The sequence below is a fragment of the Callorhinchus milii genome, unplaced genomic scaffold, assembly GCF_018977255.1.
Source record: "Callorhinchus milii isolate IMCB2004 unplaced genomic scaffold, IMCB_Cmil_1.0 Scaffold2, whole genome shotgun sequence".
NCBI classification, from domain to species: Eukaryota; Metazoa; Chordata; class Chondrichthyes; order Chimaeriformes; family Callorhinchidae; genus Callorhinchus; species Callorhinchus milii.
Window position 1 is genome coordinate 105,393,178 of NW_024704743.1, and position 72,089 is coordinate 105,465,266.

At 40.3% G+C, this 72,089-nt stretch overlaps 1 long non-coding RNA gene across 2 annotated transcripts; it reads right to left on the reverse strand.

Moving 5' to 3' along the window:
• Window positions 1-10,810: 10,810 nt before the first annotated feature.
• On the reverse strand, window positions 10,811-57,184 carry LOC103186717. Of its 2 annotated transcripts, XR_488804.2 has the most exons (5): window positions 56,818-57,184; window positions 37,097-37,254; window positions 30,143-30,396; window positions 27,158-27,204; window positions 10,811-11,114 (listed from the first exon to the last, which is right to left on the reverse strand). It is a non-coding gene; the product is annotated as an uncharacterized LOC103186717 (long non-coding RNA). The 2 variants fall into 2 exon arrangements; XR_488805.2 differs by lacking the exons at window positions 10,811-11,114; window positions 27,158-27,204 and adding an exon at window positions 26,004-26,468 and having other exon boundaries at window positions 56,818-57,180.
• Between the last annotated feature and the right edge of the window lie 14,905 nt (window positions 57,185-72,089).

Sequence of the window (72,089 nt, forward strand, 5' to 3'; positions counted from 1 at the left end):
GTTCCTTTGCCTCCCTTGCCTCCTTGAAGGCGCGTCTCAAGACCCTTCTTTTTGACCATGCCTTCAGCTGCCCTCCAACCCTCCCTGCTCTCCACGCTCATGATCCCAACTCCCTGCTTGAATCCAAATCCCTGACTGTCCAGCACCTTAGGATGTCCTCCCGACGTGAAAGCTCCATACAAATGTTACTTCTTGTTATCTGAAACACCCACATACCAGGGTTTTATGAATATTTGCTCTGTGTTTTCTTTAAAGATCGTACAATTGGCTCTTTCCTAACAATGGCCTGTTGAAAGCTTATCTGTTGCTTCCAATTAAGAAGTGCGGAGCCAGTCTGGTGCACTTTGCATCTACTGCTTTCATGGTGCAGTGGGTTTTTACAGCCAAATTCAAGTTCAATTCCAACTCACCACCAAACATACAATATAAAGGCAGCAACTGTGCACTCCAGTTGGGATTATAAGAATTCATTACAACCCAGCCAGCAGGAAGAGGTAAACACAAGATGGAACCTAAATCTGGATTTAAAACAAAATAACTAAAATTACTAATATCCTACTGTAATACATATGAACCTGTTACATTTTTAATTTAGATTTTCTTAATCACTGCTCGATTGTTCTGCATTCTTTTTAAAAAAATCTGATCTTCTTTGCAGCTGTAAACCAAATGTAATATTTAGTCTGTATAGCCAGCAAGACATTTCTGATCACAGCTGTGCTACTTTCATTGTTGGAATTGATAGATGAGCTGAGTTTTAATCCTTTCTTTGTGGAAGAATTGCAGCTGTGCATTGCAATAATGACTTTCAGTGATGAAAGGAAAATGAATCTTCTTTCACTTGCATTTCTATTCCTAATAACTCATTAAGCCATGATTTTAAGATTTTTGGAATAATCTACAAAGCTTTCCTCACAGTAAGTTATCTTCCACATAAGAGATTCAATTTATTGAAATAAAAAAGACAAGGTTGAAAATATTGCCACATAGCTTTAATTTGAATGTACCTTCAATTTCACCCACAAACTCTTGCATTTTGCCCACAAAGTATAGTCAACTCACTTTACAGTATATTCTGTGAAGCTCTTTGAGACATCTTGAAGACATGATAAGGTGCTATATATTATTAATAATAATAATAATCCTTGCATTTGATATAGTGCTTTTCACGTCTTCTAGATGTTTCAAAGCGCTTCACAGAATATGCTGTAAAGTAAATTGATTGTATATTTGTGGGCGAAACGCGGCAGCCAATTACACACAGCAGTGTCCCGCAAACAGTCGTGGATTGAGCGACCAAATTGTTATTGTTTTATTTCTTGGCGGATTAGTATCAGGCATGTAGAGTAAGGAAACTTACCCAAGGTTTCACCCTGCTGGAAATCGAACCCAGGACTCTCACTTGCAAGGCTAGTGCTCTAACCACTAAGCTACAGGACTCCACTACCTTATACCTTATTTATTCAAGAAAGCTATGGTTAATACAGTATTGTTACATCAGGGAGTACTAAATTCTTTCTCCTGAAGCAGTGAGTTCAAAGGCAAGCTTGATTAATGGGATAGTTCTTACACGACCTATTTGATGCTGGTTTCAGTTTCAGTTGTGGTCTGAACCACATAAAAGAACATAAGCTTCACAATTTGCAAATATATCCTAACAACATTCGGCAGCTGCCAAAGGGAAAACAAACATAAGAGGAATAGGTCATATCTTTTGCAGAATGGCTTTAGATGGTAGCAAAAGACAATCAAATGCAGATTTAGGCTAAGAAAATGATAATTTATCTCTGTAAAAAAATTGGAATCACATCTTAGTCCCTGTGGCCTTTTCCTGCAATTGAGAATCTATAAATGAACATCACAAGATCACAAACAGGTACAGGTCTTTGGCTCATTTGATCTCGTACTTACCCAACTATTCTCCTATTACAGCATCAAGCTATGGAGAGGGTGGTAGTGAGTAGCGCATTGCAAAGGTTGTGTCTAGAGGTGTCAAAAGATTAGGGTTTCAGGTCTGTTGGAGGTGAGGTAGTGCTAGAAGCAGCCGATGTTGCAGAGATGGAGGAAAGTGGATTTGGTGAGAGCCTTGATTAACGTAGTGAAGGGCAATTGAGTATCAAAAAAAACTCAGAGGTTCCACCCAAGCTCCATGAGTTGGAGTGAGCAACCAGTGAGGTTGATAGAGAAGAGGAGACATTAATTGAAGCCAAGCAGGATAGATTCAGCACAGATTCAAATGCTGGGAGGATCACATAATGTAGATACAACCAAGCAAATTAACTTGGAATACGAGCCCAAAACTGTAGGACTTGAGAATAACATTAAGAACATAAGGACATAAGAATTTGCTAGGCAAAACAAAGCCAAGATCCATCTAGTTCGCCTACCACCATCCTGGCAGTCATTAACTTAATTAATTAATGTATTATTGTTGAACATTGCTGTGCACAAATGGGCAGCAGTGTTCACTACATTTTACAGAACATCCTGTGATGCACTTTGAGACATCCTTCTGTACCAAATGCAAATATTAATATTATTCAGCAATATATTTGGTCAGCTTGTCTCTGTCACATTTAGTTGTGATGCCAGACAGATTAAAGATGTGTTACCCAAACCAAATCTGGTTGATATTGGTTTGGGTAATTCCCTTGTTCGATTATCTCAGATCTATTATTGTCTATTATTAGTATTATATTATTATCTATCCAGATTTAACAGTATCCATTTTTCATCCTATTTATTTTTCTTGAAAATGTGTATTTTAACTGAAACTTGAATTCATCAGTTTCAATATCTAAAGTTGCATTTATTTAAAGCCAATCTAAGATGCCTGTAAGCATGAGACAACAATCACTGATTTCTTAATCACAATCTTAATCTGTACAATTATAAAGTAAAATATGCTACAATAGAGGTAATTCTTCACCGATTTTCTCTTTACTGGAAACATCATGACAGTCATTAGCACTGCCCTGATCGTTAAGTACATTTAGTAAATCTGCTTTGAATTAACAATACTGGAGGAGATTTTCCTCCTATCAATATAATTTATGTAAAGTGATCAGAGAAAATTGCAATCTCAGTGGTGCTGATATTACATCCTTACAAAATAGAGGTGTAATTTTCTTCTTTTAAGTGTTACCCATCCACTACCATTCATAAAATCCAGATCATTCAAAATTCTGCCATCCGCATTCTCACCCGCACCACAAACCTCCGCTCCCCGATCACCCCAGTCCTTGCCAGACTGCACTGGCTGCCTATCCCAGAGAGGATCGATTTCAAGATCCTTACCCTTGTATTCAAGTCTCTGCACTCCTCTACATCCCCCTAACCTCTCTGACCTCCTCTCCTCAAAACAGTACCCATTGCCTTTGTTCCTCTGGGTCTGGCCTCCTCCTCGTCCCCAGAGTCCTCCGCTCCACCCTCGGCGGCCGTGCCTTCAGCCACTATGCCCCGAGGCTCTGGAATTCCCTTCTTCACTCCCTTTGCCTTGCTCCATTGCTTCCTATTTTCAGCTCTCTGCTGAAGACCTTTCTTTTCTATCGCGCCTTTGGTCACCTTCCTCCCCCTCCCCCTGGCTCGGCCCCGGGATCTGTTACTGTGAAGCGCTCTGAGACGCCGTCCGGTGTGGAGGGCGCTATATAAATCCAAGTTGTTGTTGTTGTTACCCAGATAACAGACACAGAAAACATCAATAAATAATAATTCTTGCTTTTCATAAAGTATATTCTCATGTTGTCAAGAGATGTCAACGTGCCTTACAAGATTTTACTGTAAAGTGTAGTGACTGTGAATTTGTTTGTAAATATGCAGCCAATTTGCGTTTGCAATGCACCACAGACAGCTATACAGTGAGTGACCAATTTTATCTGGAGGATTGTTGCCCAGGAGACTGGGAGAAACTCTCTTCTCTTTTTGGATAGAATAATAATAATAAACCTAACATTTGATAGGATCTTTAACATCCACCTGAACTTGGTTTAACATCTTATCCGAAGGTTAGAATCTGACAATGCATCACTGCCCAGCACAGGAAAGGAGTGTCAGCCTATACTAGAAAGAAACCTGCATTTTTAAAGTGTATTATTATGTTGAACCATTGCAAAGCACTTCATAGGTACTTACTGTCAATGCAGTGACTCATTTTGTAGGCAGATTCAGTCATTTGCACCAGCAAGGTGCCACATTAGGCACAAATGACCAATTACTGAAGGAATCTTAGCCAAGAAACTGGGAGAAACGCATTTGTCTTTTCCCTTTTTTTTCAAATTTTTCTTTAAATGAAACTTTTTCTTTCAGACATCTCAGTGATTATAAAAGCCTGCAGCAAAGTGCCGGCATGATAAGGCGCTACATCAAATACCAGGATTATTATCATCATTATCACCCATTTCCCGCCAATCTCCACTCACTCCCTCTCTCTGAAAGGATCGACTTCAAGGTCCTCACCTTCACTTACAAGTCCCTTCATGTCCTAGCACCTCCCCTCAACAATAATAGAAAAAAATATATGAATAGTATAATTGAAGGCTCTCTTCACTAGATTGTACCCTGGGAAGACAAACATCTGTTGTGTAGTCTATCTTAACCTCCATCATAAAATGTAGTGACAAGGTTACTATTTTAGGGGTTAGTATACCCAAACATATTCTTGTATCTTAAACAATGAAGGAGTACTTTTAATGTTTACACTTGGATAACAAAAATGCTTGGAAATAGCCCAAACTAAATTTTCACCAGTAATGATTAATTCAGAATGGCACTTTCATAGTTTTCTCATTCTGCCTTGATTTTGTACAGTGTTGCTAAGTCAGATACTCTCACATTGCACACTCCCTAATGTTAATTAATGGAGTTCCACAGTGCAGTCTCCTGTTTCAATCAGCTGTGTTGACTTACTGAACAAACAGATTAAAAATCCCTGAGAATCGCTGCATGTTGATACAGTTGCTGGAGGTGGTTTAAAGATGAACATTTTTTAAGCTTATTTCCTAGTGTGAGTACCAGATACTTTTTGAGTGAGTCAGTGCCCGTGCTTTCAATCACTATGCCCCTAACTTCTGGAACTTCCTGCTTCAATCTTTCCATCTTGCCATTTCTGTCTATTGCATTTATAAAGCATATTTGATGTCAGAAGGATGTCCCAGGGCAATACACAGTCAACGATTTGCACCCGAACCGTGGATGGGATTCATACTCTTCTCTACCTCTATGACCTGCTTGTACCCCACTCCTCTGCCTGCACCCTTTGCTCAGCTAAAGCAGGCCTGATGTGGGTCAATGACCCCTCCATGTCACACTCGCGCGCGCGCGCGCGCACGCGCACACACACTCTGTAAAGCAGCAACATAATCATGTTTAACGTGTGCACTAAGCAAGATTCAATGTGATTTGACTTCAAAGCATTCCTAAAAGAAAGGAGGGAGTTTCTCTTAAGTCCTGGTGAACAATCAATCCCTCTGACAAAATTGGTCATTCACATCCTGGCTGTTTATTTGATGAAAGTGTGATGGTTTAAAGCAGTGGAAGTGGCTCCACCTGCATATTCGCATGAGTCTAGGTAAGCTAGTGTTCAATCAGTACTGTGTTTTCATTTTGTTTTTGATTTATGGCATAAATATTCAATCAAAAAATGTATTTTGTTAGTCAACCATAAAGGTTGGTCACCATTGGTTTAAAACAAATGATTATATTGCTTCCAAAGCCAGAGCAGACTCAATGGACTGAATGGACTCCTTTTCTGTGATCTATTAAAAGAGGAGTTAAAGAATTGGGCCCAGTGAGTGTAAACCATTGAGAAATGTTTAAATTAGATGTGGGATAAGGAGAAAGAGATGGAATAGATCTTAGATTAATTAAAGGTAAAATAAATGAATTGTAGCAAATCCAAAGTGTAGCTATGTAAAGCAGAGCACTCCAACCTTAGCAAATGATGTGTGTGCCTGTCACTTTTATAGTATAGTGAGAAGATCGGGACTCTAATGTAAAGAACTGGACTCAACATTAATTGGAGTCCTGTAGCTCAGTGGTTAGAGTACTTGCCTTGCACGCAAGACACCTGGGTTCAATTCCAGGCAGGGCGAAACTTTGGGCAAGTTTCCTTACTCCACACGCCTTATAATAATCCCTCCAAAACAAAAAACAATAATAAATTGGTCATATTCAATCCATGACTGTTTGTTGGACACTGCTGTGTGCAATTGGCTGCTGAGTTTCGCCACAAATATACAGTCAATTCAATTTACAGTACATTCTGTGAAGCGCTTTGAGACATCTAGAAGATGTGAAAAGCGCTATATCAAATGCAAGGATTATTATTATTAAGCATGTTAAAAACTATTTGAAACATATGTAGGCTTCTTGTATTGCAATACAAACCAATTACTAGATTCATCAAATGCATTGATTCAGAATAATTGCAGCTGCGATTAGTATCTCTCTAATTTGGTATAAAGTGAAGAGCTACAATTTATTATTCAATTTGTTTTCACTTGTTTTCAGCCTTAGTTGAAAAGATGTAGACTAATGTTGTCGGTGGTAAACAACAACAACAAATTACACTTGTCTTGCGCCCTTCACGTTGGAAAGACATCCCAGGGCGCTGGCCCTGGCATTTTACACCTGGTCTCTTACACAGCACACTGCATTTGAAGGCTATTGTGTATTGTGTGTTTGTAGGAGAACCAGCAGCTAATTTGTAAACATTAATGCATCACAAACACAAGTTGTTGTTATTGCATTTCTTTTGCATTGATTTTTCGGAATCAGAGGTACTATGTCCTCCTCTCTCTCCGTCCCGCTCGCCTTCTATCCCCACTTGACCCTCCCACAACTTCCCTCTGTTCCAGCCTGGGAATCCTCCGCCGGGCTCACTGTGGCACTCGGCGTTGGCTGTCCAGCAGCAGCCACACCGACTGCCCCATTCCCCACCACACTCACCAGCCACCCCGGACACAGACCCGGGGAGCCAACCTCGCTTCCCTCATCCCCATTTCCCCCACCCCTGCCCCACAACGTGGACCCCCTTCCCCTGCCACACACCCTTCTGTCAACCGCTCCCTCCACATCGGACTACAAAACGTCTGCTCCCTCTGTAACAAGGCCCTGGTCATCAACGATCTCATCCTTGATGAGAGCGTTGACATCATGGCCTTAACGGAAACCTGGCTCACCCCAGGCGACACCTTCCCCCTCACGGAGGCCACACCACCCGGCTACACCTCCCACCACATCCCTCGCCCCAACCGCCGTGGCGGTGGTGTTGCCCTTATCTCAAGGACACCACTTGCCCTATCCCCCTACTCCTCTGGCTCTTTCCCCTCTTTCGAGCACCTCACCCTCTCCCACCCCTCCTTCCTCTCACTCAAAATCCTCCTCCTCTACCGGCCCCCTAAAACCTCTCCCACCTTCATCTCCGATATTTCAACACTTCTTACATCTCTCTGCCTCTGCTCTGATCGCCTCATCATCCTGGGCGACTTCAACCTGCACTTCACCCCCTCCTGCTCCATCTCCTCAGACTTCTCTTCCCTGCTCTCCTCACTCAACCTCTCCTTACACATAAACTCCCCCACTCACAGTCACGGCCACCCACTCGACTTGGTGATCACCCGGGGCCTCAGTGTCTCGGATGTCACTATCACCGACAAGGCCATCTCCGACCACCACTTCATCTCCTTCACCACCTCCACCCCCCTCCCCACCTCCATCAGACCCACCACCATCTTCTACCGCCCCTGGAAGAAGTTACCCCCACAATCCCTAACCGCTGCCTTGGAGTCCTCTGAACTCCTCTCCCTCTGGCCTTCAACCCTCACTGACCCCTCTTCTCCTCTCACCCTCCTCCACAACACCCTCTCCTCCACACTCGATACTCTTGCCCCCATCATCTCCCGTACTGTCTCCTACTCTCGCTCCTCCCCCTGGTTCACCACCCACCTCCGCTCACTGAAGAGCCAGGTGCGGGCCGCTGAACGCACCTGCGTCAAATCTGGCCTAACAGTCCACCGACAAATCTGGCTGGACCTCCTCAAAATCTACCGCTCCACTCTAGCCTCGGCCAAGTCGTCCTTCTACTCCAGGATAATCCTGGAGGCGAAGAACAACCCCAGGCTACTGTTTTCTACCACATCCCGACTCCTCCGTCCCCCCCGCCACCCCGCGCAGGTCATCTCCTCCAACCTTCACTGCGAAATCAAGGGAATTCGCTCCGCCGTCACGTCCCCACCAACATGCACCCACCGCCCTCCTTCTCCCTCCCACACTCCGACTCCTACCCATAATCCCCTACACAATTTCGTACCCGTTTCCCCACCCTCTGTCACCAAACTCATCCTTTCCCTGAAACCCACCACCTGCTCCCTTGACCCCATCCCCACTCCACTCCTTATCTCCCAGCTCCACCTCCTTGCCCCACATATCACAGACATCGTCAACCTGTCCCTCTCCTCTGGCTCTGTTCCCATTCCCTTAAAAACTGCCACCATCACTCCCACCTTGAAAAAACCCTCCCTTGATGTGTCGCAGCTATCAAGCTACCGGCCCATCTCCAACCTCCCTTTCCTGTCCAAGGTCCTGGAAAGAGTTGTCGCCTCCCAGCTGCGCTCTTTCCTTTCCACCCATTCATTATTCGAACCCCTTCAGTCGGGTTTCCGTGCTGCCCATAGCACAGAAACTGCCCTGGTCAAGGTCACCAATGACATCCTGACCATCTGTGACCAGGGCTCCCTCTGCCTCCTCGTCCTCCTCGACCTATCGGCAGCATTCGATACGGTCGACCACGCTATCCTCCTCCACCGCTTGTCCTCCCACCTCAACCTTCAAGGCCCTGTCCTTGAGTGGTTTAGGTCATACCTCTCCCACCGTCTTCACTTTGTTTCCACGAATGGCTTTTCCTCCAGCCCCCGCACTGTCTCGTGCGGTGTCCCTCAGGGCTCTGTCCTCGGTCCCCTCCTCTTCACCCTCTATATGCTCCCCCTTGGTGACATCATCCGCAGACATGGGGTTAACTTCCACATGTATGCGGATGACACCCAACTCTACCTTTCCTCCTCTACCCTCAACTCCACGACCACCGATGTCCTGACAGCCTGCCTGTCCGACATCGAGTCCTGGACGAGAGACAACTTTCTTCAGCTCAACGTGTGTAAAACTGAGGCCCTCCTGATTGGCTCACGTCAGCGCCTCCGCACCTCAGGCGCTGACAGCATCAGCATCCAAGGCTGCACTCTCCATCTCTCAAAGCCAGTCAGGAACCTCGGCGTTCTGTTTGACCCTGAGCTGTCCTTTCTCCCTCATATCCGCACCACAACTGGCACCGCCTTCCATCACCTCCGGAATATCGCCAGACTACGGCACTACCTCACCCCTCACGCTGCTGAAACTCTGGTCCACGCCTTTTTTCACCTCAAGGCTGGACTATGGGAACTCTCTCCTCGCCGGCCTTCCCGGCACCTCCCTCCACAAGCTGCAGGTCATTCAGAACTCTGCAGCTCGTGTACTGTCCCGCACCAGGCTTCGGGACCACATCACTCCCACCCTCGCTCGCCTCCACTGGCTCCCCATCCCCCAGAGGATCGAATTCAAGATCCTCATCCTCACCTGCAAGGCCATTCACGGCCTTGCTCCCTCCTACCTCTCCGACCTACTATCCCCCTACCTACCTGCCCGTACCCTCCGTTCCTCTGGCTCCGGTCTGCTCCACATCCCCCTCCCCAACCGCCCTACCATCAGTGGCCGGGCCTTCAGCCTCTCAGCCCCGAGGCTCTGGAACTCTATCCCCCAGTGCCTTCGCCTTGCCACCTCCCTTTCCTCCTTCAAGGCCGGTCTCAAGACCTTTCTCTTTGACCGTGCCTTCAGCTCCCCTCTCGACTCTCTACTCCCTCCTCTGCTCCCTCCTCACCCTGACCATTTCCCCCCTGCTCGGGTCCTGACCCAACTGTACAGTGTCTTGGGACGTCCTCCCGACGTGAAAGGCGCTCTATAAATGGAATCTTGTTGTTGTTGATGTGTCGTTTGATGCATTTGTGTTGTTCAGAAGATCTGATTAATTAAATGAATGAATCGCCTTTTAAACTTGTGCACTGAACATTAAATATTGACGGCTACGTCTGATGAATGTACCAATGCAATCTGTCTTTGTCAGTTTAATGAGGTGGACTTCTGTGCCATGTTGCTTTCAGAAAGCAATTGGGTTAGCTCTAGATCGATTGAGCTGCATTTTCTATCTCACAGAAAATGGTGGATATGCCCCTGTTATTGGTAAATTTAATGAATCTTGGTAGAGAGAGAATATAATGGGATTTCCCATTATACATGCTCTCGATGGTATATTTACCAGAACTGAGAGAATAATCACCCAATCAATCAAGTTTTTGGGTGCTCAATCAGTCTTGAATTTCCAGCAGCACTGTGCACTTGCTAGTCTTGTGGGGAAAGCATTCTCTGAGTGTATCTCAAACCTGTCATTGATGACAAGTTTTGAGGACACCTTGTAACTGTGTTTTGCAAGGAGTTCCATAAAATGAAATATGTTTAGAAATACTGAGGTTTGGAGCCAGTGATTTTTTTAAAACTTCCCTTGGTGAAAAAAAAACTTTTATAACCACAGTCAGCATGAAATAATCTCCTCTACCCACTTGGAAAATAGAGTGAGAGGTTATGGTATAAAGGGGTCTGTCACACCAGAATATCTAACCCAGCCCTTCACTCCTCACACTTCATCTGTTTAGCTTTTCATTTGGAACTTTCAAAGAGACTTTGAAAATCTATAAATACAATCTATAAAACAAATGTGTTTCTTCAGATAAAGTCATGTATTATTTTACTGATGTACAAAAGGAGACTCTTAAAGAGATCATCAAAAATGGACCACCCGGTGGGACATTGTGGTGCATACTGCCAGGTGTGGCATCATGGTTCTGCATAGCTCAAGAGAAGAGATCGAGGGTATTGATTGGAAGATACAAGGGCCTCAGTCCTAACTGTTAATTCTTATTGGTATCTCCATGTCGTGGTGGACATCAACTTTTCCCTGAATACTGTCCTGAAGGACGGAGCAGAGAAGGGCCAAACGGAACTCTGGTCATGCTCATCTCTCTTGTCAGTCTCTGTGTCAGACACAACAAAATACAACAAATTACATTTATACCATGCCTTTTCACATCAGGAGGGTAGTCCAAGGCACTGGCTCACCAAAAAAAAAGCTTCGAAGTAAAGCATTATTGTACCTGTGGGAATATTGTAAGCGATGAAATCATGCTGAGACATATTAGATAGTTAGTATGATCATTTTTATTAGTAGATTTAATACTGCATTCCTTAGATTCCTGCTGAGTGCCTTACTGATACGACAAGTTTATAATGAAAACTATTTCAAATATGGAGATTGCATTGATGCATCCCAGCAGGCCAGTCATTCTGAAATCCTCTTCCCTGGAATGAAGACTTATATTTATTGCCTCAAATAAAATGTCCTGGGGCACTGAGTGTAACATTTATTTCTTCGGCAACATAAAGGCAAAGCAAATGTCAAACAGTTTTTAAAGTACGCATTCATTTCCTGCACAACACGGAATTGAAATGCAATTACAGCTTATGGATATGAAATGTTAACAACATATTTTAAACTCATTCCCTGCATTAATTTGTTTTTGTATTAACACTAAGACACCGTTCTCATCTCTGTATCTGAGCAGTGAAACATCTTCTATTCTTAGGTACAAGATCCTCAACTTGAGATTCAAAACCGCTCCATGGCATTACCCCACACTACCTTTGTAACCACTTGCAGCTTTACTGATCCAGCTGTTCCCTCTGTTCAGCAAACAACAACAACAAAATTACATTTTTATAGTGCCTTTCATGTTGGGAGGACGTCCCAAACACTGGCGTACCTCATGGCCCGGGCCTGATCCATTCCACCATCAGCAAATGAACTTTCAGCCATTCTGCCCCTGCTTTCTGGAACACCATCCTGGAGTTGCTCCAACTTGTTCTCTCTCATTCACTATTAAAGACTACCTTAAGACATATCTCTTTGCCTGCACTTTCAGTCATCTTTCTCACCTTCCGCCCTCTTAGGCCTCACCCCCACCCACCCACCCTCCCCGCCGCCCTCCCTACACCCACCAGTGAGCTGTGTGAAGCGCTTTGAGACATACTCCTGATGTAAAAGACCTTATAAAAATGTAAATTCTATTATTTTAGGAATGTTTTGTTGCATATGGGATGGCATAAAGTATAATAAAGGAAAGGGGAGAAAAGTTATCATTGGATGGCTCTTGTACACCTTCCAGCAGCTGTCTCCAGAGATAACAGATGCAAGACTAGAAATAAGCATCATGGCTGCATACTCTTTCAGTGTGGTCGAGCAATAGAATGAAGAACAAATTGAAAAATGCATGGATCATCACAGATAAAACAACTGTGCATTTACCCTCCACAAGTACCTTCAGATAGTGTCATCATTACAGAATATCCTTGTTGATATTTTAATTGCATTTTGAGAACAAAATCTAGTTCTAGGAGGATTAAGTTTGAGCACATAAATAGGCTATATTTTAGTTCATCAGCATGACAGATTTCAACTAAAAATTATACCTCCATTAAATAAAGTACTTAGAGAAATGTTAATTGTAATTTGTTGCAATGGAATGGTGGCACCGTCTGGATTACCATGGTGATGGGTCAGTAACTAAACACTTGTCTAATAATTTATAGAGCAGTAATGGTGCTTCAAAGCATCAATTAAAAATAACAACTATGATACATCAAAAAAAGTGTTGCTCAGGGCGGAACAACAATAAATTGTAACCAACGTTCACAACATCTGATTTAGAGGAACGTAAATTATTTGGTTTTATACACCTAATGCCATCTTTGCATGTAATTTTTATTAATTAACAATAATAATCCTCTTGTTTAATACAGTGTCATATTACATTGTTGTAATGTCTCAAAAGTACTTCACAGGATTTATTGGAAACTATAGAAACTGTAGAGATTGTGTACTTTGGTTTAGCGTCTCATCAGAACTATGTCACCTCTGATAATGCAATGGTCCCCCAGCATTGCACTGGTGTCTTTGGTTGCCCTCCCACCTCTCTGCCGACGTGAAAGGCTCTATAAATGTAATTTTGTTGTTGTTGTTGTCTCAGCCTAGGCTATCAGCTCAATTTACAACCATCTGACTCAGAAGTGAGTGCGCAAGATTATTGATGATAAGGTGATGTTATGATGCCTTCAGAGAGAGAGACTAGGATGTAGGGGAATACAATAGCATAAGTCTGACAATGATATGGCAGTTCTTGTTCTCAGTGAATTTTAAGATTGATTTACAATAATAATAATATTCCTTGCATTTGATATAGCACATTTCTGTGAATGGATTTGACTACCTGGAATCTTTTTTATTGGCAGTACATGGATAACTTTCGTGCCAACATCCACAGCTTGAAGTTGAACTCAAAGGGATTTAACTTGCGGTGCTTATCAACAACAAACTTATAAACTACTGAATTTCCAAGTTATCATATCGAATGTGCAGAGGAATGGGTGCATTCGCCAGTATGTCAGATTGTTCTAGGCGTTTGATATTTAGGCTTGCAGTCCTGTAGCTTAGTGGTTAGAGCACTCGTCTCGCAAGCAAGAAGACCTGGGTTCGATTCCCAGACAGGACGAAATGTTGGGCAAGTTTCTTTACTCCAATGTATCTGTTTACTTAGCAGTAAGTAGGATCCTGGTTGTTTTGTTCACTCAATCCACGACTGTTTGTGGGATACTACTGCTGCCACATTGTTGGCTGCCACATTTCTTCCACAAAATGTACAGTCAATTCACTTCACAATATATTCTGTGAGGGGCTTTGAGACGTCTCAAGATATAAGGTGCTATATCAAATGCAAGGATTATTATTATTATATGTACATTTCTATGCATTGAAACATGGTTAGCCAATGGGCATCAGCCTAACCCATGTTTTAGATCCCAGTGGGTAGGTGTGCTAGGCATAGCTTACAAAACAGATGGAATTTCTGCTACTTCTTCCACACGGCGGTGGTGGAAGCATAAAATTTAAGTGTAAAAGGTAACTCCTAGTTACATAGATGGACCTTTTTTTATGTCCTCTACCATGTGGAGTACAGATTATGACAGGGACAACCTTCAAAGTCACTGCTATTCATTAAATTGAAAGAGATAATCTCCAAGCCAGAAGGTATGGCATCAGTTCCTGGATCTTACTATCTTTGTGGGTGGGAGCCCAAGCATACTTCCACGATGGCAATTTGTAGAACAACAAAGAGTGACAACAAACAACAGATTGCTGCTGCCATTTATTTGAAAGCCACAACCACAATAAAAAAATAGCAATGCAATGAAAACAAGTCTGACTATCACTGACCAAAGGTTATTCCCACCCCAACTCAGGTGCAAAGCCAGTGTTATTAAGCACCTAGGGATACCCACTTGACATAAAAGACACTATATAGAAGTAATATAATAATAATAATAATAGTAAATTTGTATTGTATTGTTTTGAAAACCCTTTACTCTCTGGCACCTCCCTACCTCTCCGACCTCCTCATTCCCCAATCCAAAACCCGGTGCCTCTGCTCGACTGGCACCGGCCTCCTGCTCGTCCCTCACACCCTCCGCTCCACCATCAGAGGTTGCACTTTCAGCCACTACGCCCCAAAACTCTGGAACCCTCTCCCTAAATCCCTCCGCCTTGCCGCCTCTTACCCTTTTTTCAAGTCCTGCCTCAAAACCTTCCTCTTTGATCCTGCTTACGGCCACCTCACCTCCCCCGGCTTGGAGTCAGGCTCCGCCACTGTTAAGTGCTCTGAGACACTACCCTGTGTGGAAGGCACTATATAAGTGCAAGTTGTTGTTGTTTACGCAAACAAGCACATTCAGAATAGCATGTAAAGTTGTCACTAGTCTTTAGACAGGAACATAATGAACTGAAATGGCTAGTAAAGGGCAAAGGCTCAACATTTCAGATTATCATAACTATGGATAGAAAGAACAGGGTGCATTGAAGTGCCATACCTATAATGAATGCCACATTTTCAAAGACAATTTAAGCCACCCCCAAATACAGATACTGTTCTTTGAGTTGAGAATAGGATTTAGAGTCTTTCCAGCAGAGATTAACATATTGGACGTTAAAATGTTTAGTGTAATCTTGGTAAAATACACATTGCTTTCTTTTCTTTTTTCAGGATAACTTAAGCCTTGCAATAATTGCAAAAGCCATTTTCAAAATAGTGCTATGTGAAGAGTTATTTTTCATCTATGGTTTTTTTCTGAGCTTTGTGAAGTCTACATCAAGCAAGGCTATTATTTTGGTACAGAATGTAATTTAATAGAATGGGTGCGTCAGTTTTTGAAAATGATTAGAGCCCTATGTGTGTATTCACACAGAATTTCAATATACCTCACTCCTTTTGCTTTTAAAAGCAACATTTCAAAATTCTGGTGCAATTCCAATGAGGAAGACACAATAATTCTGAGAATCAGAATTCGAAGTGGCATTTAGATTGTAGAAAATGCAATCTTACGTTCCAATCATTCACCACTGATTATGGAGATAGTTCTGCCAAATGAGTGCCCATTATATTGCTGCTATCCTGCAGTTAGCTGCAAAAATATAAATTGGCTGCAAAAATATAAAATGGGGCAGATTAACTGTGAGGTGATAGTATTGATATATTCTAGTGAAAAGATCCAAGAATTGCTTTCTTAACACTGACAAAGGTTTTATTCTGAAATATCTTTCAATTTGCCTTTGAAATACCGTACTTTATTTTTGCGATCATAGGCCTAAAATTCCACCTTGTCTTAGCCTGTCAAACCAATTTGTTAATCACATATAATTGGTAAGCAGGGTCTCATTGGAACTGAACTGGCTCCAAGTTGAATTTTTGGCAATGTCAGAAATAAATCTCAGTCGTCCGATTTTAAGCCAAGCAGGTTTGCGCTACTCCAGCATTGCTGATGACAGATCAGCCAGTCTGACTTTTTAAGAACTGCAGAAAACTCACTTCAAAGTCAATCAGGATTCGGCTAAATTCTGGACCCTCAGAAATGTTACACGAATTGAGCAAATCTGGAGCAACTCAACACTTGGATTTAGTATTACTGAATCCCATTAGAATTGGCTGCATAATAGCAAATCATATAACAAATATTGAAAAATGTGAAAAAAATTCAAATACTTCAGTGTACTCCTCGAAGTTAGAAGGAGTCAGTTATTCAAAGTAACAACAAAGGTATTTGTGGCTATTGAAAAATAAGGTTAACAGCACTATTTCATGGTTTATTGAAGACTTCACCTCAGTCTTTTTATACCTCCAACAAGCCGTTCTTTCAGCCTAGAACTAAAACATCAGTCAGTATGATAGAGCCTGATTTCACAAGTAGAATCTTCAACAGCTTAAAATAAGCTAAGAAGTATTTTTAAGTGATTGTATAACCTGGCCTGATGTCGCTGAGAAATGTTCACTCAAAATAAAAGATGGGCACCCTTCACATTCAGAGAAATTCTCCTGATGTGAAAGATGTTATATTAATGTAAAAATATTGTAATTTGTATTACCCAGCACTAATGGGGATGATTCTCCGATTCTGACTGTGCATTTGATTTCCCCACCAAGATTGGTAAATTTACTCTTGTACAGAGAATGGTTTGGACCCTCCCTCACCCCCATCCAAACCTCCCCAACCTACCACCACCACAAGTGAATTAACTAGTAGATTCGAACTTTGTGCCCCCCCCCCCACCCCCGATTAATTATTGGGCACCAACCACTCACCAGTTTAATGAAGTGGTTACCTAGTCGGTACAAATGTTGTCCCCATTTTCTCAGATTCTGGTTTATTATTTGTTATTATATTCACAATCTCCTGAAAAGTATTAAAATCCATTAGGTTACTTTTTTGATTCACAAAAGTAATCTTAAAATTTCCATTGACTTTTTGTTACTAAGTTCAAACTCTTGAAATATGTTTTACACAGTGCAAACTGTAGACTAACCATTTAAAATATAGAAGAGCTGTGAAAGCTGAACAGAACATTTGCAAGGAGTAGAGACTGTAATACTGAGGGATTTCTACACAATTCTAATAATAATAATCCTTGCATTTGATATAGAGCCTTATTACGTCATTGAGACATCTCAAAATATTTCACAGAATATGCTGTAAAGTGAATTGACTGTATATTTTGTGGGTTAAACATGGCAGCCAGTTGCCCACAAACAGTCGTGGATTGAATGACCAATTTTTTTTGGGGGGGAGGGATTATTACTCCTGGAAAGCGATCCGTCAATCAACTACCAACCCGGTTCCTACTTGCTGCTAGGTAAACAGAGGCATGTGGAGTAAGAAAACTTTCGCTCCACCCAGGAATTGAACCTGGATCCTCTCACCTGCGAGGTGAGTGCTCTAACCACTACACTACAGGATTCAAACTCTAACTATGCAAAAGAATAACATGATAATAGTGATATTGTAAATTTACATTCCTTGAAGGGCTTCTTCAAGGAATATTGATAAACATCTAGTGCATTTTGTTTTGTTTTATACCAATTAACGAAACCACTCTGAAAAACTCTGTGTTACAGTTCTGCTTCTAAAACAATGCTTTCCAATTATTGTAATGTGAAGCAACAGAACCTGAGATGTAAAGAACTTGGAACACAAAACAGAGTCGTCATTCACTTTCCCGTAATAATTCTCCAATTGCACGTCTTGGGCTGAAAAACATACACTTACATGAAGGCAGATGTCGAATGTTCAATACGCACGCCCATTATTTTCAGAGCCAATGGACCTTCAGCTCAGGAGTTTTGCATTCATTTCTTAGATTTTTTTGTAATCTCCAGAGAAACTTTTCGATTCATAATTTATGAATTTATCATTATTGTTCCTTTTTGATCACAATTATATCTATCCTACTTACATTTTCAGAGTTTTAAATAAGTCCAGTGCTTTGGCCTCTACTGCCTTGTAATACTGTGGACCTGCCTAGCTCAGGAATTGAAACTACAACAACAACAACAACTGAGACAGCCACAGGTTCACTGAATTCCTACATTCCATTGTGTGGTGTTGCACATCACCTTGGAATCAGCTCAGCTTCATGTAACCCCAAGAAACTTCTCCCCTCAACCCCTACCTCCCCCAGGGAGGATAGTCACTAGTTGCTCTTTTGATATCTGAGAAGCATAGGTTTGAGCCCTCACTAGGTACCAGGAACTCCATGCGAGCTTCCTGGTGAGCAGCATAGCTCTGTATGAAATGCATAAGAGCTTTGTCTTCGCCCTCCTATTACAACCACAACCCAATGAGGTGATGGTTTCACCAGCTGGAGGCACAGATGCTGAATTGTTGCATTAATTAAAATCTCTGATTTACAAATAGCAGAGTGCGAGATTCGCTGTAAGATTTGTAAACTGATTTGCAAATCCTAAACTGACAAGGTCAAAAAATAATCAGCAAGCAAAATGGTTCATAGTTTTAAAGTGTTGCAAAAGTATGGTAATTATTTTGTCATTTTTAGATGTTTTCATAGAGGATACTTATTTCCACTGATTGGTGCATTAGTAAGAGCAGGGCATAATGTTAAAATTATTACTAGAACAATCCTTGCATTTGATATAGCGCCTTATAATATTGTTGCAATGTCTCACAGAATATACTGTAAAGTGAATTGACTATATATTTTGTCGATGAAACATGGCAGCAAATTGCACACAGCAGTGTCCAACAAACAGTTGTGGATTGAGTAATTTATGGAGGCACAAAGTGGGACATACTTTGTTTTGCACACAAAAAGCTATTAGGATACACAAGGCATCTCCATGATTGGCAGTTGAAAATGCGTTAATTACAACATTCACAACAAAATTAGACAAAATCCTGGAAAACTAGGGTTCAAAATGAAACGGGGTAAAGCAGGAAAATGGGATTAGGATTGGTAACTCCAGTGAGGGATCTTGCACAGAACAATGGCAAATGGGTTCTTAAGTGTTGAAACTTTGATGATTAATGGCTTTGTTGCAGATAAAACATTTGTGAACAAATGGGAATTTGCAGTGCAGTATTCAGAATTGTGCTATTGGCATGTTAAAATCATTGAGATTCTTGGCTGCTTCATAACAACAATAGGGTGTGTCAAATGACCAGCATTTTAATAAACTAACAAGGATAGTACAGAAAATCAGCCTTTGTCTTACCTAATACATTTTGACAGACATAATCTGATTCCTCTGGTGGAATGACAGGTTTGAGGTTTGAATTGTATATTCACAATGGATCCAGAGCATCATTTTTCAAATCAGGTACATTTTTTTGTAAATAACAATAAAAAAGATGAACAAAATGAACAAGATATACATTGTGTCATCACATGAACAATAGATATTTTCAGATTTTTCTGAAACTGCCTGGAATGTCATCCCCTTACTTCTGAATTAGTTATGACAAGCTTGACACTTCCCTCACTGAACTTCTCAACTTCACAGACTCTTGGTGACCTTTAGCTCCATCAAAGTACCACCTGCCACTCCCAAAAGGAAAGAGATGTTATATCTATGTCCTAACTACGAACAATTGCAATGTTCTCAAGTGAAGGAAAGGTTATATGTGTTATTTGTTTTACTATCCTGTAGCTCAGTGGTTAGAGCACTCGCCTCACAAACGATAGACCTGGGTTCGATTCCTGGCAGGGCAAAACCTTGGGCAAGTTTCCTTACTCCACATGCCTGATAATAATCCCTCAAGAAAAAACCCAATAATAAATTGGTTATTTTCAATCCACAATGGTATTATTTGAAAAGAGAAGGCAGTTTCTCCCAGTGTCCTAGCTAACAGTCAGCCAAATAAAATTAGTCATTCACTCTAGGCTGTTTGTGAAACAAATTTCTGTGCACAAATTGGTTGCCACATTCACTCAACAACAAGAACAAGATTACATTTGTATAGCGCCTTTCACATTGGGAGGACTTCCCAAGGCGCTGGACAGTTTGCAAAACATTTGCTGCAAACATACAGTCCCTGAAATGAAAGCTCAACAACAAAAGAATCTGGGGCAATTACTTCATCTTTAACTTTGTGAGAGACACTGAATTTATTAAAGCAGTTATTAATCTATTTTATCGCATTCTTACAGCAATTGCCCATAAAATACACAGTCATTCAACTTTACAATATATCATGTGAAGCGCTTTGAGAATTCATCCAGACGTGAAAGGTGTTACACCAAATACAGAGATTAAAAAATGCAAGGATAAAAAAACTCCATTCTCAGACTTGCTCCCTGCCTCTCCTCATTTAACACCCACCTTGAGATGTACTTCTTTGACCGCACTTTCAGTCATCTTTCCCCTCCCCACCTCCTTCAACTCCTAACCCCAGTTTGGGTGTCCAACTAACAGTGCCATGTGTTTGAAGTATTAAAGAGTGCTTTATAAATGTAAATTGTATCGTATTATATAAAACACACATTCTCTTTGGAAGTAATGGAGATGGGAAAGGGTTAGCCTAACGTTATTTTATTTTACTATTTTGGGGACAAAACATTTGCTGCAAACATACAGTCCCTGAAATGAAAGCTCAACAACAAAAGAATCTGGGGCAATTACTTCATCTTTAACTTTGTGAGAGACACTGAATTTATTAAAGCAGTTATTAATCTATTTTATCGCCCCACCCCACCCCCACTCTCCTTACATCACTACATTGATACAGTGTCCATGGAGGAGCTCGAGAAATAGCTATTTGATTGAGAAATATGGAGAAAAGTCAGGGAAATGGATTTTAGGAGTGTTTCACAAATAATTACTATCAGGATTAGTGACTATTTTAAAGCAAATGTTGCAGACATTAGCGGCAACAGGTTCTGTAATAGGCAGAGGATGAAAGACAAGTTGACCTGGAAGGTCAGCCTATATTACAGGCTCAAGTCGTGATCTGGGGCTTTGAACCTATGATTTTCTGATCCAGAGGCAAATGTCCTACCAACTGGGCCCAAAGGAAGGATAATTGATGCAAAAGCAGCTTTGACATTATTGTAAAATTACAACAGAAAAGACCTTGATTACCTGAAAGGGAAAAAATCAAAACTAAAATCCAATTGAAAGGGAGAAATATTCTGCTCCCCAAGATGACACACATATTATTGTGCACTGAACTTCTTCTACACATGTATCCTGACAATGGTCCAAAACTTTTAAGAGGGCTTTACAGTTCAAAGAGCATAAAGGACAAAAACTGATTGTAAAAGGTTATTTGTACTGTTTGTAATGAAAAATAGAGAGATGAATAATAAATGAAATTAAATAGGACAGCAGTGAGAGGTAGTGCAGTATAGAATATTATTATTTTGGCAGTTTGAGATGCTTGAAGGGCGCTATGTAAATGTAATTTGTTGCATTAATTATTTTTGCTCATTTAAATAAAAAAGATTTCTCCAGACATAGGGATGGAATAAAGCTCGTATCTGGATGCAGGCAGTTCCTGTAATATTTGTTATCTGTGTGTAAATAGAGAGAATAATGTGTATTATAATTTACCAAATATATTCTACAATAGAATCAGCTTAAAATAATTACTGTAGATTTGATCCTTCTTCATATACCATCTTCTATTGTTTATCACTGTGATCATGGGAATCACACAGTCTAGGCAGACATTTGTTTTCTGCCTTTGGCAAATTATGATTGAGTTATTATTATTAATAATAATCATTGAATTTGATGTAGCACTTTTCATGTCAGGGAGATGCTTCAAAAACACTTCACAGCATTTCTTGTGAAAAATAGTTTACAATGACTGACTGCTTTGTTCACAAAAATTACACTGGTATTTCGTGCATTGAGATTTGTTTGCTGGCAAGAGGAACATGTCACTTGAGAGCTCATATAATTATGATAGGTTTTTCAACAGATATGTTCATACTTATATGGGTTTTCGAGGTGAACCCTAAATCATATTATAATAGCAGAGATATTGTTTTCACAAAAATCAGCCACCTCAGGGAAATGAAATTAAAACTCGAAGCTGCCAAGTGAGACTCGGAAAATTTAACTTGTATTCTTCAGAGGAAAGCTATTGATACAGAACAAAATACAAGCCTTGAAATGTTGCATGAAAGGATGAATAATGCATATATGAGCAGGAATACGTAGGTGAGCAATTCACCAAACAACAATTGAGTAATTGAAAGATAAGAGTACAACATCAAGGCACTTCAAGAAATTTAGACATAATTTTCCCATTGGAAGAATAGATTAAAAAATCATAGAAAAATAATAGCATGAAAGATGATATCTCCTGTCTGTGCTGGTGTTAGCTCCCTGAATGTTGAAGCTATCTCGTTCTTTCCCTATAATGTTTAATATCATTATTTCTCAATTATTCAATAATTATTTCCCTTTTAAATGTGGTTTTGGACCGAGTTTCAACAGACATTTGTGGTAAATATCCATCATTCTAACACCATTATGTGTAATAATTCCCATTGAAAGCTATTTATATAATGTTAAATCATTTAAACTGTTCTTTGGGGGTCAGCCAAGTGTCTGACACATACAAAACCATCACCAACCTTCCCATAGTTTGTCCAGATAAGACCACCCTACCTGTAAGGGCTTTGATTTGCTGGAATAACAGGAGTTGAGTGGGAAGGATCCCACTGCCCAGTCTGCTCCTCCAAGTACTGCAGATGGTCTGTCATCAGCAGTGCAATGGAGAACTGCGGATATACTGGCTCAGCAAATAGACGGCCGCCACAGAGGTTTGACTGAATTCCACCTTTCCATCGTCAAATATGTGACCTCAAAGCCAGTTTAACTCTGAGAAACCACCTCTCCCAGCCACCACCACCCCGGATAGATAAATTCCATTAAATAGCAGTTGGATGAATATCCTCTCAAGCATGGGATTGAGTGTTATAAGGTCAAGGACAGACTTGTGAAGATACTTTGCAGGTTATGTGGATAAAGTTAGACAGAGATGATTAGATATTCTATTGGCTACAATGATAGAAAAAGATGATCAGATACTCTGCCAGTTATAAAGGTAGACAGAGATGATCAAATATTGCATCTGCTGTGTCAATTTTTCAATAAAAAGATCGTACTTGGAACTACAGTCTTCATTTGATGTGATAAATATATGTATCACACCTGTCAACTCTTAATCCTTTTTTTCATAGCATATCTCTTAAAGGATAATCTTTAACATCTGTCTACTCTAACATAGCTGAGTTGTCTTTATATTCTACTTGTTGCTGGCTGCAATTTCCTTTTCTACTTCCTCTAGTACTTTTAGTTGCCCTTGGCTGTCTTTTATATGACTCCCAATACCCAGTGACATCTGCTTCTTTGTATCTTTTACAATATTTCTGCTCTGCCTTTTGGCAAATGTTCACATCTTTTGTCTGTGTTGTCGTAGGCTGAGCCAGTGATTTGTACAACAGATTATGAGAATTCTCAATAGACAATTTAAGACATAAAGAAAGGCACTTCAGTCTCTTTATCTGTAAAATCAGTACAGAACAAGTTCAAAAATATATTTGCATGAGAATAAAAAAATCAGGCCATCTGATATGCTGCTGACATATTGTTAAGGTCTTAAATTTGTCTTCATTTGTATTTGGATAGAATCTATTCACTACTCATGCATAAAATTACACTCCTTCATTCTTTCTGATATCTGTTCCCTTTATGACTTTAATTTTTTTCAGTTATGAACTGAAATGTCACCAGGCAATTTACTTTTGGATATGGAGAATTTATAATGCTCAAGAGGTGTTATAGCTGCAGTTCAGACGGAAATTAAACATGCTTTAGAACAATCGTTGTATATGCGCAACATTCTGACAATTTCAATAATAACAACAACAAGATTCCATTTATTGAGCGCCTTTCACGTTGGGAGGACGTCCCAAGGCGCTGTACAGTTGGGTCAGGACCCGAGCAGGGGGGGAAATGGTCAGGGTGAGGGGAGGGAAGGAGGGAGCGAGGAGGGGGTAGAGAGTCGAGAGGGGAGCTGAAGACACGGTCAAAGAGAAAGGTCTTGAGACCGATCTTGAAGGAGGAAAGGGAGGAGGCAAGGCGAAGGCACTGGAGGATGGAGTTCCAGAGCCTAGGGGCTGAGAGGCTGAAGGCCCGGCCATCGATGGTCGGACGGTTGGGCCTTGAGGTGATAAAGGCTTGGACCAGAGTTTCAGCAGCGTGAGGGGTGGGGTAGTGCCGTAGTCTGTTGATGTTTTGGAGGTGATGGAAGGCGGTACCAGTTGTGGCGTGGATATGAGGGAGAAAGGACAGCTCAGGGTCGAACAGAACACCGAGGTTCCTGACTGGCTTTGAGAGGTGGAGAGTGCAGCCTTGGATGCTGATGCTGTCAGCGCCTGAGGTGCGGAGGCACTGACGTGAGCCAATCAGGAGGGCCTCAGTTTTACGCACGTTGAGCTGAAGAAAGTTGTCTCTCGTCCAGGACTCGATGTCGGACAGGCAGGCTGTCAGGACATCGGTGGTCGTGGAGTTGAAGGTAGAGGAGGAAAGGTAGAGTTGGGTGTCATCCGCATACATGTGGAAGTTAACCCCATGTCTGCAGATGATGTCACCAAGGGGGAGCATGTAGAGGGTGAAGAGGAGGGGACCGAGGACAGAGCCCTGAGGGACACCGCACAAGACAGTGCGGGGGCTGGAGGAAAAACCATTCGTGGAAACAAAGTGAAGACAGTGGGAGAGGTATGACCTAAACTACTCAAGGACAGGGCCTTGAAGGTTGAGGTGGGAAGACAAGCGGTGGAGGAGGATAGCGTGGTCGACCATATCGAATGCTGTCAATAGGTCGAGGAGGACGAGGAGGCAGAGGGAGCCCTGGTCACAGATGGTCAGGATGTCATTGGTGACCTTGACCAGGGCAGTTTCTGTGCTATGGGCAGCACGGAAACCCGACTGAAGGGGTTTGAATAATGAATGGGTGGAAAGGAAAGAGCGCAGTTGGGAGGCGACAACTCGTTCCAGGACCTTGGACAGGAAAGGGAGGTTGGAGATTGGCCGGTAGCTTGATAGCTGCGACGCATCAAGGGAGGGTTTTTTTCAAGGTGGGAGTGATGGTGGCAGTTTTTAAGGGAATGGGAACAGAGCCAGAGGAGAGGGACAGGTTGACGATGTCTGTGATATGTGGGGCAAGGAGGTGGAGCTGGGAGATAAGGAGTGGAGTGGGGATGGGGTCAAGGGAGCAGGTGGTGGGTTTCAGGGATAGGATGAGTTTGGTGACAGAGGGTGGGGAAACGGGTACGAAAGTGTGTAGGGGAGGATGGGTAGGAGTCGGAGTGTGGGAGGGAGGGTTGGGGGGTGGGTGGATGTTGGAGGGGAAGTGACCGCGGAGCGAATTCCCTTGATTTTGGATTCAAGGAAATCCAGCATCTCCTCGCAGTGAAGGTTGGAGGAGATGACCTGCGCGGGGTGGCGGGGGGGACGGAGGAGTCGGGATGTGGTAGAAAACAGTAGCCTGGGGTTGTTCTTCGCCTCCAGGAGTAGAAGGACGACTTGGCCGAGGCTAGAGTGGAGTGGTAGATTTTGAGGAGGTCCAGCCAGATTTGTCGGTGGACCGTTAGGCCAGATTTAACGCAGGTGCGTTCAGCGGCCCGCACCTGGCTATTCAGTGAGCGGAGGTGGGTGGTGAACCAGGGGGAGGAGCGAGAGTAGGAGACAGTACGGGAGGTGATGGGGGCAAGAGTGTCAAGTGTGGAGGAGAGGGTGTTGAGGAGGGTGAGAGGAGAAGAGGGGTCAGTGAGGATTGAAGGTCAGAAGGAGAGGAGTTCAGAGGACTCCAAGGCAGCGGTTAGGGATTGTGGGGGTAACTCCTTCCAGGGGCGGTAGAAGATGGTGGTGGGTCTGGTGGAGGTGGGGCCTGGTGGAGGTGGTGAAGGAGATGAAGTGGTGAATAAGAAAATAATGCTCAACATCACCTTCAAATCCTTCTCTGTTAGATAGGAATTTAGCTTATAGTTGCACTTCTATAGATAGTATAATCTGATCTCACTCTTTGTTTTGGTCAGTTGGGTGTTAGACACAGGTGTCAATTGGACTATATGAATTCAAAGTTTGGACATGGAGCTTGAATCCAGTCTTCAGAGGCAAGAGTGCTATCAACTGAGGACTGAGGTTGGCTAACACTTTGAGCTGTTTCAACACGATAAGGAGGTGTAAAATAATACAAGTTATTTCTTCTTTCTTTCTATGAGGTAAAAAGATCTGATAGGAATCCTGACGCTGATCACTTTCCTGGGACTCCTGCTACTGTAGAAAGTAGGCATGAATATTGGGCAAAAGCAGGGTTGGTTCAAGGGTGATGCCTGCCATAACTTCTGATGCACACTACCAAGGGATAAACGTGAATAATGTTCACTTGGAAAGCTGTACTCTGGTAAGAGTTAATGCCTTTAACAGAGCAGAATAAAGGAAAACATAGAAGGGTAACAATATAATTGACAATGCCTGCAAAAAAAAATTAACATCCATTTACCATTACCCTCTAACACAGAGAACTTACTAACTCTTGAATGAATTCAGTCTTTCCATTTTGTCAATTACTTTAACACCTTTGCAAAACCTCTGTGTTTGCCAGAAAACTCCAATCAGAGCAATAATTTGGTTTGAGCTCTTGAAAGAGCTGCTTGAAATGACCGCTATTATTTGATGGAGATGGATGCTGAGTGTGAGTGGTTCAAATTTAATGATAACAAAAAATAAGTATGTTGAGAAAGATTTAAAGAATAGCTGTATATTCAATTCTTGTGACACAATTTAGCATTTTAGACTTAATATAGCCTTTTACTTCTTCGTGAATTTATGCTGAGTACAGGAAGCGTAACAATATGAACAAGATGCTGTGTTCATTCAAGCTTTACCAATTTTTGTAATCAATTTCAGGTCTTGCATTTGCAAGGCCTTTGGAACAATTTACTTGTGAAATCATGGTTTTATGATACATTATGCATTATTAATTTTTAGCTGGAATACATATTAGCCTCAATAGCAATTCCTCCTGGAGTTTTTAATTTGAAGGTAAGTTGTTGTAGTCATTATAGAGCTTCTAGTGAAGCAGAAGAGCAAATAAAGTGACTCACATATTTTGCTTGAAGTTACTTTTCTTGTTTTCTTGCCAGTTACTGTGCTTTAATAGATATATCCAGTGAAAATAAATAGCCACGTTGTGTTTTTTTAATTAAAATTGTCATATTTTCTATTGTAATGGGAAAGTAATGCGTATAATTTGGGAAGTTTGCTTGCGATGGTTGTGAATTTTTGCTCAGTAAATTAATTTTTTAAAAATGCTCACTGCAATGTAGCGAGGCTTAATTGCAGGTCTTTGTGTGCAGTTAATCTGTATGGTTTGTCTGTGTTCAATACATTCCATTCCCTGTTGCAGAATGGATTGACCTCTCAAACCTTACACCCCACTCCTCTCTACCCATCCTCTTTGCTCAGCTGGCTCCAGCCTTCTACACATCTCTCGTGTCTTTCATTCCACCATCAGCGGCTGTGCTTTCAGCCCCTACACCCTGAAACTCTGGAACTCCCTGCCTCAATCGTTTTGCCTTGCCCCCTAATTGCCCATCTTCAGATCGCACCTGAAGACCTTTCTTTTTGTTCCAGCCAAGAGTCACTGCCTTTCTCTCCCCGGCTTGGTGTCAAGCTCCCCCACTGTTAAGCCCTCTGAAACATTGCTCTGTATGAAGGTACCATATACATGCAAGTTGCTGTTGTAGTACAGCAGGGTTTTTCGCACCAAGTGAAGTTACTTTGAAGGAGATTGCATTGGGTCAATAAATGAACTATTTGCAAGGAAGTATTTATTTATCCAGAGGGTAATTAATGACTGGGAAAAGTTACCAGAAAGGGTGGTTCAGGTCACAACACATGAACTCATTTAGCTGAAGTGTTGGGAGGATGATAGGGTGAGAATTCTGGAAGGATGAGATCAAGGGGGCCAAAGGGCTTCATTCCAAACTCTTTTGTGATCTTGTGCACTTGGTATATAGTCCAAGACCACTTACTAACTGCCTCAACAGAAATCCCCAGATGCCAATACTAATGTAATGCAGAGACGTACACCAAGGTTAGACTCCTAGAATTAAGGCAGCCAGCGGTTATCTTTTTTAAATCATATAGATATTTAGTAGCCACATAGATATTCCAGTGCCTTGGAACCTGACGTGAAAAGCACGATACAAATATAAGTAGTTGTTGTTGTTGTAGTACCGTAGTCTATTATTTAGTAGTTTATTGCAAATGTGAAATAGTATTGTAAAGACATTTGGTGCTACCCACAAACAGATGAAGCTCACAGAGGCAATCTTAATAATAATAATTCTTGCATTTGTTATAGCGCTTTTCATGTCTTCTAGAAGCCATAGCTTCAGGGCGCAGTGGCTGAAAACATGGCTGCTGATGATGGGGCAGAGGGTCCGGGGGAACAAGGAGGAGGCCAGAGTCAGTTGAGTGGAGGCAGCGGGTAGTGGTGTAGGGAGAGAACAGGTTGGAGAGAACAGGGGTGCCAGGGTGTGAAGGGATTTAAATACAAGAGTGAGGTTCTTGAGAATGCGGGAGGCAGAGTTTTGAATTAGTTGAATTTTGTAAATAATGGAGTAGGGGAGACCAGTGAGGAAGGCGTTTGTTTGAATAGTCAAGGCGGGAGGTGACGAAGACATGGACAAAGGTTTCGGCAGCTTTTGGAATGAGGTACGGACGGAGACAGACAATGTGGTAGAGATGGAGGTGGAGCTGTGGAACTCTCTCCCTCAATTCCTTCAGCTTGCCCCTCTCTCACCCCATTTTCAGGTCATGCTTAAAGATGTTCCTCTTCGACCGTGCCTACGATCACCTTCCCCCTCCAGTTGGCTCCGCATCGGGCTCTGCCAGGGACCGGGTGTGGAGTAGGAAGGATAGCTGGGGATTGAACCTGACCCTAAGTTGCTCACGAGGTTCGGTGAGTCTTAGGGCAAGATCGGGTAGGGTGAGATGGTCTGCACCACAGAAGAGAAGACGTTGACAAGAGCCAAAGAGTATGTTCCAACATTCAGCTCCAGAAAGTTTGTGCTCATCCAAGGCTTGATGTTTGTCAGATAAGCTGACAGGACATCAGCAGACTAGGAGTCGCAGCTGGAGGAAGACAAGTAGATTTGTATACATACAATACAAAATTACATTTGTAATGTGCCTTTCACGTCGGAAGGAGGTCCCAAGATGCTGGAATTGAAACTTTACCCCATGTCTCTGGAGGACATTGCCGAGAGGGAGCATGTAGATGAGGAAAAGAAAGGGGCCAAGGATGGAGCCTTGGAGTATCCTACAGGTGACCAGGCGGGTGGGAGAGTGGATAAACCATTTGCTGAGATGAAGTGCTCGCAGTTGGTTAAGTGGGACTTAAACCATGCGAGTGCTGTCCCACTAAGTTAGCTGAGGGAGGAGAAGCTGTGGAGGAGTATGTTGCAGTTGATTGTGTCGAATGCAGCAGAAAGGTCCAGGAGGACAATGAGGCAGAGGTAGCCCAGGTCACATAACGAGAGGATGTAATCTGTTACTTTGACGAGCGCTGTCTCTGTGCTGCAATTTGGGCGAAAACCGGACTGACCATATGAAGCAAACAATTAGCAAGCATGTAAAGAGACATTATGGTCCATTAACCAACAGTCTAATCTAGATAATGGACCATGCATGGCTACTTGAGGCTTGTGTTGCAAACCAGGGTTCTGTCTCACTACACTTTGCATTCATGATCGAAAGGATAATTTGTAATTAACAGAATGGACTTGTGATATTTCTTAATGTGATTCATCCATTAGAATCCCACTATTGACCAGTGCTTGGATGTAGATTGCATCAAAGTAGAATTCCCATGGGTCAGTGTGACATAGTTACAGAAGGAGACACCAGGAGCAGTCTCCATTTACTCAAATCAAGTTCATAATAGGAAATTCCATTAAGAAATATAACAAACTAATGGCTGTTTTGGTATGGTTTATCGAGGATCCCAGATTAGGATGATACAGATCAGATAAGAGCAACCATTTTATAGTATAAGAGGAGAAAAGGGACTTTATAAAGGATACAATTCAGTCCATATCCGCTAACATTATGGCTGAACTCCATCTTCCCTTGTTCCGAGCCTGATTCGATCTTTATTCCAGAAACTAGTCTCTCTTGAGCCAAAGCCAATAGCATGATCCTTGCCATTCTTTTCTTAAGGCCTAGCTTGCATCTTCTCATTTGCAAGGTTGCTTCCTCTTTCTCTCATTTTCGTTTAGCAGTTTCTTTCTAGGCTCTGCAGCCTATATTATTCCCAGTCCTTTGGTACCGACTGTACCTATTAGAAAAAAGAATTAAGACCTTGTATCTTATAATATTGAATCATCTCAAAGTACTCCACAATAATTATTAAGTGTAGTGATATTTCTTAATAGATAATGGTGGAACCATTTTGTGCACGCACCTCTGTTTACCTTGCAGTAAGTAATAACCCAGTTGTCAGTCAATTGGCGGATAGCTTTTCTTAAAAATTCCTTAAAAAAAATTGTGTCAACTCAATCCATGACAATTTGTAGGAACCTGCTGTGCGCAATTGGCTGCTATGTTTCGCGCACAAAATATACAATTCGTATTGCAGTGTATACTGTGAAGCAATTTGAGATGTCTCAAAAACATAATTACAGAAGGAGACACCAGGGGTTCCCATTTACACAAATCAGGTTCATTTTTAAGGAATCACATTAAGAAATATTGCAAACTAATAGCTCTTTGGATCCTTTATCTGAGGATCCCAGGTTTGGACTTCGAAGATCAGATAAGAGCAATCATTTTACAGTATGAATGGAGAGAAAGGTCTTTATTAAGGATACAATTCTGCTACCATTGGGGCTGAACTCCATTTTCCCTTGATTCAAGCCTGGTTTGGTCTTTATTCCAGAAGCTGGTCTCTCTTGAGCCAAAGCTAATAGCATTATATTTATCATTCCTTGCTGAAGGAATTGCTTGCTTCTTTTCCTGCTGGGATCGATGTATCATATCATATCGCAACTAGGAATAGGACTCACTCCAAAGCAAATAACTAGCTGACACTTCCCTCTCCCTAACAAGAATTTAAAGGTTGGCTCAGTTTTAGTCCCTCAAGGAATGTCTTGGAAGATTTTCCTAATTCTCTCGTGTGGACTGTAGTGTCTTACACCCTCTTCTTCACGCTTACAACGCTTCGGAGTTAAATTGCCATTGACAAGCATGAGATGCAATATTCAACTGCTAGAGCGTTGTCCTTGACTCTTCCTACAGATCTGCTGACATTTAAGTTTTTTTCTTTTTGAGTTAATTCTAGGCTGAAGATATTAAACTTGTCTGATACTCTGCATAGATTAGTTTGAAAGTACATCCTGGCATGGTGAGTAAAACCTGATATTTATCTAAAATCAGAATAAGTTGTATCTTTCACACGGTGATCAGTCTTATTTGAAGTTTTTTTCATTAGTTTTTCAATATCCAATACTTGGTTGGCATTTTCTAATAACTTGCAATGGTGCCCATATCATATAATTTTGATTCTGTCAGGAACAGGAAGGGAACCCAGAAAATTTCGGCAGTACTTGCTTATTTATTTTCAAAAATGCTTGTAGTAAATGAAGAAAATAAGGATTGGAGCTACAATCTTAGCTCCACGAAATCTGAACCATAGCTAGGTATTGAAGCTAAAGGTCAATGTAATGATATTTTCCCTACCCTTCATTTTATTAAATTGAACCCATTACTACCATTCCACTGACCTTTTTTCCTTATTATATCTCAAACAATAAAAAGTCTCCAATGACTTTTAAGGTCAATTCCAGGCTTCAGACTTATGTATGAAAAGAAAAGCATTCATAACCAATTACATTTACAAAAAAACTTGCTGGCAATTAAATTTTACAATTTGCAAAGCTTTTTTTTGTGCAACTAAAGGATTGTTCAGGAAATTTGCGGCTCCTTTTAACCATTCCTCTGATTTTCGAAGTCAGTGTCAAGCAATCTTTTAAGGTTATTTATACTTTAAACTTTAAACTTTCTTAAACTTCTAAATCAGCACCTTAGGACGTCCTCCCGACGTGAAAGGCGCTGTGCAAATGTAATCTTGTTGCTATTGTTGTTAAACTTTAGTATAGAGCATGACAATCTCTTAAATTAGCTTTGTGTCCTGTCTGGTTGAAATGAATCTTAATAAAGTACTAAACCATTTTGATTTAATTTTGAATGTACTCTATGGGAGGAGAGAATTAGACAATCCAATAAGTATTAGATATATAACCACAGGTGTGGGATTCTGTTCAGTTATTGTAAGAGACTAAAAATATATTCCTTATACTCAGCAGTATTGTCACATCAAGGTTCGACAACCAAACTCCCTCCTTGTCGGCCTCCCCAACTCCCCATATCAATCTGTCCACTCCCTTTCTTCAGCAGGCTCTGGCCTGCTCCATGTCTCCCGCCCAACCCGCCCTACCATCAGTGGCCGGGCTTTCGGTCTCTCTGCCCCCACCCTTTGGAACTCCATCCCATAATCCCTTCGCCTTGCTCCCTTCCTTGCCTCCTTCAAGGCACGATTCAAGTTCCTTTTTCGACTGTGCCTTCACCTGCCCTCCTACCTCTCTGCCCTCCCTCACCCCAACGCTAGCCTCCCCATGCTACCCCCATCAGGTCCTGATACTCGACTGTTCAGCACCTTGGGACGTTCTCCCGACATGAAAGACGTTTTACAAATGTAATGTTATTGTTGCATTAGACCAAATCTAATGTGTATTTGATGCTGTTACCTTACAAAGTAACCTTGACAACTGTGGAGGTTCTATTTGTGATCTGTGCTGCTGAAAACAAAATGAAAGCACTATTAACTCCTCTTCTTCATCAGTTCAAAGATGCTGTTTGTTATTGAAAAATATTAATTCCACTGAACGATTGGGTCCCTTGACCTCTTTGATAAAATAACCTTTGAGATTTTTGCAACAACTCAACGATAAACGTAAACTCTCTTACGTGGGTTTTGAAGCAGTTGAGTGGAAGGCAACACTTCAAAACAGCCTGGGTCTCACGGATAAGTGGGTATTCCAGGATCAGCAAATGTGGGCAGGTGAAAGATGACAGTGCAAAATTCTACATTGATTAGCGAATAAATACTAGGATACATTCAGGATAATTCCACAATTCCAACACATGGCAGGAGAGGAAACCATCACTGATCCTGCCATCCTACAGGGATCACGGACTATCCATTTGCTGCTGGTAATGGAATGTTCACATTTTGAAGAAAATTCTCCACTTGTTCCTGAGATCTAAGCATCTTTTTGAAAGTATCTAATAATAACTCTACCACACCCTAAAATATGATTTAGGAACGCGTGGGGTCCAGGTATTTTGAGGAGCTGATTTTGTATAGAAGCACAAAATGGCATGAAAGTTTGAGGAAAAAGCAACATCTCTTGTTAAGGTCCCATTACATTGTTAAATTCTCATAAATGTGAACTTGTGCCCATAGAATAATAATCAATGTTTTTCTAACGCACAAAATTTGTTATCAGTGGTAGCCATGCCTCTTCACTAGAATAATAATTCTTCATATGCCAAACTGTGCAACACTTTGAAGCACTTTGAGGCGATAAAACACTATTATTATTATTGTTATTATATCAAATGCAAGGATAATTATTATTTTTATATGATTCTTTGAGCAAAATTATTTCACCCAAAATTCAGTCCTGTGTGCAGATGTTCACCTTTTAGTGAACACCTGTGCACAGGACTGACTGTTATGTAAGGCAAATATTTTTATGGGTTAAAGCAGAAGAAGCTGGAAAAAAATAATATTTTGCTTGAAGGCACATCTCTGGAACTCCATCGTGGAGCCCCTCTAAATTGCTCCCTCCTGCTTTTAAGGCACATTTGAAAACATACCTCTTTACTTAGCTTTTGCTTCATCTTTCCTTTCCCTACCTCCCCTAGGTCCTACACCACCATGGGTGCCCATCCAGCACTATGAAGTGCTTTGAGACATACTCCTGACATTAAAGGCACTATATAATTGTGAATTGTATTATATTGTATACTCCCTATTGTACTGTCACGCAGTGAGAATCGTTGCAACACCCATTATCCCAATGCTGTATCAAGCCCTTCAGCAGCATCTTACAACAACATTTGACAACCGTAAATTAACATTGGACTTAAATGAAATGAAATGATAGCATTCTCCGATTAAAAAAACACTCTGATCTTCAGCTTGCCCAGTAATGAGGGCCAATTTAGATTTTTATGGTGACAACATGAATCTTCAAAGCTCCAAAGAAAGACCAATGGGATTTGAGTAGGATTTTTAAATAGGTTGCAATATTTTAATCTCCGAATCCCATCATTAATTTTACAATTGTTAGGCCATCATTTGTTTGGTGTTATCTGTTGTTTAGCTTTATGTACAGAGGAATATGAAGAAGTATTAGTTGAAATACAAAGTGTTATGGATATATTGGGTTCAGAATGGCTGTATTTCAACCTGAATTTTCAAAGAATATAAATGTAAATTATTGCTGGTAGCCCTTTGTTTGTAACACAAACCCATGGAAACTGCACTGCAGCATATTATACTTCTAGCAATTTAGAGTATAGTTCCTGTAGGTTGGCGTGAATAAATTTAGTTTTCAGTAGGATTCAACAATTTACAAAACTTTAGAAACATTATATTTTTTACCCTTTTATTGTGGCAGTATAAGTCATATGGCGGGGTTCAATTCCCGACAGGGCTAAACCTTGGGCAAGTTTCCTTACTCCACACGCCTGATAATAATCCCTCAAGAAAAAAAACAATAATAAATTGGTCACTTCAATCCATGACTGTTTGTGGGACACTGCTGTGCACAATTGGCTGCCGCGTTCGCCCACAAATGTACAGTCAATTCACTTTACAGTGTGTTCTGTGAAGCGTTTTGGGACGTCTTCAAGACGTGAAAAGTGCTATAACAAATCAAGGATTATTATTATTATGTGCTACAAATGTACATATGCAGATAGGATGCCATTCAATTGTTACTCCTGGTATAACCATCCTCGTTTTAATTGGTATATATCTTTTGTTACAAGAATGTGTCTATATTTGTGCTTGAGTGGAAAATTATTGCTTGATCTGTGCTGTTTTGTATTCAAAACCATAAAACGATTAAAATGCAAAACAACTGTGCTTCTTAAATTTGTTTTAATATTTAGAAAGTAACGTCAATTGTGTCTGCTATCACTTCTTGTTGTTTGTTCTATGCATTCCTTTTTTTATATCGTTTTATATGAAGAATCCTTTTTAGTTTAGTGAGGGGAAAACCAACCAACCAATTCCTGTTCCTGGTCCCTCTAAACGCACCTATTAGTTGTGAGCATGTATGACAGCTGGGTGGGGAGAGGTCAGGTTCGATTGTGACTCCCTCTACGGTGAGTACCAAGCACGACGCTCACTACCAAGACTCACACATGAACAATGATTATTTGGGTGAGTACAGAAGAGCAAACAACACCCCTGGAACCGTGCCCCAACAAGAGGAAGACGGAGCAAGAGCACAGAGGCCAATCGGAGAAAAAATAGTCGGAAAAATAATTGAATAAAGTAAACATTTATAGAGACGAGGATCATTTTTTAAAAAAAGGAATTATGTCACCAAAGGCAGCAGGTCGCAGTTGGCCTATAATTAGTGATATACAACAACTTGCAACATGCCGGATGGAGTCTCCAAGCGCTTAACAGTGATGGAGCCCGATATTGAATCATGGGAGGGGGAAGGTGACCGTACACATGGTCGAAGAGAAAGGTCTTCAAGCGCAACCTGAAAATTGGGAGAGAGGGGTTAAGGTGAAGGGATTGAGGGAGAAAGTTCCACAGCTTTGGAGCTTAGTGGCTAAAAGCACGGCTGCCAATGGTGGGGCGGAGGGTCCGGGGGACAAGGAGGAAGCCGGAGCCAATCGAGCAGAGGCAGCGGGTAGTGGTGTAGGGAGAGAGCAGGTTCGAGAGATAGGGGTGTGCCAGCACATGAAGGGATTTAAATACAAGAGCAAGGACCTTAAAATTGATCCACTCTGTGACAGGGAGCCAGTGGAGTTTGACAATGCGCAAAGTGTACAGTGCACCAAGAAACTGTGTCTTGAAAGAAACCAATTTTGTTGCCCATTGAAAACCATCGATTGAACCATTGCTGGAAGGAAAATGAAAATGATTTGAGAAGGTCAATTGTAAAGAATATGATGAATGTGGATTGGAATTCAGCATAAGAGTAGATACAGATAGATGATTAGTGGAGACGAACATTAATGTGGAGAAGGAACTCAATGAGATAAAGTAGAGGCCTGTGAAAGCTCTGAGTTATTGGAAAAAGATAAATAAGTTGAACCACCAATTGGATCATAGATAAAGTAATTTGAGAGAGAAAAACTAAGTAGCTCTGAGCTTTATGTTGGTGGCATTGCACAAGATGTTTACAGGAGCATTTTGCTAGAGTCTGTCAGACTTTGTCACTGTCCTATGTAATAAAAAAAACTTGCATTTGTCACCTTTCATGTCGGGAGGACACTGCTAAGCACTTACAAGATTTTCACTGTAAAGCCGTGTCACTGCATGTTTGGGGGCAAAAGTGAATTGGTAATGATGGTAAACAAATCAACAGTGTTCCATTGAAAAAAATGACTTATTTAAAAAAACACACAGGCCTTTTCATTTATATTTTATGAAAAGGGGAATATATTTTTTTCATTTTATGTGATTGCCATTGTGCTTCTTTGCTTTTCTAGATAGTTTTCTTTTAGGAAATAACATTATGGGATATAGTGCATAGATAGTTTGGGACATATGCGCATGTGACCACCAGGAAAGTTGAAGGTGAACTAGATGGACCTTGGTCTTTCTTTGTCTAACATTTCTTATGTTCTTAAGTTCTTCCCCAATTTTCTTTTCAATCTGATTCTCCATCTTTTCCTTGTTTGTTTTATAATGTGAATTATAATTTTTTAACCATATACCTTACCTTCAAACTTTTTACTTATTTGTTTTCCTTGTTCTCTTAGTTTATATACAATCTGACCAGAAGGAGGCATGTGACCCTCCGAGATGAAAAAAATCCACAGCCCATCAAAAGTCTAGAATGGAAAGATTCACGATCGATGCATCAGGTAAATCTTTGAGCTGTAAAACACAGAAAAGTCTCTGTTAATGGGTACATTGATCAATGCAACCTGGAGCCTGACAGCCAGCCCAAATTGATATTAGTGTCATTTGATATTACATTGAAACGTCTCAAAGTACTTCACAGTATAGTAATTATTTTTGCCCACAAAATAAACACAATCACCCACTTTATACAGTATTTTTTGTGAAGGATTTTGAAACATCTTGATGACCTGATAAGGACTATTATTATGGAGTGAGTGTGTATTTGTAAATTAACATGGCAGTTAATTTGCTCTCAGCAATGTTTATGAGGTGAATGATCAATTTAACTGGAGGATATGTTGGCCAGACCACCAGGAGAAACTCCCTCTCTTATTGAACAGTGAATTACCTGAATGTCCTCCAGCACTCAAAGCTGCAACCCTCTGACACATTTCAGTTGCACCATCTGCACCATCTTGTCTTCAATATAAAGACAAAATGGTTTGCAGTCTGAGACTCAGGTATCAATTGTGTGTAAAATAATCCTTCGCAATGAAAAAGTTAACAAGCTTTATTCCAGAAGATTTATTCACCCTCGAGTCTCTTGTGTGAGACGAGTTATTAAAATGCTTTATGGAAGTGAAGATAGGACATCCGTTGTTACATTCTCATTTTATTGCAGCACAATCTGCCTTCTGCAGGCATATTAACTTGATGTATCACTTGTAGTCTTCCTTAAATGCATTTCAACTACTTACTTTACATAGAGCTAATATTTTTCTACAAAGATATCAAACTAACTATGAGTTTCCATATTAAGGTTCAAACTTTATACCAAAAAAAACACTGGCTATTTCTGATTTTCAGTCTAATTTGTAAACTTGACTACATTTCTGCAGCTTAGTGTCATATTTTACCTTATTTCCCTTGAATATATTTGGTTACATTCCATCAAATTCATTGCCTTATTAACATTCTCATAGGGTCTAGTTTTTAATTTAATTAAAATTGTATTATTGCCCTTTCTCAGCAAGTACTATTGAATGCTATTAAATTCTGACAAGCATTTCAAATGGGCATGGCTCATGACATTTCATGACATTTCATTGTGCAATCTTTTGTTTTGTTCAGGTTACAATTTTATATCTGAAGTTCAACAACAACAACAAATTACACTTGTATAGCACCTTTCACGTGGGGAGGATGTCCAGTCATAAGTTGGAAGCTAAAAAGTAATCAAAAAGGCGAATGGAATGTTGGCCTTTATCTCAAGGGGTCTGGAATACAAAGTGGAAGAAATGATGCTTCAGCTTTATAGAGCGTTAGTCAGACTCCCATCTGCAGTACTGCGTTCAGTTTTGGGCACCACACCTCAGGAAAGATATTTTGGCCCTGGATGGGGTGCATCGCAGGTTCACCAGAATGTTACCAGGCCTAAAAGGGTTAAGTTATGAGGAAAGGCTGCGTAAAAGGCTGCACTCTCCACCTCTCAAAGTCAGTCAGGAACCTCGGTGTTCTGTTTGACCCTGAGCTGTCCTTTCTCCCTCATATCCGCGCCACAACTGGCACCGCCTTCCATCACCTCCGGAATATCGCCAGACTATGGCACTACCACACCCCTCACGCTGCTGAAACTCTGGTCCACGCCTTTGTCACCTCAAGGCTGGACTATGGGAACTCTCTCCTCATCGGCCTTCCCGCCACCTCCCTCCACAAGCTGCGGGTCATTCAGAACTCTGCAGCTCGTGTACTGTCCCGCACCAGGCTTCGGGACCACATCACTCCCACCCTCGCTCGCCTCCACTGGCTCCCCATCCCCCAGAGGATCGAATTCAAGATCCTCATCCTCACCTACAAGGCCATTCACGGCCTTGCTCCCTCCTACCTCTCCGACCTACTATCCCCCTACCTACCTGCCCGTACCCTCCGTTCCTCTGGCTCCGGTCTGCTCCACATCCCCCGCCCCAACCGCCCTACCATCGGTGGCCGGGCCTTCAGCCTCTCAGCCCCGAGGCTCTGGAACTCTATCCCCCAGTGCCTTCGCCGCCTCCTCCCTTTCCTCCTTCAAGGCCGGTCTCAAGACCTTTCTCTTTGACCGAGCCTTCAGCTCCCCTCTCGACTCTCTACCCCCTCCTCGCTCCCTCCCTCCCTCCCTCCCCTCACCCTGACCATTTCCCCCCTGCTCGGGTCCTGACCCAACTGTACAGCGCCTTGGGACGTCCTCCCGACGTGAAAGGCGCTCAATAAATGGAATCTTGTTGTTGTTTTTGTAAACTTGGATCGTATTCCCTTGTGTTTAGAAGGTTGAGGGGTGATTTGATTGAGGTATTTTAGATGATAAAGGGATATGATAGGGTAAATACAGAGAAGCTATTTCCTCTGGTGGGGGAATCCAAAACAAGGGGGCATAGTCTTAACATTAGAACCTGGCCATTTAAGAGTGAAATCAAGAAGTATTTTTTCACTCAAAGGGTGATACAAATCTGGAATTCTCTCCTCCAGAAGGCTGTGGATGCGGGATCCATCCATATCTTCAAGAGTGAGGTTGATAGATGTTTGGTAGATCAGGGTATTAAGGGATATGGAGAGAAAGCGGGAAATTAGAATTGAAAGGATTAGTTGAGGTACAGATCAGCCACGATCTAATTAAATGGTGGAATAGGCTCGAAGGGCTGATTGGCCTCTTCCTGTTCCTGTGTTCCTATGGAAGCTTTTTTTTAAGAACTGTGGATAATTGGCTTCCAATTAAGATGAGTTTAAGAACTTTCCACAACTCGGCACTGCCTGATCCTTTTAAGGCAAAATGGATTTATATGTTAAGACTAACGAGAATGTGTCAAAGTTTGGAGCTTCAAGTATCAAAGGTTAATTAACGTGCACTTAAACAGGCAGATAAGATATTGGTTTAACATCTCATTTTCAGGATAGTACCTCTGATATTCAGTACTCTTTCCTACATTTACTAGCAGTAAGTAGGAACCCGGTTGTTAGTCGATTGGCGGATCGCTTTTCCATGGGTAATAATTCCTTCAAAATAAAAAATAGTAATAAATAAATTTGTCACTCAATACACAACTGTTTGTGGGACATTGCTGTGTGCAATTGGCTACCGCGTTTCATCCACAAAGTATACAGTCAATTCGCTTTACAGTTTATTCTGTGAAGCACTTTGAGACGTCTCAAAGACATAATAAGGCGCTATATCAAATGCAAGGATCATTATTATTTTTATTATTACACCTCCAACATTGTATTGGAATGTTGCATTAGAGGAAAGAAATTTCTCCTAACCCCTTCCAAAATTGTTTTGCTAACAGTCTTGAATAAAATTTGATATATACAGTATTGAATTAATACGGCAAAGTTTGTGATGTTTCTTAACCTTAGAGTCTTAACTACAATAGTATGAGGAATGAATGAGGTTCACTGGAGAGAAAAATTGGCAAACAAAATGTTGAAACTAACTAATAAGGGGATGCCATGGATAAAAAAGGAGGTGAAGACAAAACTGCAGTGAAAGAAAAAAGCATTTGAAAAGTACAGAATAGATAACGGAGAGGAAAACAGAAGTAAATACGGTAAACGTATGAAAGAGGTTAAAAGGATGATTAGGAAGGCAAAAATGAACCATGAGGAGAAGGTTGTGGAGTCCTGTGGCTCAGTGGTTAGAGCACTCGCTTTGCAAGTGAGAGACCTGAGTTCAATTCCAGGCAGGGCGAAACCTTGGGCAAGTTTCCTTACTCCACACGCCTAATAATAATCCCTCCAAAACTAAAAACAATAATAAATTGGTCATTTTCAATCTACGACTGTTTGTGGGACATTGCTGTGCGCAATTGGCTGCCGCGTTTGCCCACAAATATACAGTCAATCAATTCACTTTACAGTGTACTCTGTGAAGCGCTTTGGGACGTCCTCCCGACGTGAAAAGCGCTATATCAAATGCAAGGATTATTATTATTATTATTATTAAGGTAGCAAAAAACTGTAAAAAGAAACAGCAAGGTGTTCTAGCAATACAAGAATGGAAAGGGGTAGAACTGTTTAAGGAAGAAGCTCACAGCAGATAATAAGATGATGGTAGAAATACTAATTGAATATTTGCCTCAGTTTTCACAAAGGAAACTGATAAAGACAATTTAGTAAGAACAGAAGGGACAGGGTGTAAAATCGCAACAGTTAAGATAATATAATAATAATAAAAATAATAATAATCCTTGCATTTTATATCGTGTCTTATCACATCTTCAAGATGTCTCAAAGTGCTTCACAGAGTATATTGCAAAGTGAATTAACTGTCCATTTTATGGGCAAAAAGATAAAAAAAATCAAAAAGAAAATGGAAACCAGGTTGAATAGTAAGATAAGGGATAAACCCATTGTAAAATACGAATAAATGTAAGAGAGAGGCAGAGTAATTCACTAGTTTAAATAATGGAGTCAATTGTGATGTGTTAATTAACACTTATGAGCAAACTAATACTTGTAATAAATGTAGTGACCTTTAGATATGTGAGACATTAATTGGTCATTTCGGTCTACCACAGGTTCACCTCCTCCCTCACATCCTGCCCCCCTCCCCCCCGCATACCTTTTATAATGGAATCGGATTACAATACTGTATATTGCAATAAAATTTACATTTATATAGGAATAACAACAATAACAAATTACATTTACTTTCAATTCAAGAGGACATCCCAAGGCGCTGGACAGTCAGGGATTTGGACTCGAGCTGGGGGTTGGGATCAGGATGGGTGGAGGGTAGGGAGAATAGGAGCAGGAGGGTGGCTGAAGGCGTAGGCGAAGAGGATGGACTTGAAACGTGCCTTGAAGGAGACAAGGGAGGGAACAAGGTGAAGGGACAGTAGGATGGAGTTCCAAAGGGTGCGGGCAGAGAGGCTGAAGGCCCGTCCGCCGATGATGGGTGGGCCGGACGGGGGATGTGGAGCAGGTCAGAGCCTGCTGAGTGAAGGGAGCAGACAGGCTGATATGAGGTTAGCAAGTCACAGAGATAGGAAGGGGCAAGGCCATGGAAGACTTTGAAGGCAATGACAAGGATTTTGAACTCTATCCTTTGGGGGATGGGGAGCCAGTGGAGCAGTTCTAGTGTGGGGGTAAGGGAAGGCAGAGTGGGTCATGGCACGGATGTGAGGTAGAAAGGACAGTTGAGAGTCAAACAAGATACCAAGGTTTCGGACTGGCTCATTGAGATAGAGTGTGCATCCATGGATGGTGATGCTGCCAGTGCCTGAGGTGTGGAGGTGCTGAAGGGAGCCAATCAGACGGGCCTTGGTCTTGTTGATGTTGAACTGTAGCAAGTTAACTCTCATCCAGAGCTTGATGTCTGACAGATGTTCTGTCAGAACACCAGTGGTCCTGGAGTTGAGGGTGGAGGAAGAGAGATTAAGTTGGAAGTCATCCACATACATGTGGAAGGTGGCCCCATATCTGTGAAAGATGTCACCAAGAGGGAGCATATATAGGTTGAAGAGGAGCGGACAAAGGACAGAGCCCTAAGGAGCACTGCACGAGATAGTGCGGAGGCTGGAGGAGAAGCCATTTGTGGAGACAAAGTGGATACCATGTGAGAGTAAGATCTGAACCACTCAAGGACAGAACCATGAAAGTTGAGGTCAGAAGAGAAGTGGTGGAGGAGAATAGAGTGATCGACCGTGTAAAAGGCAGCAGAGCAGTCAAGGAGGACGAGGAGACAGAGGGAGCCCTGGTCACAGATCAACAAAATTTTATTTGTCACTTTGACCAAGGCTATTTCTGTGCTGTGGGCAGCACAAAAACCTGATTGGAAAAGTTCTTAGAGGGAATGGTGGGAGACGAATGAGTGAAGCTGAGAAGTCACAACTCATTCCAGGACCTTAGAAAGAAAAGGGAGTTTGGAAATCGGCCATTAATTTGAGAGCAGGGATGGGTCCAGTGAAGGTTTTTTGAGGATAGGGTTGATGTCGCCTGTTTTTAAGGGGGTGGGGCAATGCCAGTTGACAGGGAGAGTTGATGATGTATGTGAGTAGAGGAGCAAGGACGTTGAGCTGGGGTGTAAGGAGAGGGGTAGGGATGGGGTCGAGGGAACAGGTAGTGGGTTTCATGTGGGTTATAATGGCGGTGAGAGAGGAGGGGAACACAAGTTCGAAGGTGTGGAGGGAAGGATGGGTAGGAGCCGGAGTGTGAGTGAGAGATGGGGACGGGGTAGTAGTTGGAAAGGCAGAGGAGACTGAGTAAATCCCTCGATTTTGATCTTGAGGAAGCAGGGTGAAACATGAGAGGGTGGGCGCACTTTAAAAGGATGTCTCAAATTGTGTTTATGTATTGATAGAAAATGTCTAAAACTTACTATTTCTTCACCATATATATCTTAATAAAGAATCCTTTAGAATTCTCATCAACCATAGAAAATACTGCTCTGGAACAGAATCGTTTCTGTGCAGAGTTCCCATGGGTTGGCAATGACATAGTTCTGGTTACCAGAAGGATTCCTCAATTGCATGACCTGGATCCTGCAGGAATTTTGTTAGCAAAGAATGCAACTTGGCCTCCAATATTAATCATGGTTAGAATATATGCTATGAAGCCCTGTTACCATTTTTCTAGGCAGCATTTTGATAATGCCAAAGTGCAGCAGTTTAGGAATGTGCATGTGTCACTCCCCTATGCTAATTATACAAACCAAGTATGTTCACTTTCTCCTGGATTTAATGAGTACATGTCAGATGCACACCAGTGGTCAAATTATTAATAGCAATAACGACATGATGTGCCAGGAAACACGTACACAGCAGCATTCATGTTGTCTGCATCTCTAATCTCATAGTTCCATTATAGTCCAAACTGAAAAGGGGTGTCTTCAGGGTTCTGTAAAGCCAATTTGTGGTACTACACTTCCACAGCAGGTTGCAAAGTAAAAACGTCTCCAAACGTGAAATGGTCGGAAGCCACTGTGGAACTCGGAAAAAGGCTGCATTGTCTCGAATCATTCCAGTATTCCTATGATTGTTAATCTTAATGCTACCAACTGAAACTGCTGCAATTCTTTTAATATCAAAATATTTAGGAATGTGAACAGTGCTCATGCTATAATCAGGAAATATATATTTGTATAATTATAAGGATAAGCAATGAACCCACAAGACCTCAATCTTTACAGTAATCTGAAGGAGCATTTTCTAAAAAGGATTGATGTTTCTGTGAGTGCAGAAGTTTCTAATAGAGCTCTGTGACAAGATATGGAACATGTTTAATGAGAGCATTAACCTTAACCTTCTGGGGCTGAGACATAAATATGTAAAATAGAAAATCTCTGTCCTCACAATATAGTATCCCATTGTCTTACAAGTAATAAATACTCAAAGCTAAACTTTTTATTTGGAAGCAGATTTCCGGGAATTAAGCTTTCTCAATTAATTATGATTAATTAATTATAAGTATGAGGCATTAATAATAATCTTTGCATTTGAATAGTTACACAGGATAATCTGCAAAGTATGACTGTATATTTTGTAGGCAAATACTGCAGCCAATATGCACACAGCAGTGACCTCAAACAGCCATGAAGTGAATGACCAATTTTGTTTGGAAGATGTTTGGTCAGGACACTCCCTTTCACTTTTTAAGTAATGCCATGGGATCTCTAAAATCCTCCTGAACTGGCAGAAAGGAACTCTGCTTAACATTTCATCCGAAGGGCAACACTTCCAACAATGCAGTGCTCCCCCAGCACTGCATTGGAGTATCAGCCTAGACTATATGAGTTTCTTTCATTTACCTTTTCCAGGAATTGAAGCAGGCTTATCTGGTTTGATTTCTTGATGATGCAGAATCTCTTCTTCCATTTGAAAATACTATGACCTTTTTAAGGTACAAAGGGATATTATGAGGCTTAATCATGAACAGTTATGAGAATAATTGCAAGAGAAATGCTATGATTCAGTTCAACTCTACCGCAATCTGTGTAATTGCTATGAATGTCAAACTCAGCTGTGTTAGAACAATGGGATAAATTCCTCCATAATAATAATAATAATAATAATCCTTGCATTTGATATAGCGCTTTTCACGTCGGGAGGACGTCCCAAAGCGCTTCACAGAATATACTGTAAAGTGAATTGACTGTATATTTGTGGGCGAACGCGGCAGCCAATTGCGCACAGCAATGTCCCACAAACAGTCGTAGATTGAAAATGACCAATTTTTATTATTGTTTTTGGGTTTTGGAGGGATTATTATTAGGCGTGTGGAGTAAGGAAACTTGCCCAAGGTTTCGCCCTGCCTGGAATTGAACTCAGGTCTCTCGCTTGCAAAGCGAGTGCTCTAACCACTGAGCTACAGGACTCCATCTACAATACAGCAATAATTGGTGATAGCAACTGTGCAATTTTATTCCAATCCAACTCTTCCCTATGGAATATGTACATTAGTAGAGATCCAAGGGAGAGTCATTACGAATATAATCAAAACAAACCATCTTCTCAGCCTCTTTGTTTTTCTCTAACCATTCTGCAACACATCAAAGTGAAAATTGGAATATAAAATCTACAACTCTCAAAGCCCCTGTACTAGCCTCACTGCTCCATTATACAATACAATTTAAATTTATATTGCAGCTTTCTTGTCGGGAGGATGCCTCAAAGCGCTTTACACAGTTGCCTGGGCACCTGAGCTGGTGGGAGGGCGAAACAGGATGAGAGCTGAAGAGAGAGAAGACATTAGATTAGTTTTAAGTGGGAAGGAAGGGCTTGGGAAATTCCAGACAGCTGTGACTACCAAACACATTTATTGAATGCTTATTCATTTAATCTTTCATGCACTGTTTGGACTGAATTTCTGACCAGCTTTACACTTAGCACCTATGGCGTTGTCAAGCCTCAAATAGGATTTCTCCATTATCATCACACGTCACCAAACAGAAATTCAGCCCATTTAAATGGAGATCAAAATCTGGTAATTGAAGTCACTGATAGAAAACTAGAAATTGATAGATCATTTTATTTCCCCAGTTTATAATCCCACATTGACCTAGTTATATCTTATGTTGTTGAATTGTTACAACTATCATTTCTTGGTATAACCTAAGTCTTTGTTCCTTATCAGCATTGTTTTTTTTTGCTGCTATTTCTCTGAAATAGGGTAGAAATGTTGGTAGCCACTGATAGCCACTATTACAGATCACTATCATGGATATGTGAAGTGAAGTAGAGATGGGGATTTGGACATAATCTAGCTGTTTCTCCCAATAGTTTGTTTGCTGGGCATTTTTACGATTGACAATTTGCCATATGTAAACCATTGCACTTTTACATGCCTGGTATCACAAACTGTGTCATGAAAATCAGCATTGAGGGAAGTGCACAATGCATCTTATATAGACAGACCACAGAAAAATGTCTCCTATTAATACTGTGTAACTAGTATACACATGATTTATACATGGCAAATAAAAATCTCTATGTATCCTAATTATTCCAACTTGTACTGATATCCCACAACATTGTATTCTGGATATCCCATTGGTTTGAGGTATCCAATTTCCAGAAATCCAAAAATCTATTTATTTGGTAAATAGGATCAGCCTTGTTTTTCTGTTAGTTCATTCTGTTAGGATGTGAATGAGTCCATTCAGATAATACTCTGACCTCCCGTGAAACCAATTAATTTGGTCACTCAATCCATGGCTGTTTGTAGGACATTGCTCTGTGCAATTGGCTGCTGCATTTCACCCACAAAATGCAGTCAATTCTGTGAAGCGCTTTGAGAGGTCTCAAAGACGTGGTAAGGCACTACATCAAATGCAAGGATTATGATTATTATTATTATAAAAATAATTTAACTAATTTTCATCAATATATTTTTAATTGGTGAGACAACTTGTTTATGTACTCTTCATGCTTGAACTGCTTTCAGAAATGTTTTCTGAAACTTCTCTGTCAGCTCTTCTTGCTCGGGGACTGTCACAAACATCACTCACTTTTGTTTAACTTCTCTATAGATGTAGCTCTCAGAGTATCGAGAATGATGAATTTTGTCAGCTCTGCCAACTCAATGACTCAATGATATTGGTCATGCTCCTCTTTTAAGACGGTATCTGCACCTACATAATATTTTGTTCATGCAGATTTTTATATTCAAAACACATAGATATTTAAAGCTACCAACTAGATCGCTGACAAGAAAGATATTATAGTCTTGGAATGTAAAGAGCAAAGGTTAAAATAAATTATTTCAGCACTTCACAAATAGGAATGTTTCAAATTGACGTTTAATCACCATATGGCAACCGAGGGGCAGATATTGTGTTGCTGGCTTTTTAAAGTGATCTAATTTATATTTCTTACCATGACTCCTTAATATGACATCCATGAGGTATGGGGGGTGGGTGGGGGGCTCATTCTGATAACTAGATATATGTCACGCTGAGCCACTCCACTCCAGGAACTCCACTCCAGAATTATTATAACTCTTTGGACAAGAGTTTCCACAGGTCAATGGGAATTCTAATGGTATTCCTTATTTTTAAAAAATTAAATTTTGGGTGTCAAGAGTATTCTGGCTAAATGGGCAATTTTATATGAAATGAAATTCAAGTGTTTTGTGCTCCAACTTACAGACTAACACAATCCAATGCTGCTACTTTCATCCCAAGGAGGTGGAAATAGAAGGGATCTGAACAGTTTGGCTGTGGATTGCAGTGGAGAACTTGCTTTTTGTTTACTGTTTCTAAACCTGAACTGCCAGATTGAAAGTTGTGCCAGATATACTGTCATCATGTTGTTTTTACGTGATGATAATGCAGATTGGCAACGCATCTCATAACAAAGCTATTATGTGTCTCTAAGTGCCATGAGTCACATTAATATTGAATTGTGCATCTTAATATGTTATAAACAGTGTGAAAAACACAGTCAACCAAGATGTAGCATGGGAAGTGTGGATATTACAAGGAATAAAAGTAGTCCTTTCTGAAGTTGCTTATAAATATATATATATATATACTAGATCTAGCTTGTGAACAATAGCTTGTATGGTCCATGATTTTGCATGTTGGTGTGGATTTTCTTCTTTATACTCTCAAGGACTGGATTCATAGCTAACTATTCAGGAAGCAACAGACCACTTGAATTAAGTTAAAATACTTTTCATTCCTTCAAGTGAACAGACTCTCCTTTCATTGGATTTTGCAATGCACCTGAAAGATTTGAGATGACTCGCGGCCAGCTTTCCCTCAGGTCTGTCATTCTTTCTGAAGAGCCAAAATGTCAACCAATATTTTTGAAATCAACTTTCACTTTTAACACTGTTTTGAGGTTATTGGTAAGTGTCCTGCAATTCAGTGCACTCAGTGGCAACCAATTGAACTTATTTGTTACCTAGTCTCCAGTATTTTATCACTCCTTCTATTTGGAACAACCATTTTAATGCTGATTAAATTTACCAGCCAACAATGTCGCATTTAAATGAGACATGAGTAGTTATTAAGGTTGGTAAATGTATTGACAATCAATGAATCACCTCTCTGGCCAGATTTATTAGCATAAATTCCAGCTCAATGGGATGTCAAAGTTAAATAATTCTAACAAACACAGAATTGATTATTTTATCTTAAACTAGCAATTACTTAAGATATTGAATGTAACAATTTTGATAGTTATAACATTAAATTCAGCTCAGGCTTCTTCACTTCATTGTGGAGCACTTCAATACATTCATCAGTAATAAAATAATCATAATGTGTTCAGAATATTCAAATCCATGGAACAAAGGACAAATATGGATGTTACTGATAGCATTAGCATTAAGAGATAGGAAATGGAACTCACTACTTTTCTGAGCACAAACTGCACATTTAGCAGCATGGTGACAGAATTAATTCCCTGGCATTTCTTCCTGAAAGCAAATGTAAAGTCTTCTTAAGAAAATATCAATCATTATTTAAAAAGAGCTTTGTGCATACACCTGTTTCTCACTCGCTTGGATTTCAGGATTGTTAACTGCCACACTTTGATTGGGTTTACAACAGATATCTCTCAATCAATGCAAATTGCCTATCTCTATGGTTACAGTTTATTTATCAGACATGTTGGTAACTTGGTTACAATGGAGAACTCCAATGCACTGAACAAAAAAGAACATTAAATGCAGCAAGTAACAATACACTGTTATAGCAGCAAGCAAAGATTTCTCCCACGCCATTAATTATTTTCTGATAGGCTCTTCAAAGTGATAAACTGTAACAATTTGTGATTAATTTATACCCTGCAAATCTGTGTGTAAATATAGATTTTATGTACTTCTGTAGTACTGTGCTCAGCTGTTAACTTTTATTTACTTTAGCAAAGTCTCCAAATTATTTATTATTTTCAAATCTAATTAATCAGCCAAATCACAACGCTGTGATAATTTCAAAAACTGTAAAGCATCCAGATTAGAAGCATAAAAGGCAAAATACTGCAAATGCTGGAAATCTGGTATAAACACAGAAGTTGCTGGAAACACACAGCAGGCCAGGCAGCATCCATGGAAAAGCATCCTATTTGGAAGATAAGAGTCACTGTCACTGAGAACCATTGCATTTGACTCGATGTTATCACGATAATAATTCTTGCATTTGATATAGGGTCTTGTCACATCGTCAAAATGTCTCAAAATGGTTCACAGGTTTAACTGTAAAGTGTAGTGACCGTGTATTTGTAAGTGAACAAAGCAGCCAATTTGTCAATTTGCACACAGTAATGTGCCACAAACACCCATAGCGTAAATGACCAATTTTATTTGGTGGATTGTTGGCCAGGACACCGGGAACTCCCACAGAACAACATCTGACTCAGAGATGAGAATGCTATCAACTGAGTCAAGCTGATACCTAGAATTGATTTTGAATGAGTTACTTGAGGTGGAAGAGAAAAGCAATGAGTCAATGGCCTTCCAGTTTGACTCATCAGTCTCGTAACAGCACAGATGAAATAGGGAACTGTTGTAGGGGTTACAGATGTCAGCACATATCCTAGCAGTCAGTAGCACAGTCCACTGAAACAGCAAAGAAAAATGTCCCATACTCTTCCTCCTCTGCCATCCTAGCTGGTCATCCTCTCTTTCACATTTCACAGTAAAATTATGTTACTTCTGTAGTGTGAAAGGCACTATATCAAAAGCAAGCATTATTATTAATATAATTTTGAATACTTTGTTGTACAAATTATCCTTGCGCTGTTTTGCCTTCTCACACGCCTATCAATGACTGGCCTAAATAGCCATTTCAATTGCTTACAGGCTTAGAAATAGTTCTTACTCAACTCCACCATCCAGTCTGCTGTGTCGTGACAACAAGGAGAGAAAAGGATAAGAAGTAATTAAAACATCTTTTCAAGGCATTTGTTTTCATTGTTACCTACAAAAGACACACTTCCTGTCCTTTACAGTAGTGTATCTTAGTGACATCAGAGGTGCTATATAGAGTGTAAGGATTATTCTTTATTATTCTTGCCCATCTGAATCATGTTTTAATTTTGACTTTGCTAGACTATATAGTTGGTATAAATCGACAAAGGTTAACAATAATGGTGCAGAGGCAAGGTGAAGGTACGGGGTTAATGCATGACTTTGTAACACACATATAACAAAGGAATATATTCCCCTCCCCCTAGCAGTAACTCAGTTGATATCTTTTTTGCTATATTGATTTTAGCCATCTCCGTCAATGAGTCACTAAATGCAAGCTGAAAATGCCAGATCAATAATGTTTTCTAAATGTCTGAAAATGTCTATGGTTTATCAATACGAGTAAATCACAAAAATAATTACTTGCTTTAGATTTACACATAATCAAGGACAATTGTAGGGTATCATTTGAGTACAGTGGAGTCTTTAATACCTGCTCTAATTTCACAGGCTTGTTTTAAAAATCACAGTGCGGACTGTACTGCCCGTTGTCAATCACACTGAGTTAATTCAGTAAATTAAGCATTGATTCAAATTAACAACAACAATAACTTGTATTTATATAGTGCCCTAATGCAGTGTAGTTTCCCAGCATCACTGTTTTTTGTCAAAAATAAAATTGTCTTGAGAAGAGGAATTTTTGTTTGTCCATATTGTCCATTTGCCATTGATGTTGCTGCCACCATCTTACTTTGAAAATGAATTGGTTCAGCTGACAGCAGTTCCCAGTTGCCGTGAACTACAATTAGAAATGGCCATTGTCTTGTAGGTACAGGCTATTTATTACATGATGGATTGACAAATATAATAATAATAATCCTTGCATTTGATATAGCACTTTTCACGTCTTCTAGATGTCTCAAAGTGCTTCACAGAATATACTGTAAAGTGAATTGACTGTATATTTATGGGCAAAATGCGGCAGCCAATTGCGCACAGCAGTGTCCCACAAACAGTCGTGGATTGAAGTAACCAATTTATTATTGTTTTTTTTCTTGAGGGATTATTATCAGGCATGTGGAGTAAGGAAGGTTTTGCCCTGCTGGGAATCAAACCCAGGTCTCTCGCTTGAGAGCTGAGCCCAAAAGCCAGTTTCATATGTGTTTTCTTTCTTGGATTTCAACTTACTGAGTTCCAACAACAAGATGTTAAAGTGAGGTCCCGTCGGCTGTCAAGGTGGATTTTAAAAATCCAATGGCACAATTCAAAACGAGAAGGGAGTTTCTCTTGGTGTCCTGGTCAACAATCCCCTAAATAAAATTGGTCATTCACTCCATGGGATATTGCTGCGCATATATTAGCTGCTGTGTTTGACCCACAAAATACACAGTCACACCATTTTACAGTATCTGAAATGTGAAGCACTTTGAGACATCTCAATATTATGATAAGGAATTATGTCAAATAGAAGAAATATTATTATAACAACAATTTACCTTTATATAAAGCCCTTTATCCTTTACTACTATGTCTTGGAGTGCCAGATGAGTTAAGCTGGCATTCCATCAATTGCAGTATGAAAACCTTTGGCCCATACATTATCCCATAGTGTTTCAAAAACCCACCCTGCCCCTTCTAGTCTTTGGGGAAATAAATGTGAAAATGAAATGTTTCCCAATGTCTTTGGTTGCTATTCAATCATTACAAAACATCACATCCTTACTCTCACGTTTTGTGTCAAAATAATTTTAACACTTGTAAAGTAATGTTAATCGTGAATTGACGTCTTATGGAGCATTCACTCCTAAGCTCCAAATGATCTCTTATTGTAGATGACTTCCTTGAATACATTTTAAAATTATGCTCATAATTGCACACACACTCTTCCACTTTCTGCGTGATTCTGGAATCAAGAATGCAAGAATATAATTATGAAATTATGTACCCACAAAAAGAGCTGCCTAATAATTTGATAATCCTTAACCAATTTAATTAAATTGTTTGATTTATAATTTAACATTCCCTCTCCGCATATTTAATGGATGTTTATATTATTAACAAGATGCGTGTGTCAAGTGATTTGATGCAACACAAGGTTGCCTCATAAAAATAGGCTAATTCTAACAATCACACTCTCAAAATGTGTTGCTATACCTCAGCACAGGCACTGTAAAAGCAATAACAAAGTAGTTATTGACCATGTATATTTATAGAGAGAGCAGTACCCTTATAACTGGATACAGCCTGGAGATTATAAAAAATCACGACAAAATGGGATTTATTAACTAACATGGAGGCAGCAATCTGTAGCCTGAAGCTTTACATTACTGTTGTCAATGGCAACAGAACAATACATCGTGCAACTGAGGCTAGATATAACAGACTGCAGATTTTAGGGGACAACGGACAAAGATTTTTTTCAATCGTGCCAGCATGCATGCTTGCAAAGTAATTATTTAAGTAATTATTGAACCTTTGACGGCATAGTGTGCTGAGTGAGATTGAGTATCAAATGCAACAGTGCAAACAATGATAATCCCAGCAGATAATTATATAGAATTACACAGTCCATGCAGCACCGAAACTGGCCATTCATCCCAAAGAGTCTGTACCGTCTGTGTTCATACAGTGGCCCAAGGTTATACAGTGGATGACACTTCCCACCCCATCATTGGTGGTCAGGGATTCAGTATCTCTGCCCCCACACTCTGGAAATCTATCTCTCAATCCTTCCACCACATCCCCTCTCTTGTCTCCTCCAAGTCCTGTCTAAAGGCCTTCCTCTTCGACCATGCCTTTGGCCACCCTCCCATCCTCATCCCACCGCCCTCCACCCCTCCTGACCCCAACTCCCAGCTCAGGTCCAGCGCCCTGGGACGTCTTTCCAATGTGAAGAGTGCTATATAAGTGTAATTTGTTGTTGTTGTTATACTCCATAGCAGCCTCTACCTATCCTTAGTCCCTCTTCCATGGTGCTTTATTCCCTTCTCCCTAATGTAAGCTTCCCTTCTCCTTCATGTGTGTGAGTAACTCAGATCTCAAGTTCCCATCTGCGAATACATACACAACAGCTAATGAAAAAAATCACCTGACATTCTGATATAGATTAAAATTAACATATCCGCAGAAGTCCTGGATATTTCTGACTCATACATATTGAATGCATCTTCAAACTGCTACAAAACAATTTCTTGACGTCCTGTCAATGACCCAAAAATGACCAAGACAATCACAATCAACATAAACGGGGTGAGAGGGAAGTGTAATGATTCAAGTCATATTTACATACAGAATCGATCTCGGCTCAGTTGCATTTTCCGTTTGCTAAGTAACAGACATTTCAATAATATGTTAGTCCTATTGATGGTATTTATTAACAGAATTATTTAATTACTCAATGCTCCAAGATGATAACCTGTTGGAAGAGTACTACATGAGTGCAAATTCTTGCTGTTAATAAGAGTGGTACAAAAGGAATGCAAGATCCTCACAATAAGAATGAAAAACCAACCTGTGAGAATGCTGCTTCAATGAGATCCACATTTGGAGCCAAATTCATGAGGATGAAAGGGAATTCTAACTGGATTTCTTAGGAATCATGTTACATTGTAAATTATATCCCACTATTGCATTGATTAAGGGAAAAACATCCTCTTTTTCGAGAGGAGTAGAGGGGAATTTCACAAAAAATGCAACACAATTAAAAAGTTCACATACAGGTGCTGAATATCATTCACAAAACAATTATATCATTTTCATACAATAATCATATTTTCTGAAAGAGAAATTAAAAATGTAGCAAATGTAAATGCTTTGTTCCACCTGCAATCTTTGTCTTACTTTTCCAGTTGTGTCAAAAGCAAGGATTATTATTACAGGTATTTTGTCTTCATCCCTATCTCTATGATAATCTTGTGGTCTGTGTGGATTAGGCCACCCTGTTCATCAATATTAGCAAAGCAGATTGACAAGAGGGATCGAATATGCATAACATTTTTAACATCAAGAACATAGGAATTAAAGGTAGAAAGTCTGTGTGTGTAGATAGTTTCTTGGAAGATATTCTATAATTCATATAATACCATTTCTGAATAATTGAGTTCTCATCCACGCCTTCTCAAATGCACACTTTATCAGTCTTCCTTGTTCCACCATCCATAACTTATATAACCACCTGTTTCAAAGCTCTGCCACCCGCATCCTTACTTGCACCAAATACCACATGCCCATTCCAGGCTCCTAAGAGATCAACTTCAAGGTCTTTCCCCTCACTTACAAATCATGCTCGAGCACTCGCCTACAAGGTATACAGCCAATTCACTTTGCAATATATTCTGTGAAGTACTTTGAGACGTCTCGAAGACGTGATAAGACGCTGTATCAAATGCAAGGATTATAGGATTATGTATCTGTGATTTTTATCTACCTCACTCTTCTGTTTGCCTGCTCAGCTAACTCCGGCTTGCTATGCATTCCAAATCCTCTCTGCGCAAGACCATCGTTAATTGAACCTTCAGCAATGACATACCTAACCTTTTGAATTCTCTCTCTCTACCTCTCCAACTAAGCCCCTCTTTAACTGTTTTTAAATCCTGCTTAAAAACCTTTTCGACTTTGCCTTTGGTCATCTCCCCCTCCCCTCCTTACGTGGCATCCGTCTTTGTGAAGTGCTCCAAGATATTATTCTATGAAAAGGGCATAATATAAATAGAAGTTGTTCTTGTACTGATCCTTTGTACCTTTTTTCATTGTTTATATTTCCTCACTGACCTCCCGAACTGTCCACTAAGTAGTTGTTTATTTTGGTCACTTAACATGTCCTGTGGCCCCTCTCTTGAAATCTCCTTTCCAAATTTAATAATAATAATAATCCTTGCATTTGATATAGCACCTTATCACGTCTTCGAGATATCTCAAAGCGTTTCACTACTGTAAAGTGTAGTGACTGTGTATTTTGTGGGCTAAACGCAGCAGCCAGTTGTGCACAGCAAGGAATTTAGAGGTAAGGGGGGCGTTTCCCTTGACTGTCAAATGAATATAACATTTCTATGTATAATAAGTGTCCTGCCTCCTCTGAAAGTCATGGAATCTGACATTGACTCCACTATGTACTGTATTTATTTTTATACCACTCAATTGGGTCATCAACATACTTCATCAAAGTGGACATGTCATTATTACAGAGTACTTCTTATTTGCTGAATGGATTTTGTTTACATTTTTATTAATGAAATTGCATTTCTCATTCTCAGCATTTGCCTGCAAAAAAAGACACTGTACCTTACAGTGAATCCTCTGAAGCACTTTGAGATATCCACCTGATGTTATTATCATCAGTATTACTTTAGAACTCCTGCAATTTCATTAATTTAGAAAAGTTCAACAGGTCCTCAATTATGATTCCTTCCAGTATTCATTTCTCAAAATTCTGGGTCTTGTAGCCTTATAAAAGGACTACCACATTGCTTACAGAACAGAACTGTTTACTGTCCACAGTGAAGTGCTCTCATTTTCTTTCTTATTTCTCCCATTTTGTAGAACAGAAAATGTGTTGATGGTTTATTATGGGATCAGAAGAGCCTCCAGCAGATAGACTGAGCATCCCTGGTGCATTCAGTGCTTCCCTGTAGTTTGCTTCACAAACTATAACATATTCAGGTACCTCCACTGCTTGTTAAACCATTGTTGTGTGCAGGAGTGAATGTAAAATGAGCTCACATATTGACTAATTCCTAATAATTCCCCACAGGACATGTATCTGATCTGCCATCAGCAAAGGGCACAGAGCAATGCCCAAGGATCTCTTTATAATAAATGATAAAGAATAAGGAATGGGTAATTCTCCCCTCAGCCAGGAGAGTAGAATTTTCTTTTTTTGTGGAAAATCTTCAAAGTTGACTAAAAGTTTATAGGAGTAATAATTTATCACAACACAGAAAATGTCATCCTGTCAATGACTGAAGTCTCTTCCCATTTCTACCTATCTGAATGTCATTACCATGCCTGTGTCAGAGGCCATGTTGGACTTCAAAATGCATTCACCAGAGTTGCATTTTTACGCCAAAAATACTTTTTCCCAAACCACTGTAGACAAATTTACTCACCACCTTACTTTCAAATGTAGCTTTTATTAACATTTGAACAGACACATCAGCTGGACTGTATCCCTTATACAGATATACTAGGCAACAGACAGAATCAAAATCATATTACCTGATTTGACTCTGGGCAATGGCAATAGCTCTTAGAACTCCCAAAATCCACCATCACTCCCACTGGAGAAAGTCCTGCTTCCTTGAGGACCTCACTACTCCTCCTCTTCCACTTTTAATGGTCACTTTCTTACTGAAAGTAAATTCCCTCACCCCTGTACATATACATAGATGCAGGAGAATCAATATCGATTCCACTGGGAGGTGTGCTGACCCTCTACACAACTCCAACTCTTTCAGAGTTACATCTTTCCTTTATGTGTTTCGAACTCCACCCCCACTGGTCACAGAGATAGCCCCCACCCTTCGCAGGCTGCTCTGCACAGAGAGAGATATGGACAAGTTCTGGGTAGCCTTCCACAGTCTGCTTGTTTCTCAGCCTTGAGATAGGCAGCTGTCTGAGGCTGCAGCCTTTTCTTTCTGTGGCCCATTGTTCTTACATCAATGCTCAAGGACCCGATTGCTCATTATCTCAGAGGAGTGAACATCTTCCCAGGAAAATATGAAATGTAATCAGAAGCTGACCTCAGCCCGTCCAGCAAAGCTACTTTTAACCCCTGCTGAGCTAGCTGTTAAATCAAAGTTCTTGGTGTTCCCAGCTCCAGGATGACCTTCACTCATTATCTCTTGCCTATTTCTGTTACTGCGGTTACATACCATTTCCACTTATTTTTGCACATATTTTTAACTATATTGGTTACTTTTTAACCCTCAATTCTTCTGGAACATTCAGATGGTGGAGTCCTGTGGCTCAGTGGTTAGAGCACTCAATTCCAGGCAGGGTGAAACCTTGGGCAAGTTTCCTTACTCCACACGCCTAATAATAATCCCTCCAAAAAAACAAAACAATAATAAATTGGTCATTTTCAATCCATATGACTGTTTGTGGGACATTGCTGTGCGCAATTGGCTGCCGCGTTCGCCCACAAATATACAGTCAATTCACTTTACAGTGTGTTCTGTGAAGCGCTTTGGGACGTCCTCCCGACGTGAAAAGCGCTATATCAAATGCAAGGATTATTATTATTTTTATTATTATTATTAGATGCTGCTATCAATTTATTAGTGCATCCCGAGGTGATAGTCAGTATATTTCAACACCACAAAACTTGAGCTCCAACTTGATCACCTCAGAACATTCCTTGCAGACTAGCCTCACTGACATGGGGATCCTTTGGAGAAGATGCACTTTATATCCCAAGGCACTATTTCGATGCCTAGACACTACTTACTCAACAACTGCTTTTTTAGCCATAAAATATGGCCTTGCCATCAGGCCTTTATACAAGCTTTATACCTCACTCTTACGCTCTTGAGAATTAACTTTGTTCTGCATTAGTTTTATTGTTATGCATGCGGATGACACCCAACTCTACCTCTCTGCCTCCACCCTTGACTCCAGGACCACTGTTGTCCTGACTGAATTCTGTCGGACATCAAGTCCTGGATGAGAGCTAACTTTCTTCAGTTGAACATCAACAAGACCGAGACCCTCCTGATGGGCCTTCTGCCACTCTGCCCCCACCCTCTGGAACTTCATCCTGTTGTCCCTCTTTCTCGCCCTCTCGATACTCAAGACCCTCCGCGTTGACCGTGCTTTCGTTCTCCCTGCTTCCCCTCCTGCCCTCCACCCTCCCCGACCCCGACTCCCAGTTCGGATCCGTAACTCTGTCTGTCCAGTGCCTTGGGACTAGATATGAAAGGCGCTTTATAAATATTATTTTGTTGTTGTTGTTGCTAACAGCTTTACATTTGAACTGGATCATTTAAATAACTGATGAATGAAACCCAAATCCTTCTTTCCTTCCTTTTGCTACTTTCCATCATCCTAAGACAGAAGGGTCCACAGTATTCAAGGCACTGCTGATGACAACACAGCCAGCCTGGCTCATCAGCAGGACCTGGAAGAACAGACCAGTCACTGGGGGAAGGGAGTCATCCCATTCAGCTCCTGTTAACTCTACAAGTCAAAGCCCTAATGCGTAGGGTGGTCCTAGCTGAAAAAACAGCAGGAATGCTTGCCGGACAGCAATATCAATGGCAAGCTATGCACTTTTAGCTGGTTACACTCCAACAGTACCCCGATGCACATTCTGGGTTCCCAAGCCTTGGCTCTTGCTAATCTGAGCCTAATACTTTCTGGGATTGGGTAAGCGGGATGTGTCCCTCCAGGGAGAGAATGAGCATACCATTCCAACAATCTGTCTCTGGGTTTTCCGTATTTAGGTGGGATGCATGGAATTCTCAGCGAGGTTTGGATACCCTTAAGCATGGTGATGGGTTTCTGCATGTGTCTGACATCCAGTTGACTCCCCCAAAAATCATGCACACATTTGTTCTCTCCTGCAATATTTTACTTTCATCCAGATTAAAATCTGTCTACCATTGTTTAGCACACCATGACAAAGTGAATGACAGACAGTTATTAAGATCTGTTAAGAAGCATCATTTTTCAACCCTGAAGTGCATTTGTAGGAGTTTATGATTTGAACTGATACTGCCGACTCTGCAGATTTTGATAGCAAAGTTAAGCAGTGCAGCACAAAACATCTCAGGGATGTTAAATAATTAAAGATTAGAACAGAATTCATAGAGATAATGGCAGATAAAGGATTGAACTGGGTCAGTTGGTTCAGGGATCTTTAAGAGTGAGGCTTTTTATTAAGTGAAACTTTACAAAAGATTTAGCCACTGTACAGTTTTCCATGACATAAACCCAAAGTTAAATGAACAGTAGTCTAGCATCCAAATGTAACCTAAATGAAAATGTTCCCCAATGCCTTCATAGCGCTCAGTGAGAGCAGTGGAGTTTCATTGCTCTTATCAAAAGCAAGTGGTGTGCATCCAGGCCACTTTTGCAATGTCTTATTTTCATTAAAACAAAGATTTGGTAGATGGAATAATGGCTTGGTAAACTTTTGAACACAACAGGGAGGAACTATGTGACCTTTTCAATTAAAGTCTCTGTGTTTGTGCACCCAAGAGAATGTGGCATCACATGTAACTGGAGAATTATACAGTTAAAAATAGCTTGTTATCATGGGTTATAATGGCTCTCCAAATCCTGACCTGGTATTTGAATCTCCTGATTCAGAGAAAGAGTGCTCCCAACCGAGCCAGGCTAACACACAAGCATTTTTGTGGTGGCAAATATGCCACAGACATAAGCTTAAAATGTATTTTAAGGACTCTGAGATGCTACCCTGAGTGAAGGATACTATATAAATACAAGTTGTTGTTTTGTTGATCATGAATGATTCCAAGGTGCAAATATTGCATGTCACCCCACCCCTGTTTATCAAGTCTAATGTTAAGCATTCACATTTAGATGCTGCTATCGAGCTGCTTAATTCTGCAAACGTTCTTAACAATGTTTTACAGATTAAATCAAAACATTTTCTCACCCCTTTTGTTGAAGATGTTTAGTTTCTGAAATGATGAGAATGAAGAGACGGCCATTGAAAATGAAGAATTCATCCTTTCACAGGAACTCCTGACATTCACATTTATTCATTTCTTATTCAAAATATGATGTTCTCTCCCGCACAGCCGCTGTGTGCGGGGGAGAAGAAGCAAGTAATGTTCATTGAGCGGAGAGAGCGGCCAGGTTGGTAAATTTATAGCAAGTCCCAGATGTACGATGGGGTTGATTTAAAGGTAAGAATGAGGATCTTGAATTCAATCCACTGGAGCCTATTGTTGGAGAGGACATGGGATATTATATAGGTGTCATGATATTCACAATAAAGATTTGTAAATAGAGACTTCTGCATTTAATTAAAGGTGTGTCTTACCGACAAATTTGTCACACTGGAGAACATAAGTAACATCGGCAAAAAGTTCCCATGGATTAATGTGACCCAAACTCAGTTAACTGCAAGATTTCCTATTGTAAATCAAGATACTTAATTGCACAGTTTCAAACCCAATGGAAGCAAACAGTGACAATCACCGTTAGGAGCAGTTTGTCAGTCATTCATAATTTTAATGGAATTTCATTCAATATTCCTTGCCCGTCTGAATGTTGAAATCTTTTTACTATAGTTAAATGTGTCCTGCGAGTGGACAACCTATGAAGGGCATATCACTGATTCATTGTTTAGGAATAAGCAACAGAATGCAGCTAGTTTCCTTGGTCTTTGCCATGTATAGGGTTATGACCTTCTTTATTTTCATTGTGCAGGCTGGAGAGAGGAATGATTACTTCCAAAAATCAATTTCATAGGAGCGGAATATTATTTCCTGTGTAGTCAGTGCAAACCCTGATGAATATTGCATTTTTATTGGCACAATATAACATTAAATAGAAAATAGTAAAGACGGAAAATTTCATGATGCCCTGAGCTAATGTTTTTAAGAAAAAGGTTGCGTGGAATCATCATAGAAATTGTCACAGTTGTTTAACTAACTCCATCAGGAGAAATTTACAGTGCACGTTGCACACAAGGTATGTATAGCTGGAGGTCATCTGGTCAATGGATCCTATGCTGGTGGCAGCTCCTTGCTGAAGTGAAATAGACATATATCAGTTACTTACTCTTTCCCACAACCTGTAATAAGGTTTATTGTCAAATATTTACACCGAAGACACACTACACTTTATATTCTCTGAAGCATTTTGAGACATCCCCCCAAAGTGAAAGGCAGTCTACCAAATGTAAAGATTATTATTATTAATTCAGTTTTATACATTGTTACAGCTTTGCTTCTATAATCACTAATGCAAACATTCTACAACCTTATTATAAGCTTTTTGATAACATTTGCATGGAACAATAAGCAGATTGAAAAGGAGGTATTTTCAACAGTAAAGTCATCAAACCAGAGGAAATTTGAATTGGAGGTAATTAAACAATTCTAGGCCAAATAACCAGGAAATAAAATTCTGTAATGTCTCTTTTACCAAGAGACATTACAGAAAGTTGAATTGGAATGAACAAAAAATCACTGTTTCAAATAAGATTTACTTGTTTGAGGTCCCACTGAATGCAGTCAAAAAAGTGATTCTGATATAGCTTCCTAAGTTCAGCAATGTGAAGTGATATGTTTCTCCTGAGGGAAATTTACAATTATTTCTTATTTCTATGTATAGCAAACACTATTATATAATGTACCTTTTTTTGTAACAATACCATATTTGGTGCTGAACTTCCAACTTATATGTGTATTTTTGGCAATAAAGCATAGAAATGTTTTCCTTATTAATCTAATGGTTATATTATTTGTAATGTGTGGGTAATTTTAGCTCTCAGTGATATCTATTGAATGTTGTTGCAATTCAAACACAACATAGATCACAACTGCATTATATTGGTCAGCCGAGCGTCTCACACAATTGGATTGAAGTATTGAAAATCTTGAAAGGAATTGACAAGTTAGACAGTGAACAAGTAACATAGCCTCAAAACCACAACCAAGACAGTTAAAACTGAGGTCAGGAAGCATTTCTTCACAAAACGAATTGTGAAATCGTGGAATGCTGGACAAGTAGTGGGAAAGCTTGTCAGACAGTGCTCTCAATAGAGAGCTGTGTGGTATCAGCTGGTTAGAATCCAATAGTAGCCCATCCCTGGGAACCCTAACCTTTGCCTAATACTGTCCGGAATTAGGGAATCCCTTCAGGAAAAGGGTGCCCACTCCATTCAAATAACTATCTCTGGAATTTCCATGTATATGTGGGATGCATGTAACTCTCAGTTTGGTTTGGATACTTTAAGCACAGTAATGGGTTTCCACATGTATCAGACACACGACTGATTAAAAAACACCTTATGACTCGGTGGGTGAGAAGTACTATGAGCTGTGTGGAATTAGTTGCCACGTTCGCCTACAAAATGCACAATCACTGTAATTTACAGTGAATCTGTCAAGCAGTTTGAGACTTCCTTCTGATGTGGTATTGCGTCGCAAGCGAGAGGGCCTGGGTTCGATTCCCGGGTAGGGTGAAACGTTATGCAAGTTTCCTTATTCCACACGCCTCTGTTTATCTAGCAGTAAGTAGGAATCCGGTTGTTAGTCGTTTAGCAGATAACTTTTCTGGGGGTAATAAGTCAATCAATCAATCAATCATTTGGTTACTCAATTCATGACTGTTTGTGGGACACTGCTGTCCGCAATTGTCTGCCATGTTTCGCCCCCAAACTATATAGTCAATTCACTTAGTGTGGATTCTGTGAAGTGCTTTGAGGTGTCTCTAAGATGTGATAGGCACTATATCAAATGCAAGGATTATTATTATTATGATTAAATGCAAATTTAAGAACTGTTATTTTATTTACGGCATCGAAGAACACTGCTAAAATGTCCAAACAACAGCACAAAAGTGATATTCTGGTGTCTCAAGCACTGGTGCCATGGGAAAGTTTTGTCACATGTATATGGAACACAGCACCATTTCATTTACATTTGTAGACAAACAACAACAACTTGCAACTTGCCCCTCATGCAGGGTAGCTTCCCAGAACCTGGAATGCATGAGAGTAAAGGGTGGGAGGCTCATGTGGAATACAAACACCGTCATCACTATTTGGATTGAATGGTCTGTTTCTGTAAACCAAAAGCAGAAGTTGCTGGGAACACTCAGCAGGTCAGGCAGCATCTATGGAGAAAGGAAAGTGAGTCAACGTTTCAGATCCACGGCCCTTCGTCAGAACTGAGGCATGTTGGAAGGGAGAGACTTTTAAGGGCTGTGCTGTACTGTCTATTTAACGTTATGTAATTGAATGTTTAAACATTGAAAATTGCATTTTGACTTGACTTGAAATTTCTGTGTCTGGATAAATGGATTTTTTTCCCATTACAATGAAAAACAACATGGTAAAGTAACACAGGAAATTTTGGGGTGAAAAATGCAGTGTTTCATTATTACTATATTGAAACATTGCATTTTTCTCCCTCCCGTTATCTCTTGCACTTGAACTTATTTTAGTACAATTTTAGTAATAATGACTTAAATAATATCTGAATACCACCAGCAAGTCTTCTGCTGTTCTTGATAGGCAGAACAATAACCAGGTAAAAGATAAGATGGATGATGTTAACATTAGCATTAAATCATTCAGAGAATAAAAAAATTAGCTCTCATTTGAGCTCAAGCACAAAGAAGATTACCAAGCTGCAACTAACAAGCCCACACACTTGCTAAGAGCAATGCAGTGCTTTATAGGGACTTAAAGATTTACTATAATAATAATTGCATTTGACTACTTCTCACTTTGTCGACAGGTTTCAAAGTGCTTCACAGTTGTTTGCTACAAAGCATAGTGACTTTGTATTTGTAGGCATACACCCCAGCTAATTTGTGCACAGCAATGTCCCCCAAACAGCCAAGAAGTAAATGACCAATTTTATTTGAGGGATTGCTGACCAGAACACAGAGAGCCAATGGGATCTTTAACATCCACTTGAGCAGGCAGACAGGACCTTACTTTAATGTCTCTTCTGAAGGACTAAACCTCTGCCAATATAATAATAATCTTTGCATTTGGTATAGCGCCTTTCACATCGGGAGGATATCTTAAAGCACTTCACAGGATTTGCTGTGAAGTGGAATGACCAGAAACAGAGCAGCCCAATTGCGCACAGCAATGTCACATGAAGCAAATAACCAATTTTTTCGGGGGGGGAATTGTTGACCAGGACGCCAGGAAAAACTACCTTCTCTTTTCAAGTAGTACCATGGGGTCATTAATGTCTACCTGAACAGACATACAGTACCTCGTTTCAACATCACATCCATGGGCACTCCTCATTGCATTGGTTTGTAAGCTGGGCTGTGAGCTCAAAGTCCCAACATGGAATTTGTGCTGTACCCAACAACTTTCTGACTCAGAGGCCCAACTGAGCCAGACTGATGTATATTAAATGGCATTTAAATGTCATAACTGACTTTTCAGCTATAAACAAGAACAGTTCGCCAGATAGTTTTCTGTCTATCTATCAAGAATGTACATGAGGGAGGCTGGGCACAGAATCATGCTCATTAATGCCTTACAGCCTAACACCATGACACATCGACAGATAGGGATGGCTTGTTAGTAATTTGTCAAAACATCTGATGAAATGTAAAGATGTGTTACATTTATATTTAAATAATGAAAGCGAGCATAAGAAATAATGGAGTAAAATTGGATTCTTTTATTTAGAAAAAGGAAATACTGAATAATTAACACATAGAATCATAGAATCATACAGCACAAAAAGAGGCCATTTGGCCCATCGAGTTTGTGCCGGCTCTTTGAAAAGAGCAATGTAATGTCAATCCCACTCCCCAGCCCTTTCCCCATAACCCTGCAAACCCGTCCTCCTCAAATACCCATCCACCGCTCTTTTTAAAGTTGTTATCGAATTGGCCTCCACCACCCTTTCAGGCAATGCGTTCCAGATTCAAACAACTCGCTGCGTGAAAACATTTCTTCTCACCTCCCCTCTGCTTCTTTTAGAGACTATTTTAAATCTGTGACCTCGAGTCACTGACACACCCACCAGTGGAAACAGTTTTTCCCTTTCTAACCTATCAAATCCTCATGATTTTGAAGATCTCTATTAGGTTTCCTCATAACCTTCTCTCCAATGAGAATAATCCCAGCCTCTCTAGCCTTTCCTCATAATCAAGGTCCTCATTCCTGGTACCATCCTCGTAAATCTCCTCTGCACCCTTTCCAATGCCTTAACATCCTTCCTATAGTGTGGTGCTCAGAACTGGGCACAGTATTCTAACTGAGGCCTAACCAATGTTTTATATAGGTTAATCATAACCTCCTGACTCTTGTACTCTATGCCCCTATTTATAAAGCCTAGTATCCCATATGCCCTTTCTTATAGCCTTATCTACCTGTCCTGCCACCTTCAATTGATTCATTTACCTGCACCCCCGGGTCTCTCTGTTGTTTTACCCCCCTTAAGATTGTATTACATAGCCTATATAGCCTCCCCTCATTCTTTCTATTAAAATGCATTACCTCGCATTTCTCCACATTGAAATTCATCTGCCATGTGTCTGCCCATTTTGCCATTCTGTCTATGTCTTCCTGCAGTTGGCTACTATCCTTCTCACTGTTTACTACCCTACCTAACTTTGTGTTGTCCGCAAACTTGGAAATGATACTTGTTATACCTAGGTCCAGATCATTTATGTATATTAAGAAGAGCAGTGGTCCTAATATCGATCCCTGGGGGACACCACTGTACACTTCCCTCCAGTCAGAAAAGCAGCCATTCACCACAACTCTCTACTTTCTGTCTCCCAGCCAGTCCTGGATCCATACTGCCACTCTCCCTTTTATACCATGGGCTTCTATCTTTCTTACAAGTCTTTCATGTGGCACTTTGTTAAATGCCTTTTGAAAGTCATTATAAACTACATCAACTGCACTACCTTTATCCACCCTCTCCGTTACCTCATCGAAAAATTCTATTAGATTTGTTAGACAAGATTTGCCTTTAACAAATCCATGTTGGCTGTCCCTAATTAACCCATATTCTTCTAAGTGAAGATTTATTCTGTCCCGGATTATAGTCTCCAGGAGTTTCCCCACTACTGATGTTAGGCTGACTGCTCTGTAGTTCCCAGGTTTGTCCTTCTGCTCCTTTTTGTACAGGGGAGTAACATTAGCCACTCTCCAGTCCTCTGGCACCACCCCTGTGTCCAACGAAGATTGAAAAATTGTAGCCTAAGCCTCCGCTATTTGTACCCTTGCCTCCCATAGTACCCTTGGCTGCATCCTGCCCGGACCGGGTGACTTATCTGCCTTCAGCCCAGTCAACGTTTTCAGTACTTCCTCTCTGTTTATACTTATCCTATCCATTTCCTCCATCCTCTCCTCCGATACTGCGACATTTGGTGCATCCACTTCTTTTGTGAAGACATATGGTCTTTAACAAAGTGACATAATGACCATTAATTGATAGACGGAGTATGCTGGAACCAGGTATCCACAACTCTCTTTTTAAATGTTGGTTGCAGCATGAATTGGACTTCCATCCTGGATTGATTTGGCTGCCAGTTCCAGTTATTGGGATACTATTTTCACTGAAAAAAGTGGGTTAAGCCAGTTTCCTATTAGCAACAGACTAATGAGACGAACGGCTTACTGGCAGTTCAACGTTTAGTACTTGTAGGCGTTTGCATATCCCTCAACCCCTCCACTCCACTATTGGCAACCAGGTTTTCAGCCACTATGTTCTGACCCTCTGGTACTCCCTGCCTCAATCCCTTTGCCCTCTTTGTCCATATTCAGATCACACCTAAAGACTTTCCTCTTTGACTCTGCCTACACTCACCTCCCCTCTCTCCCCAGCTTGGCATCAGGCCACTCCAGTATTAAGCACTCTGAAATGCTACCCCGCATGAAGAGCGCTATATAATTACGTGTTGTTGTTTGCATCTGAGCTTTGAAAATAGGTGTTGAGCAACACACCTGTCAATGTGTTAATTATTAACTGGCTCCTTTTTAAATGTAAGTGTTAATTAGCACAATTGATATTGTCTTTGACGACTAAGACCTGATATTATTGATATTTGTATTCAAAATAATACATAAATAGGCTTAAGCTTCCTTTAAATGTGAAGGCGTGATGAATGCAGACTGACAGGCTTTCAGCATTATGGCTGTGTAATATATTGTGTCATTTTATTAGCTTGACTGCTCATAGAGTTTCCTGGCAATTATTTACTTGGATTATGCCGTGAAATCATCTTGCCCTTGGAAAATTTGGCACCTTTATTTTGTATAATGCTGTGTCATGGCTTGTAATTGTGAATAAAACTAAAATGAAATTCTAATTTATTTATGGAAGGATTTAAAGTTAAGCTACAAACTAATTAGGCACACTTTTATTTCCCATTGGAATGAATAGTTTGCTACAAGTGAAAGAAAGGGCTTAATAAATGCTAGCTGCTTTACAAAACCTCTTTTGAGCACTCAAGATGTCTCCATCAAGCTATTTACAAGATAAATGCAGCCATCATTGATTTAACTATGCAGGAATGAGTAGAGTTTGTGCTTTTGATATTTAGCTGGACTGAAAATACATTAGTGCATTATAAGTGCTGTGCTACATGCAAACTGTCACTGATATCAACTCAATACACATAATCATAGTCAGCAATTTAGAATAATCTTTGCATTTGATGTAGTGCTTAAACATATCATTGAGACATCTCAAAGTACTTCACAGGATGTTACTGTGAATATAATAATAATAATAATAATCCTCGCATTTGATATAGCGCTTTTCACGTCGGGAGGACGTCCCAAAGCGCTACAGAACACACTGTAAAGTGAATTGACTGTATATTTGTGGGCGAACGCGGCAGCCAATTGCGCACAGCAATGTCCCACAAACAGTCGTAGATTGAAAATGACCAATTTATTATTGTTTTTGGTTTTGGAGGGATTATTATTAGGCGTGTGGAGTAAGGAAACTTGCCCAAGGTTTCGCCCTGTGCCTGGAATTGAACTCAGGTCTCTCACTTGCAAAGCGAGTGCTCTAACCACTGAGCTACAGGACTCCACTGTGTGACTGTGTATTTTGTAGACCTTGATCTCATAGTCTAGAATCTAGATTGATGTTCCAGTCAGTCCGGGGGGAGGGGGAATGCTCTATTGGCAGAGGAGCTGTCCTTCAGAAGATACATTAAACCAAGGTCTCATCTAGCTGTTTAGATCGTCCAATAGTGGCCAACCCATGGCCCGAGGGCCGGAAGTGGCCTGATGGGCCATCAAGAAGTGGTCCGCCGAACACTCGCACTAGCCTAAGTGAATCTGTTTTAAATAATGTTGTGTTTCCAGTTTTTTCTTGATTGAATATTTCTTGATGTATGGTATAAATCAAGAAATATTCAATCAAGAAATGCTGTTGGTCAACCAAAAAGCCTGGTCACCACTGAGGTAAACAATAAAGATCCCATTGTTCTATTTGAAAATAAGAGGGAGTTTGTCTAAATATTCTGTCCAACAATCCCCCAAATAAATCAATGATTTGCTTCATGACTGTTTGTGGGACATTGCTGTGTACAAATTGGCTGCCACGTTCACCTGTAAAATACATAGTCACTGCATTTGATAGCAATTTCCTGAAGTGTTTTGAGCATAAGTCACAGGAAGTGATATTCGTCGAGGGCATGGTTTGACCTCACTTGGAGCACTGAATATAATTCTGTTTGCTGTAAAACAGAAGGGACATTTTAACACTAGAGGGGTACAGTGAAGAGTAACTAGATTGATATCTGGAATTAGGCACCTGAATTATGAGAGATTACAGCTGCTGGAAATGTTTATGTCAAAGAAAAGAAGGTTCAAGAGAGATTGTATTGAAGTATTCGAGATAAACTGAATCCTAATAATATATTTAATATAGTCACGATACCTTCTAATCTTCTAGAGCAAAATTCATGAATTGAAGATCATAAAAGCAAGGTGAACAGAGAGTTTAAGTTTAAAATTGTTTGCTGAAAGTGGTGATTATATGGAATAGCCTAGCAAGGGACAACTATAGACACAAAATGTTAGAGCAAATTCAAGAGGGGATTAGATATATATTTAAGAAAAAATTCCATTCAGCAACATAAGAGATACATTTCTGAAGCATTATTTATTTATATGCAATTTGGGTTTTGCCTTTCAACCAGCCAGATGTTTTTTTCGATCCCATACATTTTTATGTGTCAGTCATCTTCTTGAATACTATTTATGCTCCTTGCATTGTGCTCACCAGTCACAGTGTCACAAGCAAATTTTTTGCACAATACTGTAGTTCATGTCCTTTCCATGTGAACAGCAAGAGCCAAAGAACTCACTTAATCACTGTTCTCTAGATAGAGTTTCTCATAAAGTATTATCTTCTACTTCCTACTGTCAGTGTTCAATCTAGATGCTGAATTCGGCATGACTTCCAAGAGCTTTAACAAAATCTTTTCACACTGAAACTCTGTGGACACTTAAAATAAAAACATTGCATTTGGAGATATTAAACTGAGCTCCCATCTGCCATAAAGGTGTTCCTTTAAGATTCCATGACATTATTTGAAAAGAGTACGAAATTTTTTCTGGTGTCTTGACTAACAATCTCAGTCATTCTTTTCATGGCTATTTGTGGGACATTACTGTATGCAAGTTGGCTGCCGTATTCGCCTATAAGATACACAGCCACTATACTTTACAGCAAATCCTGTGAAGCGCATTGAGACATTCTCCCAATGTGAAAAATGCTATATCAAATGCAAAAATTATTATTATTGTTCTCTATAATAAGCGAAAGGTAATGTTGGGTAATGGGCAAATGCATTTTATATTTATATAGCATCTTTCACGTTGAGAGGATGTCTCCAGCACTTGACACTGCTGGCAGGGCACCCAAGCTGGGGAGAAAGCAAAAGGTTTTGGGGAGTGAATAGCAAAAATGATTTATATTTATTTTGGCACAGGAATAAAGCCAGCCTCTTTTACAAACTAACTTAAAATATAACAGCATGTAATGCTTTTCAATGTTACTTAGACAAGAACAACCCAAAATTTGAGACACAATGATTGCAAATGTCAAAGTAACATATCACAAATGTTCAGATACTTTGGAAAATAGAATATCATACTTGGCCAGACGTATATCAGGTAGATAAAAGTAGCAACAGTATAAAATTTTCATGTCCTGCATCAGTCACCGTGGCGATCTCTTCAGTGAGACAAGATACTTAGTGCTGAATTATGCACAGGTCAATGTTGTAAACTTGTACTTGTAGGAATTCGGTTGACTGTTCATATCGATTTCATTTGTGACACTTAGAGACAGTAGATCCAAAATCCATCCAAATATGTGTGCAGTCAATTATAGAATTTGAAGTGTAAAGAAGTACAAACTGTCTTAAAATCCTAGTGAATTTCTGTACGTCTTTTCCTTGGCATGAAAAATTCACATAGGCACAGCAAAAACCTTAAATGGCCCATGTCAAGGGATGAGATACAAAATGGACAGACAAAACGATTCTAGGAAGTCTTGAAAAACATACTCAATTGACCAAGATGCCAGGGACAGTGCAGAGACCTAACAAGTAGGGTGGTTCTAACTGAACATGCATTGAGAAGCTTCCTAGATAATGCCCTCAATGTCAAGCTATGCGGTTTTAGCTGTTTGAACTCCCACAGTACCCTTGCACACACTCTGGAGTCTCCAAGCCTTGACTTTCGCCAACTACAAGCAATATTCTGAGGAGTTAGATAAGCATGGTGTGCATCCCTATCGGGAAAGAATGCGCATTCCATTTCAGACACTGGTGTATTTCCATTTAATAATAATAATAATCCTTGCATTTGATATAGCGCTTTTCACGTCTTCTAGACGTCTCAAAGCGCTTCACAGAATAGACTGTAAAGTGAATTGACTGTATATTTGTTGGCGAAATGCGGCAGCCAATTGCGCACAGCAGCATCCCACAAACAATCGTGGATTGAAAATGACCAATTTATTATTTTTTTGAGGGATTATTAAATAATAATTATTATTTGTACTGAAACAACAACGTGCATTTATATAGCGCCCTCCACGCAGGGTAACGTCTCAGAGAGCTTAACAGTGATGGAGCCTGACTCCGAGCCGGAGGGAGTGGGGAAACAAGTAATACTCATTTTTAATTAATAAGCACCATCAATTAAACCCCAGTTAATATGTTCAACGTTTCCCCAAAATATAATTCTCCATACTTACATGTTCGACATATTATACTGATCTCCAGGATACCATCTGGCATGAAATTGTAAAAATGCAAATTGTTGTTGTTCTTGATCTCACTCTGGTAACAAGAGTGTGGCACATTTTCTAAACCACAGAAAACAAAAAAGATAACATTAACCTCTTACATTAGTCAGAGAGCGGCATAAGAAAACACTGAATTTGAAAAACACATCAAGCCCACACCTTCTGCAGACAATGTGCTGCATTGCTTATCATGCCCATCTATTTAACCTCCTGAAGGAACGTGCTATATAAACATATCCTGAATCCCAGAGTTATTTAAGAAAAAACACAGAACATCTTTCTATCACACGGTGGTCCTATTAAATGCTAGGTTGACCCACCAAAGAGAACAGCAGCTTGGCACGGAGATCACCTCCCTCTCCACAGGAATAATCATACCTCATGAAAGATTTGTTCACATCTATCTGTGCTTAACCTTCTTTTACTTTCTCAGTCAGATGTTAGTACTATCCTTCCTAGCTTCAAATATGTTGGTTGGGAGTTTATTCCACATGCACACTTTTCAGTAGGAAACACAGATTT